General features: G+C 40.6%; 1 protein-coding gene across 1 annotated transcript; it reads left to right on the top strand.

Annotated features, from left to right (window-relative positions):
- Positions 1 to 42,142: 42,142 nt before the first annotated feature.
- Positions 42,143 to 42,497, top strand: LOC114685850 (60S ribosomal protein L36-like). The gene has a single exon (XM_037203456.1). The coding sequence runs from the start codon at positions 42,148 to 42,150 to the stop codon at positions 42,466 to 42,468; it is 321 nt and encodes a 106-aa protein (XP_037059351.1). The 5' UTR covers positions 42,143 to 42,147; the 3' UTR covers positions 42,469 to 42,497.
- The last annotated feature ends 29,592 nt before the right edge of the window (positions 42,498 to 72,089 follow it).

The raw sequence follows: 72,089 nt of genomic DNA, 5'->3' as shown, positions 1-72,089 counted from the left end.
TCTAGAGAGAGTGAGTGAAAATAAACATGACATCTCATTTTAAAAATCTTAACTTGGAGCCACCTTAGATACAAATGAGCATAAAGATACTCCTCCACTCATATGCACACACACATCCATGAAGCACTCCTGTATGCTGGACAAAAATACTGCACTATAAAGAACAGATGTTGCTCAAGACTGCTCCCTCTGAGATCTTTATGTGATATTCAAGTGTTTTTCCTTATCTTTTTCAAACGTTTCAACCGGTTCTGTTTTTTTGAGGCAGAGTCTCCCAATGTGGCCCAGTCTGGTCTGGAGCTCATGAAAGTCCTGCTGTCTCAGGCTCACAAGTGTTGACTCTGTAGGGTGAGTTGTCGTAACTATCATTTATTGTTCCTCCTATAAGCGTGTAATTGTTATTTCTTAAATGTGAGATAACATGGATGCAAAATCTAATCGCAGACAGCCATCATTTGAAAGCACTGGCTGTCTTGGTCCTGAGAACAAATGCTACTCTATTCCTAGTAAGAAGGAAGTCAGAGCATCCATAAAGGTTGCAAAGGCAGCGGGAGAGAGTCAGAGCAGCATTCCCATAGATCTTTGGTGTCCCTCTTGATCATTCTGTCTCTGCAAAGCTCTTAACCCTTCACAGCTATATCTAGATTTTATGATACTTAAAGCCAATACAATTTAGAGTTCTTTCTTAAAAATAAAGGGCTGCAAGATGGTTCAGCAGGTGAAGATGTGTTGCTACCACACTAGTGACTTAAATTCAATCCCTGAGGCATTGTGGAAGGAGAGAACCTACCCTCACCGATTATCCTCTGACATCCACACTAGAGCATGTGTCCTGTCCTCAAAGAAAAAATAAGTAATTTTAATTATAGTTCTGTGGTGATTTGAAGAGAATGTCCCCCCATGGGCTCTGGCATTTGAGAACTTGGTCCTCAGTTGGTGGCACTGTTTGGGGAGCTTTTAGGTGTGACTTTGTGGGAGAAAGTGTGCCACCAGAGGTGAGCTCTGAGGTTTAGAAGCCTCTGGCCATTCCCAGTGTGCTCTCTGCTCCTGCTTGCCATCTGAGACATGAGCCCTTGGTTGTTCCTGCCGCCAAGTCTGCTGCCTGGATCCAGAAGCCATGATGCTTTATCATAGCAATAGAAAAGGAACTAACACAAGTTCTGAGACTAAATTTGCTAAGGCCATACTAGAGTCTTACTAAAAGTCCTCAAAGACAGGAGCCCTGAAGTCCATTATTTTCATGGTACCCTACCTGTACCAGCTCTCTCGGTGCTGACATTGTCTCAAGAAGTTCTGCTGGCAGCATCTTGAAACGTTTACTTGCCCAGGCATCTTCCTGTAACTGGCTTTGGGGAACCATGGTTTCCTCCTCTTTTGCTTTCTAAATCTCTTGCTGACAGATTCCCACCTGGAAGTATGTAATAGAGAAGAGATTCTGGGAAGTGCAGCTCCCGCTTTTGAAGAGGCTCAGGATGAGGCTGAGTTGACAGGAACAAATATACAGCAAATCACCCCAAGAAAGAAATAAAAGGTCCTAATTGACTATGGTGATTATATGTGGTTTAACAAGCATCTACATTCAAGTAGCTAAAACAGGGAAACAGAAACGGAAACCTGACTGAGATAAAACCACATAGAAAGGAAGGAAACAGGTTGACATCCTAAGGTAGAAATAGAAAGTAAACATTTCCAGAGTCTCCCTAGCAGTGTTGGGAGGAGGAGGGCCCAGATTATTCCATTCCATTCTCATTTGCTAACATTGCTTTCAGCATAGATGTTGACTGGTCCCATTAGGTGCTAAAAATGTCACATAGAAGGAAACAAAGATGGCCCCAGTATTTGAGGAGATTATGGTTTAATCAACACTGCCCCAATTGAAATGTATCTGGAGCCCCAAATACTATATGTATGTATGTATGTATGTATGTATGTATATATATGTGTGTGTATACATACATATGTATTATATACACATTATACATGTTGCATACATATGTATTATCTACATAATACACACATATTACATAGATAGGAGTGTGTATTATATATTATATATATATTTAATTATATATACTTATAATTGTGAATGTATGTGTGTCTTAGTCATTGTTCAATTGCTGTGAAGAGACATTATGACCAAGGCAACTCTTACTAAAGAAAGCATTTAATTGGGGGCTTGCTTACAGTTTCTGAGGTTTAGTCCATTATTGTGTAGGCAGGTGCTGGAACAGTAGCTGAGAGTGTTACATCCTGATCCATAGGCAGAGAGAGAGAAAGGGCCGAGCATGGACTTTGGAAATCCTCAAAGCCCACCCCTAGTGACACACTTCCACTAACAAGAACACAGCTCCTAATCCTTCTAATCCTTTCAAACATTTCCACTCCCTGCTGACTAAGCATTCAAATACATGAGCCTGTGGTTGTGGTGGGGGCATTCTTATTCAAACAACCACAATGTGTATCTAAATTCCACATTGTTTGGTTTGGGGAGATAGGGTTTCATTCTATAGCCCGTGGTGATACAAAGCTTACTATGTAGTCAGGCTGACCTCAAACATAGAAAACAATAATTATCCTCCTGCCTCAGCCTCCAAAGTTCTGGAATTATAGCCACAAGCCACAACACCCTGCTTTAAGTTTAAGTCACAAGAATAAAAAGAGACAAATCTTCCAGGAGGATCCTGTCCCTACACTTGGTTATGTATTAGTTTCTGGGACTCTTCTAAGAAATTCATCCTATACTTTTGTTTATTACTTCATTCTGAGTACTTCTCTTTGCCTTAACTCTTGTGATTAAGCCTATAAAAATACCTTTATTAAACTCTAACTCTGCTTAAGTAAGAATACAAATAAACATATGAGGGTTGGAAAGATTGCTCAGCAGGTAAAGGCATCTGCCACTAATCCCCATAACCCACATGGCAGGTTGTCCTCTCACCAGGGAGTGGAACTGTTTGAAAGGATTAGGAAGATTAAGAAGCATGGCCTTGTTAAACAAAGTGTGTCCCAGGGTGGGCTTTGAGGATTCAAAAGCTCATGCCTGCATGTACCTCTCACCTACTACTTCAACACTATATATACATTCACTTTGAGGTAGGATAAAAGTGACTGATGTTTTAAAATATTTTGATGTAGTGTGTGTGTGTGTGTGTGTGTGTGTGTGTGTGCGCGCGTGCGCGCGCGCGCGCTTGGTTCATAGGTAGAAGTCAGAGGACAACTTATATTTCTGTCCTTGAATCTTTACATGGATTTCAGGGATTGGGCTGGGGTTGTTAGGCTTCTGGGACAATCTCTGTTTCTCAGGGAGCCATCTCCCAGATGCCCCATTTTCATTAAATAATATTTTAAATAATTTTGGCTAGCACTTTCAAATCTTGGCTTGTATGTTACACTTATGCACATTTTACTTTGGATTCATGACATTCAAAGTGTTTAGTATGGCTAGTGGTCACCATAGTGAGTAGCACAAATAGAAGTACTGCCTGAATGATTTTCCTGGAGTTTGCTGTGCTAAGACATGAACTCTGAACTACTCATCAGCCATCAGTGACCCATTAAGACAATGCTACCTCTCAGACTGACTTGAACTTCCTTTTTATCATATAATATCCAAAGATTTAACAGGTGTGGTGATATATCTCTCAAATCCTAGCACTCCAAAGGCAGAGGCAAATTCAAGAGCAGCTTGGTCTATACATCCAGTTCCAGGTCAGCTGAGGGCTACATACATTTATATCAAAATAATAATGACAATATTAATAATGGTAACAACAAAAGATTTACATGAATCATAGTTCTCTAATTTTGAGTAACCACATAGTGGTATTACTGATATATCCTAAGGTATATAAATAAGTTAACTGATAATATCCACCACTCAGCACCCTTGCCTTTGTGGATATGGACTCTCCTTAACTTTAATGCTATTGGCATACTGGCTGAATATATATTTGGGCTCCTTTCATTTTTTATAACAGATCTAAGAGAAATTGGGCATGGTGTACAAAACTGTAATTCCAGCACTCTGGAGTCAGAGGCATGAGATTGCTGCAACTTTGAAGCCAATGTGGTCTACATGGCTAGTTCTAGCTAGGCTATTTGGCTAGATCCTATGTCAAAAGACCCCAAATTAGCTGGGTGTGGTAGCACGTGACTTTAATCTTGGCACTTGGGAGGCAGACACAGGTGGATATCTGTGAGTTCTAGGCCAGCCAGAGCTACATAATGAGACCTGTCTCAAAAAAAAAAAAAATAACAACAACAAAAAAAAAAAAAAAAACCCCTGCAAATTAGCCAACTGTAGTAGCACCTACCTATAATCATAGTATTTGGGAAGTGGAGACAGCAGTATCAAGAATTCAAGGTCATCTCTGACTACCTAGCAAGGTTAATGCTTACCTGAGTGACTTGAGAGTCTCAAAACCAAAGAGAAAAGGGTTGGAGAGATTGCTCCAAGAATAACAGTCAATACTTGTTGTGGGATATTTGACCACACTATGTGAAGATGTCTCTGTTCTACCTCAGCTGCCTAAAACACCTTCGGATTGGTTTAATAAAGAGCTGAATGGCCAATAACTAGGCAGGGAAGGATAGGTGAGAATTCTGGGGAGAGAGAGGAGCTCGGGAAAGAATCAGAGAAACAGAGATTTGCTACAGAGACAGGAAAGTCAGATGTCCTGTACTAAGGAGAGGTAGCGAGCCACAGAACAGAACATAGATTAATATAAATGGGTTAATTTGAATTTTAAGAGGTATTTGGGAACAAGCTTAAGTTAAGGCCAAGCTTTCATAATTAATAAGAAGTCTCCATGTGTGGTGGTATTGTGTTCCCCAAAATATTGTGCATACTAATAAACTTATCTGGGGTCAGAGAACAGAACAGCCACAATATTAAAGATAGAGGATAGGCAGTGGTAGCACATGCCTTTAATCCTAGCATTCCAGAGGCAGAGATCTACCTGGATCTCTGTGTGCTCAAGGATACAGCCAAGCATGGTGATTCACGCCTTTAATCCCAGAAAGTGAGTCTTTAATCCCAGGGAGTGGAAGAAGAAAGGTATATAAGGCGTGAAGACCAGAAACTAGAAGCTTTTAGCCTGGTTAAGCTTTTAGGCTTTTGAGCAGCAGTTCAGCTGAGATTCATTCTGGATGAGGACTCAGAGGATTCCAATCTGAGGAAACAGGATCAGCTGAGGAACTGGCGAGGTGAGGTAGCTGTGGCTTGTTCTGCTTCTCTGATCTTCCAGCATTCACCACAATAAGTGGCCTTAGGTTTGATTTAATTTATAAGACCTTTTAAGATTCCTGCTACATCCATGTCACTATTTAGGAGCTGGCGGTACAAAGAAAGTCTGACTACAAATCCTGCTCTTCCAGAGAACCCTAGTTCAGTTCCCAGCGCCTACATCAGATGTTCACAAACACCTGTAACTCCAGCCCCAGGGGATCCAGTGTCCTCTTCTGGCATCCACCTGTATTCATGTGCACATATTCCACCCGCTCCCTAGCACACAGATGCATAATTAAAAATAAAATAAATCTTTAAAAAAAAGAAACATCTAAAAAGAAGAAAAAAACTAATAATAAAGAGAAGGGATAACTTGACAACCCCGTGGGAAACAGGGCTTTAGTGTTCAGAAAGTATCATACCTCTAGGCCAGGGACCATTACAGAAAGAAAAGGGAAGCAACTACTGAGAAATGTTAAAGGCACATTTTGGGGGGTGGAGTGTACAAAGGGTTGTCTCAGCATATGTTGATTTTACACATAAATTGCAGCTTCTAACATTGTTCTATTTTTTAACTCCTAAGCCATTTAGATAGATTCTTGTTAGCATATTGGTGCAATTTCAGAAAGAACCAAATATAGAAAAAGGGGACAGGGAGTGTGTCTCATATCCATTTCAACCCTATTTGTTTTAGGAAGAGGGAACAGGGCACAGAGATGAACCACTTTTCAAACCAATTCAGCTATTTCACAACCAAGTAGAACCCAGTGTCTGAATCTCGTTTCCCCCAAATGGAGAGAACCTGCAAACACTCAGAGCTGTCTGCAGGGTCCTGAGGTTTGCTGGCTACTGAAGGACAGATCGTTCCAATTAGGACCTCTGGAGAGGAAACCAAACAGCTGCGTGCAATTTTCTTTAGAACATCTTGGAACACTCCGAAACAAGGAATAAAATATATCCCCTTCCTGAAAAAGCTCTCTTCTGCCTTTATATTTCTGCATATATATTTCTCCCTTCCTTGTTTAAAAAGCTATTTAAATCTGCTTTCCTTATTATTTAATCATCATCATTACTTCATACCTTCATGTCCTTATTTCTGGGGGAATTAAACTTCATGGAAACTTTATGGAATACCTAACATCAACTCTGTCTAGAAGATATGTCTTACATTTTTGATATACATGATAATTCTGGGAAAAACACTCACACTCTGCAGAAGACAAATAGCACAATTCTTCTTATTTTTTCTCTTTAACATTGTTCCTCTGGAGGCCAGAACTAGTGGTGTATGCCTGTGATCCCAGTGTTTAGGAGTGGAGACCAACAGACGGGAAGTTCAGGGTGCTACTCAACTACACAAACAGTTCAAGGACAGCCTGGACTACATGAGACCCCACCTCAAAAAAGAAAAAAAAAAGAGAGAGAGAGAGAAAGAAGTTCCTTTTCTTCTCAAACCGAGTGTTCCTCTGTCCTGATTCTCATCAGCATGCTTAGCTACTTACTGCAGTGGTCTGTTAGTGCTTGCTTTTGCAGACAACTGTTTAATTGGACTCTCTCGGCTGTGGTGGCACACACCTTTAATCCCAGCACTCGGGAGGCAGAGCCAAGCAGATCTCTGTGAGTTCAAGGCCAGCCTAATTTACAGAGTGAGATCCAGGAAAAAAAAAAAAAAGTTAGTATAATACTTTGTAACTCAGGCTGACCTAGAACTCACTGTGTCCCCCAGGTTGACTGTTAACTTTCTGCAATCCCCAGCTTTCCAAATGCTGTTAGTGAAGATGTGAGTCACCAACTAGACCCCCACCCACTTCTCTCTTTCTGAGGAGTGAACACAGGACTTGGTGCATACAAGTAATTACTCTAATACTGAGCTATGTTCAGTCCTTTAATTGTAATTCTTCTTGTTTTGGAGTGTGTGTGTGTGTGTGTGTGCGTGTATACAGATGCTTTTGCCCCTGCAAGTACGTGTGGATGGCAGACAGTCATGTCATATAATGTCTTCCTCTACCATTCTCCACTTTATATTTTAGGACAGAAACAAAGAGTTTACCATCTTGGCTAGATTGGTTGGACAGTGAGACCTTAGGATAAATTTGCCTTCACTCCTGGCTGTGGGGTACAGAAGTCTTGCACCACATCACTACCCTGTCCAGTTTGCATAGCAGACACTTTACTCACCAAGCTGTCTCCCTAGCTCTCTTTTTTAAATTTAAATTTATTTATTTATTGAAAATTTCATAGAAGTGCACTTAGATCACATATCCCTTCCCTCTTCTGACATAGATGCTGCCACTCCCACCTCTTTCTCTCAACTGAATAGTCTCCTCCTCCTCTGCTTCCTCCTTTTCTTGTCCTCCTTCTCCTATTTCTTTATATCCCTCTTAGTCTAACTAGAGCTGCCTATTTGCACATGGGTGTGTAGGACCATCCACTGGAGCATTGCCAACCCATGAGGGAGGAGCTACACTCATGAAGAAAACTGACTCTGCCTCCCCCAGCAGCCATCAACTGCCAATAGCTATCAGCTAAGGGTGAGGCCTCCTGAGTGGGCCCTTTCCCCATCCGTGATGGAATGTTGACTGACTGGCTTGGTAGTCTACAGTCAGCTACAGCTGTTCATGAAGGCAATGGCCCTGTCATGTCCAGGAGGCACTATTTCATGCAATCCTCCTTGACTTCTGCCTCTTACAATCCACCCCACACTTTCTTTGATGTTCTCTGAACCTTGTGAGGACAAGAAGATACAGTGCTTCATTTGGGTTCAAGCATCCCATAGTCACCAATTCTCTGCTTTTTGATGTATTGAGTCTGTCTGTCAACTTCCACCTGATGCAATAGGAAGCTTCTCTGATGATGAATAAGAGCTCACTAATCTAAAGGTATAAGGATAAGTACTTAGAAGGCGTTTTGATGCTATGCCCATTAGCATAGTAACAGTGATACTTTCTTCCCTAGAGTATGTGGTTCACTTAACCGTGGGTTTTGAGGCAAGTTAATAGTACCAGGCTGCCGGGAGGTGGTGGTGCATGCCTTTAATCCCAGCACTCGGGAGGCAGAGGCAGGCAGATCTCTGTGAGTTTGAGGCCAGCCTGGTCTACAGAGCGAGGACAGCCTCTGTCCTTGAAAAATCAACCAACCAACCAAAACCCATTTTATTTTATTCTCCCTGTGTGTGCAACATATGCATATATGTGTATGTATGCATACTTCTGAAGCAGGCATGTGTATGTCATGGCATGGGTGTGGTGGTCAGAGGACAACCTTTGAGAGTTAGTTTTTTCCTTTGACCACGTGGATTATGAGTATTGGACTCAGGTCATTAAGCTTTGTAGTAAGTACCTCCATCCACTGAACCATCCTACCAGCTCTAATCTAAAACTACATTTTTAGAGTGTGAAAGGGGAGAAACTCAACACAATGACATTAAGGGCTAGTTGGAAATATATCCACAATCTTCATGGATGGGGCTTGGGTGATGGTTGGTGTAGTCTTGACTATCTGTGAGACAGCCACAGGGATGGGTTTCCTGGCTATTCTGTTACCCACATTTACTAGATGAAGCTTACTCTACAGCATGGTCCACACTTCATCAGTCAATTCTCTATGGCTTAGGAAATAACCTTCACAAACACTGCTCAGCGGGTGTAACTGGCCACACCTAAGTCTTAGTTTCTGATCTCAATGTGTTCTTGTCCCTCAAGATTTTTTGACACTCTCCTGGTCTCTGTTATGGCTAACACCATTAAGCAAGCTGCATGTGCCTACAGAAATAGGCCAAGATGCTTTGTAAGATAGAAGACTGTCAAGAAAATGCTGGGTTGGGATCCCTGATATCCTTTGTACCTGCTCATCACCATCCTTCCCCAATAAAAACCAACCAAGAACAGACTTATACTCCTCTCAGAGACTGATCCTGTCTATGTTTTTTTTTTAATGTAATCCTCATTTTTTGTTTGTTTGTTTGTTTTGTTTTGTTTGTTTTAAGAGACAGGGTTTTACTCTGTGGACACAGGCTGGCCTCAAACTCAGTGTGGCCCAGCCTGGCCTCAGACTTGCAGTGATTCTTTCACCCTAGTCTCCCCTGTCCTTATCTTACAAGAGCCGCCATGTCCAGTCTAGTTCAGTCTGGATCTATCAGGTTTCCAGGACTGCCTTTTCTGTGGTTTATGGCATTATGACTTCCATATTAGTAGGAGGCGCTATTATTTTCTGGTGTCTTCCATATTACTACAAAGGGGACTGATGCTTATTATTTCTAACTCTTCCATCAGATCTTCAAAGCCCAAATTCGGACTGTTTGCATGACTTTGTCATAGGTTAGGAAATCACTCAGGGTGGTTAAAACTAGGATCTTTGTTGTTTTCTTTTCCCTGTGTTGATGATATGATTCCACCAGCTCCAAAAAGTCCAGTGATTCAGTGTTCACTCAGGAGAGCACTTGCTTGGAAATCACAGATGATAGAAATTACAAATGTTTGGAAATGGCTTCAGACTGTGGCTGCCTTCATCTTCCCACCTCCTTCCATCTTTATCAGCCTGCCAGGCTCAGCCACATGGGAACTAAGAAGAGGAGAGGGGACATATTCAAAGTGAGATGAATGACAAGGACATTGGTGCTTTGCTATCTTTTTGTTTTTCTTCTTGAGACAGGGTCTTACCACCCATCTTTTACTAGCCTGGAACTCTATATGTAGGACAGGTTGTCCTGAACTCACAGACATCAGCCTGCCTCTGCCTTCAGAGTACTTGAATTAAAAGTGTGTGCCACCATGCCCAGCTCAGCTTTTTGATCTTTTATATGCAGATTTTTTTTTGTGTGTGTGTTCTTTTTATATGCTAGAATCAGCCTCAATTCTGGGTTCTGGTAAGCAGTTCCTAGTCCATCTACATTTTCAATTTGATTTATGTAAATTAAAGTGCCTTTTATTTATGTTGCAGTGGGAAAAAAATTCCAAGAGAATTTTAACTGGGTCTGTTTCTGTGATTTTATTTTTTTCTTATTCCAAAAGGAAAGCTGAGATGTTGGCAGTCAGTAGCTGATGGGCTGGAAACAGAATTTGTTTTAAGACTCTGTGAAAATCCAAACCCTCTCAGGAAACTACGGTTGGCTGTTTGGAGTGGAAGAGAGAGGAGCTGGTGTCTTCAAGAAGGGACATAAAAACAGGATCCAAAGCAGGGAGGTTTTTGAGGCTAGGAAAGGAACAATTGGTTACTATGGGTGACTGGGACTGTGGCCCGCTCCTTTTGTGCCTCCTAGAATGACTATGAGGTGCACAGAATTTTTTATGCTGGTGGATTTGTATTGCATGCTGTCTGTGTGTGTGTTGGGGGGGTAGTATTTGGTCACTGTAATGCAGGGCCATAGAATCACTAAGCTTGGGCACTGACATAAAGTGGTCAGTGTGCACGTGAACACAGGTTACAGACAGATGCCTGTGCTCCGTGTAAGAGTCACAGGCTGATTATGGATGGGAAGGACAGGTAGATCTGTGTAAATCACTGAACTTCTTGTTGTCCTAATGGGATGGCTTTCCAACATGAGGCTAATTTGAAGTTTACAAAAAGAAGGCAAGTCACATGTGATGGTGGTCCATGCCTATACATCTGAGACCTGAGCAGTGGAACCAGGGAACAGAAGGATCAGGACTTCATGGTCATACCAAAATGCATAGTGAATTTGAGGATAGCCTGGGTTGCATGAGACCCTGTCTTAAAAGAGAAGAAGAACTGGAAGAGGAAGGAAAGAAAGAAAGAGAGAGAGAAAGAAAGAAAGAGGGAGAGAGGAAGGAAGGAAGGAAGGAAGGAAGGAAGAAGCAAAGAAGGGAGAGAGGAAGAGGGAGGGAGGGAAGAAGGAAGGAGGAAATAGAAAGAAAAGGAGAAGAGGAGAAAATAATGTAGCTAGGCTTGATGGTTCAAGTCTGTAATCCTTGATACTTTAGAAGTTGGGACAGGATGATCCAAGTTCAAGGCCTATCCTACCAAAAGCAAACCCTAGATTCAGTGCAATCCCAATAAAAAATCCAGTGCCATTCTTCACAGAAATAGAATAAAACAAATACAAACAAGCCAAAACAGCCTTAAAATTTATATGGAAGCACAAACATTTCCAGATAGCCAAAGCAACTCTTTTTTTTTTTTTTTTTTTAAATTTTATTTTACAATACCATTCAGTTCTACATGTCAGCCACGGGTTCCCCTATTCTCCCCCCTCCCACACCCTCCCCTTACCCCAGCTTACCCCCCATTCCCACCTCCTCCAGGGCAAATCCTCCCCAGAGGACTGCAATCAACCTGGTAGACTCAGTCCAGGCAGGTCCAGTCCCTTCCTCCCAGACTGAGCCAAGTGTCCCTGCATAAGCTCCAGGTTTCAAACAGCCAACTCATGCATGAGCACAGGACTTGGTCCCACTGCCTAGTTGCCTCCCAAACTGATCAAGCCAATCAACTGTCTCACCTATTCAGAGGGCCTGATCCAGCTGGGGGCCCCTCAGCCTTTGGTTCATAGTTCATGTGTTTCCATTCATTTGGCTATTTTTTTTCAATAATTGAGTAGAACCGAAATTTATTATAAGCCACAGTCGTCCTAGGGACCTCCATACTATATATATAGCCTCTATGGTTCTATGGGCTGTGGTCTGAATGTTCTTTATTTTATATCTATAATCCAGTTATGAATGAGTACATACCATGACTGTCTTTCTGGGTTTGGGTTACCTCACTCAGGATGATTTTTTCTAGTTCCATCCATTTGCCTGCAAATTTCATGCTTTCATTGTTTTTCTCTGCTGAGGAGTACTCCATTGTGTATATGTACCACATTTTTTCCATCCATTCTTCCATTGATGGGCATCTAGGTTGTTTCCAGGTTCTGGCTATTACAAATAGTGCTGCTATGAACATAGCTGAGCATGTATCTTTATGGTATGAATCAGCATTCCTTGGGTATATGCCCAAGAGTGGGATGGCTGGGTCTTGAGGTAGTTTGATTCCTAATTTTCTGAGAAACTGCCATACTGATTTCCACAGTGGTTGTACAAGTTTATATTCCCACCAACAGTGGAGGAGTGTTCCCTTTGCTCCACATCCTCTCCAACATTGGCTGTCATTGGTGTTTTTGATCATAGCCATTCTGACAGGTGTAAGGTGGTATCTCAGAGTCGTTTTGATTTGCATTTCTCTGATGATTAAGGATGTTGAGCATTTCTTTAAATGTCTTTCGGCCATTTGTAGTTCTTGTTTTGTGAATTCTCTGTTTAGCATTTCTTTAAATGTCTTTTGGCCATTTGTAGTTCTTGTTTTGTGAATTCTCTGTTTAGCTCTTTAGCCCATTTTTTAATTGGACTGTTCAGTATTTTGATGTCTAGTTTCTTGAGTTCTTTATATACTGTGGAGATCAATCCTCTGTCAGATGTGGGGTTGGTAAAGATCTTTTCCCATTCTGTTGGCTGTCTTTTTGTCTTATTGACTGTGTCTTTTGCCCTGCAAAAGCTTCTCAATTTCGAGAGGTCCCATTTATTAATTGTTGTGCTCAGGGTTTATGCTGTTGGTGTTTTATTTAGGAAATGGTCTCCAGTGCCAATGCATTCAAGAGTGCTTCCTACTTTCTTTTCTATTAAGTTTAGTGTAACTGGATTTATGTTCAGGTCTTTGATCCACTTGGACTTGAGTTTTGTGCATGGTGACAGATATGGATCTATTTGTAATCTTTTACATATTGACATCCAGTTATGCCAGCACCATTTGTTGAATATACTTTCTTTTTTCCATTGTATAGTCCAAAGCAACTCTTAATGTGCTATAGGCTTGGGGGTAGGGAGGTGGAGACATTGTTAATTTACCATGCTTGACTTCAAGTTACACTTTAGAGACAAGTTTCAACAAATGGTACTGGGAAAACTGAATGTCTACAAGTAGAAGGATGAAACTAGAGCTTTACCTGTCATCCTGCACAAAACTCAACTGCAAGTGAATTAAAGACCTAAATGTAAAATCTGAAATTGCTGGGATAAAAGGTAGAATGGGCTCTACAAGATGTTGGTAAAGGTCAGAACCTTCTAAATGGGATTCCAGTTGCCCCAGATATAGGACTAAAAATTGACAGATGAGACCTCATCAAATTAAAAATTTCTGCACAACAAAGGAAACTATGTATTGAGTAAAGGGACAACCAACAGAATGAGGAGAGACATCTTTACTGCCTATGTATGTGAGAGAGGATTAATATCAAGATTATACAAAGTACTCAAGAAACCTCAAGAAAACCAATAACTCAGTTAAAAAACTGAGCTACAGAAGTGTACAGAGAAATACAAATGGCTAATAACTATCTTTAAAAGCACTCAACACCCTTAGCTATGGGGAAATGCAAATTAGGACTACTTTGAGATTCCATCTCAACTCAGTAAGCATGACTATCATCAAGAAAGCAAATAACAAATGCTGGTGAGGATGTGGGAAAAGGGAAACCCTTTTCACTGTTGGTGTGGTTGCAGACTGGTATAGCCACTGTGGAAGCCAGTGTGGAAGTTTCTCAAAAAACTAAAAATAGAACTACCACATGACTCAACTATATTATTTTTAGGCCTATAAAAGGACTCCACATCCTACTACAAAGACACTTGCACGTTGCAGCTCTATTCACAATAGCTGAGGAATGGAATCTTCCTAGATGTCCATTGAATAATCACTACATAATGAAGATGTGGTACATATACCCAATAGGATTCTCATAAGTGAAGAAAAAGGAAATTTCCCAATTTTCAGAAGAGAGCTGGAAAATATTATACAGAGTCAGGTAACCACGGCCCAGGAAGACAAATGCCATTATAGAAACCTACTATTTTTTAAGCAAAATATAAGATGTAATTATTATTTTAACATATGAATAAAGTTACCCTACATTACTGAATAATGCTGCCCCAAGAATCCATAGGTCTTAATTTAAAGTCCCAGTGCCAGCTGGGAGGTGGTGGTGGTGAGTGCCTTGAGTCCCAGTTGGGAGGCAGGGGCAGGCTCATCTCTGTGAGTTTGAGACCAGGCCCGTGTACACAGAGAGTTATAGGATAGCCAGAGCTACACAGAGAAATCCCATCTGAAAAGAAAAACAAAACAAAAAACTCCTAGTACCAGGTGTGGGATATCTCCCTATGAGATATTGGATGGGGATCTCCTAGACGATAACAAAACAAGGGGGGCTATTGCCGTTGCTCTTAGCCACACCCACTAGAATTAGATAGTAGGACCCTGTTATTGAAGATACCACATAGTTGGGACACAGTACACATGTAAATCAAGCTGGAACTGAGCTGGAAGCTTCCTTTCCACATCAGCACTCACTGTACCAGCAGGTGACATGCAGACAGCTGGGGGACAAAAAGGCATCATTAGTCTTACTCAGTTGTGAATGCCACAGACTGCAATACCTACCTGCCTGCCAGACAAGATGTTCCTACTGGTGTAACTGGGGCATGAAGGAATCCCCATTTTGCTGTAAATTTGGGGGAAATCTTGTGACTGCAAAGCTCATAGGCCCTTGAGAGGGACCTTAATACTGATGCTATGCTGAACGGACACATAGCCAAAGTGCCTTCTCAATGTGTTCATGCTCTTAGACTAATGCTGCTCTCAGCCTTGGCTGAGTGGTTTTGGTTAATATAGAAACTGATAATTGGACCAAGTGCTGAGACTAAGTGACTGTGAGTGTTTGGCCTTAAATGGGACATCTCCCCCTCCAAGGCCTAGGAACATCACCAAAAAGGGGACAGAAAGACTAAGAGCTGAAGGATCGAGAGAATCCTGTGAAACTGTCCTCTCGATACGGCATGACTGATGGAACCGTGAACATACAACAGCTGTGGCCACATGCACAAGACCTGCACACACACAAATAAGATACGAAAGTAGGAGGGGGCTACTTGGGAAGAAAACGGGCTAACCAGAGCGAGAGAAGGACAAGAGTGTAGTGGGGATGAATGTGTTCCCACATTGCACACATGTGCGAAACTGTCAAAATTATTACACTGAAAATTTTAAAAGAAAGAAAGTTGAAGGTGTGCCTGGGCTACAGAGTGAGGTAAGGCTAGTCTGGGCGACTAAGTGGGACCGTGTCTCAAAATAAAAGCATTGAAAAAATAAAAAATAGAAAAGGGCTAGGGATGTTTCTCAGTGTTAGAGTGAGTACTTGCCTAGCACATAGAAGGAAAGAAAATAATGGTAGGCCGGTGTGTGTGTGTGTGTGTGTGTGTGTGTGTGTGTGTGTGTGTGTGTGTGTGTGTATACCTTAAGGCCATTCTTGCTACTTTTCTTTCCTGCTTGCTCTGAGCCCTAGGAGGCTAACCACTTAGGCAGGCAGCTTCTGCAGATGGCCTCTGCCAGGTGGTTGGGTCCAGCTGCTGGTAAGTGTTACTGAGAAACAAAAGGAAGGGACCAAAATGAGTTGGGATATTTATTATCCAAGGACCCCTCTCTAAGGGTGGACTGGGTCCTGGGTCATTTCCCTGAAGGCAGCAGATCTTGTCTGGTGGCTGTCCTTATAGTCATTTCCCTTAAGCTGGGATGTAGTAACTAAGTCTTTTTCTGAAACCTGTTTTGTTTTGTTTTTTGAGACTGGGTTTCTCTGTATAACAGCCCTGCCTGGCTGTCCTGGAACTCACTCGGTAGACCATGCTGGCTTCGAACTCACAGACATCTGCTTGCCTCTGCCTCCCAAATGCCGTGGTTAAAGGTGTGCTCTAACACTGCCTGGTGAAACCTGGGATCTTTAGTGGCTACTCTGCTATTGTCAGCCCTGGGGATTCAGCATCATTCCTAATTCTAGCTTTGTCTCTTTAATGAATTATGTATAAATAATTACCTTCTATCATGTTACCTTGTTTTTCTCTCCCGCTCTCCTTCCCTCCCTCCTCTTTCCTCCTTCCCTTCTTTCCCACCTGTCTGACTGCCTGTGCCTTGACACTATATGATTCTTTTCCACCCTAGAATATGGATATAATATTATTCATACCTTTTTTATTCTCCGCAAGATTACAAAAACTACAAAAATACCATTATGGTTCACATCAGAGTCATGGGTAGTTAGAGATTTTAGTAAATCAACATGAACATTTAATACATTCTCACATTCTGACAACACCTTGGTCCCAGAAATATAGGCAAACCAGGTGACTGGCCAGTTTCCCTGGGACTCAGGTGCTCACAAGGCCCTACCTGGGAGCTTGAGGATAGAGGATTGCAAGCCCAAGGCCAACCTGGGGTACAGATGCAGGTCAGTTGGGATAACTTTATGAGACTTTGCCTCAAAAGGGAAAGTAGTGGGGGGGAAGGTCTTGCTTATGGTGTACTAGACCCTAGATGAAACTGTTCATACTAGAAGAGGGAGGAAGAAGAGGAGGAAGAGGAGAAAAAATATAGGTAAGCACAAGGTTACTGTATTCTATAATGGCTTGGAAAACATTCTCATATAAGACTGTCATTTATGAAAGAATGATTTAAAACAAACAACCAAAAATGAAAGACAAAACTCCAGAATGAATTGAAATTTACATTGCTGCCTGAAGATGGAGGAGCAGTAGTGTCAGAATCTTGAGTATCAATAGTGGTAGCTTTCCTAAAGCTGGACTGACCACCTGACACCCTTTAACACACTGGGACACATGACAAAGCTAAGCAGAAGCCATTTGGATTATTATGAACGTGACTACCTGCCAGAAACTGAGAATGTTTTTACAGACTGGAATTCCTACCCTGAGGGAAGAAACATTCCTATCTTGGGATAGTGAGGTAGCAGGATGCAGGGAAGAATGTGGCCCAAGGAACGAGTGAGGAGGTCAGGCCAGGTGGACACTGTAATCTTGGGCACTGTGTTCCCCTAGCTACCTGAAGCTATTTGAAAGCTGGTTTTCAGGACTTAAAAAAAAAAAAAATTAGAGAATCTTTCAAGCCAGCCTCGCAAGTATCCCGAGAGCTAAAAGAAATTGACTGTATTTAATGACAGGTTAGTGGGATGCCACAAAGGACAGGTGGCCCTCCAGCCTAGGGGGGCTCCTGTAGCACAGGTGGGGTGGTACAGTAGCAAAGCTGATCTTAAGGAGCCCTGTCCCTTTCCAGTTCAAATTTCTCCCAGTTAGAAAACTGGTGGGTGGTCTGGAGAGGTGGCTTAGGGGGTAAAACCTTCTGTTGCCAACCCAGAGAACCTGAGTTTGCTCCCTAGGACCCATCTGATGGAAAGAGACAGCCAAGTTTTGCAAGTTGTCCTCTGACCTCCACAAGGACACTATGGCATTCTTAACAAATAAATTAATTAATGGATAGTGGAACATTTTAAAAAGAGAAGGAAAAGCCCTTCCACAGCAAACTGTAGCATCCAGACAGACAGGTCTTGTTCTGTGGATTGTGGGAGACCTGTGGGAGATACACAGGAAGTTAATGTGGCAGAGGAATTGTGGAACGCTCTATTTCAAGGGTGGAATAACCATTTCCTCTAGATGCTAAACTGGTGGTAGCTCCCCTTCTTACCAGAGAAGCAGCTTCAGGGAGGTGTAATTTCTGGTACCCTCCCTTAGCGTAGACTTTACCTTGTCATAAGTATTGTGATCCAAGGCACCTGCTGAGAGCCTGGAACTTGAAAGGGATTGAAAACAACTGGTTCTCGGACCAGCTTCATGATGATTAAGAATGGAGGTGTAAAGCTGTTTCTTCAATGCACAGTGGAGACAGTAACCGTTCCTCTGTATAAGGACACTGTGCTGATTAAATGAGACAATACATGTAAGGTCTTAGAATAGTACCTACCACAGGCAAATGCTCAGAGTCTGCCTTTTCTTATCATTGGTAGGGAATGCACTTGCACAGCAGCCTTGGAGAACATGGGTGTGTATGATCACCCTTCTTTCGCCATACGCTGGAGGATGATTGGTGTCCCATGACTAATCACACAGCGATTTCTTATGATGCATAAGCTAGGATGTGTTTAGGCTTTTCAAGGTGAAAGGGCATCAGTGCAGCCATACATCTGAGTGGAGGCATTTTGGCATCCCATTGCTTAACTCACAAAGTGAGTCAAGCACAACTCATCTGTCTTATGATTAACTCTAGGTGCCTACCAGTTCTGAAAGGACCAGCGCCGGGGGCTCGGCTCAAACAACTGTAGAAAGGAGCTGGCTTCTACTGGGTAGTTTCTTTCGAGTGGGGCACTTGCAGGGCCTAGGACAATCGTTTAGAAAATATTAAATAAACCTGAAATTGGAAAGGGGAAAGTAGTCTGGGAATGGGTAAAAAGAGCTAAGAGAGGGGTGCCACCCCCTCTCTCTCCCCTTCCATTCAAATGGGTAGACGTGAGCGGAGAGCCCAGAGGCCAGGGCAAAGAAGAGAACGCTTCTGCCCATCAAGAGGTTTGGCTGAAAACTGGGCTTTGAGGAGCAACATCCTTCCTGTTTCTCATTAAGCTCTAGTATCCCTGCTTAAGCCTCTCCCAGCTGCTCCATCCCTAGTTGGCCTGGATAGGCATAATAGATGGTGGATTCTAGGACTTTTTAGGAAGAAAGATTTCCAAGAATGTCTGGGTTCCTGTAGGAAACAGGCAAGAGATGTCCTCTCTTGTCAGCTAACACAGATTTGAGTAAATGCAGAGACAAAATTTCCACCGCTCCAGAGACCTTAATTCTTAGACACTTCCTGTCTTTGACACACCTCAGGATATAAACTGTTTGTTTAATTGTTTGTTTTGTTTACTTTCGAGAAAAGGTCTCGCTCACTAGCCTAGGTCCTCCTAGAACCTACTTTGTATCCCAGGCTGTCCTGGGGCTTGAGGTGATCATCCTGCCTTACTCTTCTAATAGGATTACAGAAGTGTGACATCATGCCAGGCTTTGCTCTCATTTTATTTACAGTGAATAAGCTAAATAAAGTTCTGCATAATTTATAAAGATTTCAGTTTCTAAAGAGGCCCGTCTTCATATTAGTATTGCTCAAAACTTTCTTTTGAGCTCACCAAGTTCTATACTAGGTGGAGATGTTTTGCAACCGAAAATGTAGCTTCTACCTTGTCTGAAGCCTACACTCCAGAACTAATCCTAACTAATTTGCGCACCCAGCCTGCTGATTGAAAGAAGATTGGAGGCCATGAGTCATCACTGGAACTCTGAATTGTCTCTCCCACATTAGCATGTTCAATGAAAAACAGCTTGAGGAGCATGTTCTGCTTAAGGCCATGTTATTACTTCCTGCCTTTCAGACTCTGGAGTCTGGGAAATTTTCTCTTTTACAACTTCTTTATTTTTCTCTCTGAGTGAAAAGAAAGAAAAAGTTGGGTGTGATGGTTGCACACTTATAATTCCTTTCAAGCCTCCCCTATCATTCCACTCACTAGAGATAACCACCATTGAAAGTGTTTCACCTAATTAAGTGCAGTAATGAGGTAAAGGGGAAAAAATGAGTCAGTGAGTCATGCTGATAGAAAACAAACAAATGGAGAGAAACAAGGTCTCTTGCTTAGGAACAAAATGCTGAGAGCTGATTGTGAATATAAAATGGTCAGCTGCAGGTTCAGGCCCACACTTTGCCAGCAGAGTGACAAGAATTGGCTCGGGAAAGAACACCAGGAGCTAGTCTATCAACTAGTGCAAAACTTGTATGCAATAATAAGGACATCTCAGAAGAGGCCTGAATGAGGCACAATGTATGAAAAAGAAGGGTAGAAAGTGTTCATTAGAAGTGCCAATAATATTTTAAAAATGAAATGCGGTCAGATGAAGGGAGCTAAAGAGACTTGGTCACAAGGTGCAGCACTTAGATCTATGTGACAGAAGAGGGAAAACATGCTATAGAATGCCCAGTGCTGAGGCATAAGCTTGTAATCCTAACACTCAGGAGGCTGTGGCAGGAGAATAACAACTGGAAGAGCTGGCTAGGCTGTAGAGCCTGTTCCAGGTCAGCCCAGGCCAGGTTAGGCATCATCGGTAAAGACACCCACACTGTGGTCAAAGGACATGAAGAAATCGAGCTGGAAACGGCCTGCAAGCCTCCTGTCTCTGGTCAGCTTCCACGGTGGTGAAAAGAGCTCTGCATCTAAGGGAGAAAAAGTCATCAAGTCTGAGACCTGGAAGTGTAAGATGAAATAAAGTCTTTCCTCTCCAAGTTGCCTTTGCTCATGGTCTTTATTACAGTAACAGAATAGTGACTAATGCATGTCCTGAACTAAGGCAGTGGTAGAGCTTTGCTTCCTATAACACCATAACAGATACAACTGAAGAGAGTTCTTAAGACCTGCTATAGGCAATAAAGAATTTTATGTAATGTGTGTGAACTTTGTGACAAAATGATACAAATTACTCTTATTTATGGCCATGCATGCCATAACTGAGCAGAATCAAATGAAACATAAAACATGTTTAAGATATTTTACAATCATTAATTAATTTAGTGTATGTGTATGTTTGTGTACATGTACATGAATGTGTGCCATGGGAGACGTCACGTGGGGGTCAGAGGACAGCTTTCAGGAATCAGGTCTCTCCTTCTACTGTGTGGGTTCCAGGGACTGAACTCAGGTTGTTAGAACTGGTAGTAAGCACCTTTATCCACTACATCATCTCTCTGGCTGGAAATAAAATTTTGGAACACTTACAAATAGAAATGGATGAAAAATGCTATCAAAAAATAGCCATTTTATTATGTCACTGAGAATGTAATCTAAACCAGACAATCCTGTAGGCTAGAGACCTTGTCTTGACTAGTTATGGAAGATGAGCATCTATGCTATTCAAGTTTAATGTCAGATCTCCCCCAATTCTGCACCAGGATAGACTAACCAAAAGACTAAAGACCATTGGAACAATTATGGAAAATAGATTAAATTAACCAAAATAAATCCCAGCTCCCCGCTCACTTTTTCAGAAGATCCACCAACAAGGCCTCGATGAATTTAGATATAAAAATAGTGAACTTGTTGGGTTTGATGGCTCAGGTCAGTAATCTCAGCTCTTTAGAAGGTTGAAGTAGGAGAATAGCTGAGTTCAAGGACGGCCTGAGCTACAGAGTGAGTTCAAGGCAGCCTGATTTGAAACAAATTTAAATAATAATAAGATAAAATAAGACTCAAGGGCTGGAGACATGCTTAGAGCACATGTCTCGAAGTGTACAGACAGTGGGTTGGATCCCCAGCATCCAAAAAAGAAATGAAGTAGGTGTTACTTAGAGTGAGGAAAGGTCAGGGCTAGGCTCAGAATGTTGGCCAGTGAGGAAGTCATTCTGCAGTGAGAATCCCCAGGGTCAAAGTTACAGCAAGCACACTTGAGATGGAGATGATGGGATAAGAAAGCTTATATTTGCAGAAAGCCAAGCAGTTAGCTTCAGAGCAGGTGTTGACTTTGAGTGTTTATTTGTGCACTTATAGTCTTATAATTCAGTTTTCCTGTTTGTAAAGTGGGGTCACGATGACTGTGATAGTGCTTATGATAATGATATCTGCTCACTCTGATGAGAATGAAATGAACTAACTCCTTGTGCTTCTCAGGACTGTGATGGTGGTGGCTATTGCTATCGGACACCTGCTACACTCTGGACATTTTGATATATGTTAACTGACACTATGCATAACATTACCTTCTTTCTTTTTAAAAATGTTTATGGGTATTCTGCCTGCATGTATGTCTGTGTGCCATGAGTGTGTGCCCAGTGTCCATGCAGGCAAGAAGAGAACATTTTGGGATGAGCTATGTAGAGTTGTGAACCTGGGTCCTCTGGAAGAGCAACCAGCACTCTTAACTGCTGAGCCATCACTCCGGCTCCCATAGCATCACTTTCAATGGGCATTATGAAAACCAGAGTGCAACTAGACAGCCTCAGAGAGTTTTGGAAGTCTTTAGGTTCTATTCTTAGTAAATGGCGGATCTTAGTCAACTCTGAACAGCCTGACAACACCCTGTAATGGTGTCATTATGCTGCACTCCTTCACAAAACTGTGACAATCTGAGTACACATTTTTATTTTGTCTTGTATAAACGTATCTCACTTTAATGTGCTTTCCTGAGTTAGCACTTAACACACACACACACACACACACACACACACACACACACACAAATCGAAGGTTTGTGGCGAGTCTGGTTGCGTTATTTTCCCAGGGGCATGTGCTCACTGTGTGTCCACGTCACACTTGGGTAATTCTGGTACCATTTTAAACTTGTCTATTATTGTTAGATCTCTTTCTTTCCATTTCATTTTCTGCATATGGGTGTTTTGCTTACATGTGTCTGTGCACCATGTACATACAGTACCCAAGGAAGCCAGAAGAGGGTATCAGATACCCTGTGACTGGAGTTATTACAAAGGGCTGTAAGTCTCCACAAGGGTGCTGGGAATTGAACCTGGGTCCTTTGGAAGAGCAGGCAGTGCTCTTAATTGCTGAGCCATCCCTCCAGTCATTAGTAAGAGGCTTTAAAACAATCTTCTGTGACTCTCCCTTATACTTATCCTTTGGCGCTATCAACAATTCACATTAAGTAAACAAACAAACAGAAAACAGTTCATGCTAAAATGAGCAGGTGAGGTATAGATACTATAAATATGAATTCAGAGTTTTCTAATTTTTAACCTAACTTTAAATATTGTGAGAAACTATTAAAATCTGTAGCTTACTTGATACTTTTGTAAGTTTTGTGGTATTACCACTGTGGTAACAGGGATGTGCATGAATATGCCAAATAACTTACAATTCCATCTTGATTCTCTGGGAAATAAGCTTATGTATGTATGTATGTATGTATGTATGTATGTATGTATCTATCTATCTATCTATCTATCTATCTATCTATCTATCTATCTATCTAACTAACTATTAATTCACCTATTTATTTTGCCTTAGCAGGGATGGCACCCAGAGTGCCTTACATGGTAGGCAAATGATACCACTGAGCTACATCCTGAGATTAAATCTTTAATTTAACTAATGAATTTATGTTTATGTGTTCATGTTTGTACAAGTGTACATGCATTTGTGTATGCATGTGTGTAGAGGCCAGAGGTCTTTTTTACATGACTTCATCAATTGCTCTCTATCTTAATTTTTAGATAGGGTTTCTCACTGGACCTGGAATTCACTGCTTCAGCTCTACTAGCTGGCCCACCAGCTCTAGGGATCCTTCTGTCTCCTCCTTACCAGTACTGAGATTACAGGTGCTCAGTAGCATATTTGGCTTTTTTATGTGGGTGCTGGAGGTCAAACTCATGTCTTCCAGTTTGCGTACAAAGCATGTTACCACTGACTAAGCCATCTCCCCAGCCTCCTAAATAATTTTCTTTATCCCCCCACCCTGCCCTGCCACTTTTTATCTAGCCCAGCATTCTCTTCGGGTGTTTGTGTCTCAGAATATCCTTCGTTGATTACCACTAGTCTTGTTCATGCTTAATTATACTGCAGCTGTAGTCAGGCCAGATGAAATTTTCTTTCTTAGAGATTGTGGGTAAGGAATAAAAGACATGGGTCTGTCCCTTCTAGTTACTAGAATTAAAGATGTGTGAGAGAGAAAAGAGTCAGTCCCAGAAAGAAACAATACTTTGCACATGCCAAGAAAGGCATGGAGATGAGAACACAGAGAAACAAAACATGGGTTGAGAATCCCTTATTCCAAATGATTGAGATTAGAGTATTTCAGGTTTTTAATTTTTTAATGAAATAGTTATATGTACTTAACAAGAAGCTCAGTAGGGAAGAGATCCAGGTCTAAACATGAAATTCATTTCTGTTTCATACACATCTTACACTCATTGCCTGGAGGTAATTATATAGTATATTTTTATTACATCTGTGTTTTGAGTATGACTCATCATATGAGGTCAGGTGTGGAATATTCCACTCATGGTATCACGTTGGTATTCAAAAAGTTTTGACTTTGGAGCATTTCACAGCTCTTTTTTTTTTTTTTTTTTTTTTTTTTTTTTGGTGGTGGTGGTGGTTGGGGGATAAGGTTTCACTCTGCAGCCCAGGATAATAGGGAACTCACCGAGACTCTCCTGTTTCATCCTTTAGAGTGCTGGGCCCAGAAGCATGGGCCATCACTTCCAGTTATTAGTAATATTGTTGGGTTATGGATGCTAAGGCTGTGCTCTAGTTTCATTTTGGTTGTTGTGATATAACACCCTGATAAAGAGGGAATGGAGGGAAGAAAGGAGCTTATTTCTGTTCATGGTTGCAGGTTACAGTCCATCACGACATGGAATTGACAGTGGCATGAGTTTTGAAGTAGCTAGGCCCATCCGTAGTCAAAAGCAGAGAGAAATGAATGCATCCATACTTCCTGCCCAGCTTGCTTCGTCTGCTTCTATGCAGTTCAGGACCCAAACCCAGAGAATGGTGTCACTCACTTTTAGACTTGGCTTTCTCACATCAATTAGCATAACCATGACAATCTCTTAAGGACTGGTCACAGGCCCACCTGATCTAGACTATCCTTCCCTTTCCAGGAGACTCTAGACTGAGTCAAGCTGACAGTTAAAATGAACCATTACAGCCTATATGAAAAGTTATCATAATTATGGATGATTTCCTGATTTTTTTTATTTCAATCTATTGTATCAAAAAAGCTTCTTGTCAATCCCAGCACTCGGGAGGCAGAGCCAGGCAGATTTCTGTGAGTTCGAGGCCAGCCTGGGCTACCAAGTGAGTTCCAGGAAAGGCACAAAGCTACACAGAGAAACCCTGTCTCAAAAAACCAAAAAAAAAAAAAAAAAAAAAAAAAAAAAAACCAAAAAAAAGCTTTTTGTCATTGGATACTTTGACACAATCCATCACTACTTTAAATGCCATGTCCTCCCCATTGAACTCAATTTGTAAGAAATGCTGTTATTTAACTCTAAAGTCCTCCATTAAGACAAGAGGTGATGAAGAAAATGTCCGTGCTTTATTTATTTCATGCTGCCAAGGACTGAACCCAGAGACCTATACCTGCACACTCCCAGCTCCTCATGCGCTGTTTAAGCAGTAGGAGAGAAACATGAGTGGCCCTGATAGAAAACCTGAAGCTGACATTGCTAAGGCTGTTAAATCATTATTTAGTAGTGACTAGGAAATGATTTGTATTAGCCTGTGGCAAAAAGGAGTCAACTTGATGAAGCATCCTTTCTCTTATAAAGAAAATAGAAAATAGTAAAAGTATCATTTTATTTTTTTGTTTTTTATTTTTTTTACCAATGAGGATGGTTAGGAAGGAAGGCCACTTTGAGTTTGTCCAATTAGTTCTCTTCAGAGTTGTCAACTTGCTGGAGGTAAAGATCCTAGGTGTTTGACTAAGGATGGAATTCAGCCTCCATTGTTTGCTACCTCTGTTACTTTCAATAACTTGATACTTTAGTAGTTTCTCTTCCCTCTCCCACCTCACGTATCTTTCTTTCAAATCAGTATAAGAACGGTAAAGCCTGCTTTGTGTGGTCATAGCTGGGCCTCCCCTGGGAGTCATCTCTCCCACTCTCAGGCTTTGTGTGTGGCCTTTGTTCCACTGGCGCCAGCAGCCTGGTGACTTCATAAAAACAGGGAAGAGAGAGCTGTAAACATTAGCTTCTGAAGAACACAGTTTCTGAGAATTTTAACTCTCCCTGTATTTTTACTCAGTGTTATTGCCACCCTGTGGATTTTTTGGGTAATGAAACTCAGGCTGAGAAAAGAAAAGGGGAATGCAGCCAAGTGAAGTGCATTCCAGTCTGTACGAGCCCAGTCTTCCAGCTCTACGAGAGTGAACTCGAGCAATTGTTTTGCTTTGGTTTGTAAAGTTGAATACAAGGCTGGGGCTTGAGTGAGATCATTAGTTAATCCACCTTCACCCAGAGGCCTCCCTCCTCTTCAATTTTCACATACAAAAATCAGTTGCTAAGTAATTTGAATTTTTCAAGGCTGGCCAATAATGAATCTAGGAAGAGATTGTGATGGCTAATCAAATGTTCTCCCCTCTCACATGGTTGGATAACAAATGCTGTTCGTACAAAGAGCTGATTATTTTTTCATGACTATCTCATCAACAATAATTACTTGCTCACTTAGGAATCTGCCTTATGGTACTGTATCTATGCGTGCTTCTGCCTATGTTCTGCTTCCTTGGACTTGTCAATCTTCTCCCTTCGGAAGCATTTTCTTTTTCTTTTTTCTTTCTTTCTTTTTTTTTTTTTTTTTTTTTTTTTTTTTGGTTTTTCGAGACAGGGTTTCTCTGTGTAGCTTTGCGCCTTTCCTGGAACTCACTTGGTAGCCCAGGCTGGCCTCAAACTCACAGAGATCCGCCTGTCTCTGCCTCTCGAGTGCTGGGATTAAAGGCATGCGCCACCACTGCCAGGCTCAGAAGCATTTTCTGTTGCTCTTTTTTGTGGATGTGCTATCCTGTGTGACGCTTCAAAGACCAGTTCCCATTTACTCAAGACTCCCTGAGAACTTACTGTTTCTGCTTCCTATTTCCGGAAACATTCCTCAACTTCAGAGAAGGTCTGCGCATCTTATTTCTTCTTGATTCTGAGCCGTGTGTGCTACAGTGAGCCGTATTCATCTTTTGAAGCATTGAGGAGCTATTTTAGCATTTTCCTAATTCTTTAGCTAGGTGATTGCCTCAGAGAAGTTCCCTATCTAATCACATTTCTAAGAGCACTTGAATTGCCAGCATGTATTCAATTAATGTGGTGCATTTATCAATGCATCGTAGGCATTCTTGCTTTCTCTTTTCCCATTCTAGCACATTTTGTTCTTTTATCGGGGTGGTTGGGATGTGGAGAAGAGGACAGATTAATTTTAGAATATGTAAATCTTGTGGAAAAGTACCATTAGGATTCATGACTTGATAGAACAATCTAGAGAGAATTGACAGTTTAGAATAACCTTCCCAACTTTAAACATGAATTATTGCTCCTTATTGTGTTTTCATTAACTCCATCAGTAATGTTCTGATTTTTTTTTTTTTTAAAGATCTGGCACTGAGGTTTTGTAAAAAGACTTTTTTTTTTTTAAAAAAAAATCTCCATTTTGTTGATTACTGCTATTTAAACAGCAGATATTTACATGGTACTTATTTTAAATCCTCCAGTAGTCTTTTAACTGATGAACTTATTCATTAATTTAAATATTGTTACTTGGTTTTGCTTGAATTTTCAAAGACAGTTATAATGACTGACCTTCCCTCCTTTTAATATTGGTGTTTTCTGTGCACATTTCCATTTTTTTCTTTTTCTTTTTTTTATTTGTTGTTTTTAGTGAGATAATTTCCCCCTATGTAGGTTTTGTTTTGATTCTCTCTCTCTCTCTCTCTCTCTCTCTCTCTCTCTCTCTCTCTCTCTCTCTCTCTGTGTGTGTGTGTGTATGTATCTTTTGGAGGTGGAAGTTTGTGTATTTGTAGTGGGTGTGGAAGCAGGGCTAACCTGTTTGGTTGTTTTGCATTCCATCTCTAAGCAGTCATCATAATGAGTGCCCTCGACTCCCCACTCTTCCCCATTTTCCTTAATTATGTGTTAGGAGAGTCTTAAGAACTAATCTCACTCTTATCAGACATTTAACCTGGTTTCTCTCTCAGTGGAGATGTGCCTCCTCATGTCAGTCCTCTAAATTCTTACATTTTGGAGGCACAGAAGAATCCTTAGTTTTTTTTTTTTTAATTTTTAGAAAACTTTTAAATTTATTCTTTTCTCATACAGTACATCCAACCTAAGCTTCCATTTCCTCCACTCCTCCCAGTTTCTCCCCTCCCCTCTCCCCAGCTTCCTCTCCCAATCTCCACCCAGAAAAGAGCAGGCCTCCCAGGGACATCAACCCAAAACATACAATAAGACAAGGCACAAACCCTCTCATCAAAGCTGGGCCAGGCAATTCAGTAGGAGGAAAAGAGTCAGAGAGACCCCCACTTCCACTCTCAGGAGCTCCCACAAAACAAGAAGCCAACAACCATCACACATATGCAGAGGACCCAGCACAGACCCATGCAGGCTCTGAGGCTGCCTTGCTGCTTCAGTCTCTCTAAGTGCTGTGAGCCCTGCTTAGCTGATTCTGTGAGCTGCGTTCTCTGGGCACTTTGACCCCTTTGGCTATCACAATTCCTCTGCCCAGTTTCCACTGGGGTTCACTGGAGCTCCAAGGGGAGAGACCCAATGGAGGCCTTCAACCTGGGCTCTCTCTCCTAAGTTTTGACTGTGGATTTCATCTTTGCATTGGCTCCCATCAGCTGCTAGAGGCAGTCTCTTAGAGTATAGCAGAACATCATTAGGAATAATTTCATTGATATAATTGATATATATATATATATATATATATATATATATTTGTGTGTGTGTGTGTAAAACCTGGTTTATATATAAATGTATTACACACACACACACACACACACACACACACACACACACACACACACACACACACGCAGTCCTTTTTGGTTCTACCCTAAGTCTCTGAGCTATCAGCCTCTGGATCCTGGTCGTTCAGTCATGGGCTCCCCCTTGTGGCTTGGGACTCAGGTTAGACCAGTCATGGGTTGGCCACTCCTACAAATTTTGCACCACCATTGCCCCATCACATCTTGCAGTCAGGAAAGTTTGTAGGTCAAAGGCTTTGTGGCTGGGTTGGTGTCCCCTTCCCCCATTGGAAGACTTGCCTGGTTCGAGAAGATGAGTGGTTAAGGCTCTATATCCCCAATTACTGAGTCCTTAGTAGGGTCACCCTTGTAGATTCCAGGGAGATTTCTCTGTACTAGGTTTCCACATTGCCCCCAAATGCCCTCCTATTCCAGTCATCTCTCTCTGTACTCTCTCTCTCTCCACATCCCCTCCACCTGAACCCTCCTATTTCCACCCCACCTGTCCCCAGTCCATCCACAAAATCTATTCTAAGTCCCCTTCCCAGGGAGATACATGTGTTCTCTTTGAGCCTTCCTTGTTACTTAGCCTCTCTGGGTCTGTGGATTGTAGGATGATTATCCTTAACTTAACAGCTAATATTTACTTATACATACCATGATTGTCTTTCTGGGTCTGGGTTACCTCACTCAGGATGATTTTTTTTTCTACTTCCGTCAATTTGCCTACAAATTTCATGATGTCATTTTTTTTAAAACTGCTAAGTAGTATTCCCTTGTATAAATGTTCTATGTTTCCTTTACATATTCTTTAGTTGAGGGACATATAAGTTGTTTCTAGTTTCTGGCTATTATGAATAAAGCCCCTATGAACATAACTGAGTGTCCTTGTGGTAGGATGATGTCCTTTGGGTATATGCCAAAGAGTGGTATACTGGGTCTTGAGGTAGATTGAGTCCCAATTTTCTGAGGAACTGCCATATTGATTTCCAAGTTTCTACTCCCACCAGCAATGGAGGAATATTCCCCTTGCTTTACATCCTCTCCAGCATGAGTTGTCACTTGTGTTATTGATCTTAACCATTCTTGCTATGGGATGGTCTGTATGTCAAATTGCTCTGATTGGTCAATAAATAAAACACTGATTGGCCAGTGGCCAGGCAGGAAGTAGGTGGGACAAGGAGAGAGGAGAATTCTGGGAAGCAGAAGGTTGAGGCAGAGAGACACTGCCAGCTGCTGCCATGACCAGCAGCATGTGAAGACACCGGTAAGCCACCAGCCATGTGGCAAGGTATAGATTTATGGAAATGAATTAATTTAAGCTATAAGAACAGTTAGCAAGAAGCCTGCCACGGCCATACAGTTTGTAAGCAATATAAGTCTCTGTGTTTACTTGGTTGGGTCTGAGCGGCTGTGGGACTGGCGGGTGACAAAGATTTGTCCTGACTGTGGGCAAGGCAGAAAAACTCTAGCTACACATTCTGACAGGTATAAGAGGGCATCTCAAAGTAGTTCTGGTTTGCATTTCCCTAATGGATAAGGATGTTGAACATTTTTTCCAATGTTTCTTAGCCATTTTGGTTTCCTCTGTTGAGAATTCTGTGTTTAGATCTTTACCCCATTTTTTAATTGAATTTTTTGATTTGTTGATGTGTCATTTCTTGAGTTCTTTATATATTTTGGGTATTAGTCTTCTATCAGACGTGGAGTTGATGAAAATCTTTTCCGATTCTGTAGGCTGCTGTTTTGTCCTATTGACTGTGTCCTTTGCCTTATAGAAGCTTCTCAGTTTCATGAGGTCCCATTTATTAATTGTTGATCTTAATGCTTGTACTATGAGTGTGCTGTTCAGGAAGTTGTTTCTTGTGCTGCTGCATTCAAGTCTATTCTCCACTTTCTCTTCCATGAGGCTCAGTATATCTGGTTTTATGTTGAGGTCTTTGATCCACTTGGACTTAAGTTTTATATATAGTGATAAATATGGATCTATTTGCATTCTTCTACATGCAGACATCCAGTTAGACTAGAACCATTTTTTTGAAATGCTTTCTTTTTTCCCTTATGTCTTTCTGGCTTCTTTATCAAAATTTAGGTGTCCATAGGTGTGTGGATTTATGTCTGGGTCTTTAATTTGATTCCATTGATGAACCTGTGCTTCATCTGTGTCAGAATATTCAGGACTGGCTTTAGTAGGAAAGCTGGACTCTGGTGGTGACATATTGTCTTGGCTGTTGTTGGTTGTGTTCTTATGCTGGCATCTAGACATATGGGCTTCTGGTGATTTATCTTTGGTCTTCTGGCCTGTATGGCCTGTAGCTGAGCAAAGGGTCTCCACCTAAGTTGGGGGCTGGGACATGGCAGTGAGGAGGGGCAAGGGAATTGGGGCCAGAGTTCAGGAATGAAGGAAACTAAAGAGTGTAGGAGATCTGCAGGGGGGCAATGTTGTTTTTCATTAAATTACCTGCTCCTTAGGCAACTCCTGTCCTAATCGGCAATTGCAACTTCACAGCTACCAGTAGCAGTTTGGCTGCACTGGCCATAGCCAGGTAGGAATTCTGTTCCCTCAAGCACCAGCTCTATCACAGCCACTAAAGGGAAGTTTATCTAGATCTCTATTCCTCTATAGAACTAAGAATTCAGAGGTTGAAGTAAAATTCTGCTCACTCAGAGAGCCTGAATAGCAAGTAGCTAACCTTCTCTCCTAGCTTGCATCTATCCAAAATACCACATGACCTCCTGCTCAGCCCCCACTTGAGAATTTTATCTACACATGGTTCCTCCTACCACTTCCTGTCAGCTGGTTGATGACTCAGCCTCCTGACAAATGTAACACGTCTTTATATCATTAAACAAATATTCCACAGCATAAACAAATGTAACACAATTTAAATTAATGTTCTACAACATTCCCCCCTTTTTGTCTAAACCAAAAGCAAAGGTTTTAACTTAAACATAGTAAGACTATATGCAATAAGAACAATTATGAAGTAAGGATTACATTCACAATGTCCAGTTCATTTGTGTCTGGTAAATTTAAAGAAAATGCACCATTATCTATCCTATCTTACTGAATCCAAAGTTTTATACCTAATTTACTTTCTATCATAACTAAGGAAAAATGCAACTATAACTACCTACTCTTCAACTCCATCAAAGGCCCCAGAAGGATATAATTTATCTGAGTAAACAGGAAGTGCATTGCAAGCAACTTCCAAAACCCTAGAAATGATGGAGATATTTGACTGCCTAGACAGTCACACAAAGTTCCTCTGCAACATTGGGGCATCCATCTTCAACTTACATGCCTAGAGTATCTGGCAGACTTTTCAGTGAAGCAGGAAATTCGAAGGATTTTTCTGCCTTATAATGGCAAAGCTTGTCAGTGTCCTGTAGAATGTCTGGAAAACTTTTCTGTAAAGCAGGAACTCTGAAGGACCATCCCACCTTGTTTTGGCAAAGTTCAGCAGTCACTTCCTGTGGGTCTTGCATGTCCAGTTTATAAAGCATACTGTCAAGCAGTCAAGGCAAAAGCAGTTTCTTGCCCAAATGACTAAACTTGCTGGAATGAAAGCAAACTCCTATGGGGTTTCTTCAATGCCTATCATCCTTTTATGAAGTAAATTGGTGCTACCAGGAGATGTTTCTCATGGTCATGAAAAGCCCTAAGTTAACCAAAAATTTTAAATGCCATATTCTATAGGTCTTTGAAGTGTTTGAAGACCATTTGTCTATCTAAAATATATCTATGTATGATCTTGAAAATAACCTAACATATCTACAAATTTGATTGTTATAGATGACTACTGACCCATGTTTCTTGATTATCCTAAATAGTTTATTATAATAGCTTAAAAAACTAGAACTTTACCATATATATATTGGTTTTTCGAGACAGAGTTTCTCTGTGTAGCTTTGCGACTTTCCTGGATCTCACTTTGTAGACAGGCTGGCCTTGAGCTCACAGAGATCCGCCTGGTTCTGCCTCCTGAGTGCTGGGATTAAAGGTGTGTGCCACCACCACCTGGCTTTACCTTATATTTTTAAATGAACTGCATAGATACAATACCTTAAACAAGAGTAGAAACACATATACAGCTTAACAAAAATAACTTGAAGTTTGCATCAATATATTATATTCCCCTAAATGATAACAAACATCCATAACCCACCAAATAACCAAAGACCACCCACACTCCCAAATCCTTGGGAATGTGGGCATCATTTTCTCTAGACTGTTTCCTGTTGTCTGTGGGCAAAGATATTTTTAGGGGTCCCTGAGAAAAACTCGAGATAATGGCCAAGTCCTGGAAATACCTGCAGTAAACTTTGCTGATAGATATCACCTGTCAAGATTCAGGAGGTCTTGTTCTCCCTCTCTGTTCTTGATCCAGCTGGGATCTCCTGCTCCCCCAAGCTCTCTTTCCCTCGACCCTCGCCCTTCATTACCTCCACTCATGTCCAGGGTATTCATGTAGATCTCATCCATTTCTCCGTCATTGGGTGATCCCCGTGTCTTTCTTGGGGTCCTGTCTTCCAGGTAGCCTTCCTGGTGATGTGAGTAGCAGTCCAGTCATCCTTGTTCCACATCTAGTATCCTCCTATGAGTGAGTACATACCATGTTTGTCTTTCTGAGTCTGGGTTACCTCACTCAGGGTGATTTTTTTCTAGATCCATCCATTGCCTGCAAACCTCATGATGTCATTGTTTTCTCTGCTGAGTAGTATTCCATTGTGCATATGTACCACATTTTATTTATCCATTCTTCAATGGAAGGTCATCTAGGTTGTTTTCAGGTTCTGGTTATTACAAACAATGCTGATATGAACATAGCTGAGCAAGTGCTCTTGTGGTATGATTGAGCATTCCTTGGTAAATGAAGACTACATGAGAATAGGAAGAGGCAAAGTGCTAGAGAGGCCCACAGAAATCCACAAAGATACCTCCACAATAGACTGCTAGGAATGGTCGAGAGACAGCCCAAACTGACCTACTCTGGTGATGGGATTGCCAAACACCCTAATTGTTGTGTCAGAAACCCCATCCAAGGACTGAGGGAACTGGATGCAGAGATCCACAGCTAGGCCCCGGGTGGAGCTCCGGGAGTCCAATTAGCGTGAAAGAGGAGGGTTTATATGAGTGAGAATTGTTGAGACCAAGGTTGGATAAAGCACAGGGACAAATAGCCAAACGAATGGAAACACATGAACTATGAACCAATGGCTGAGGGGCTCCCAACTGGATCAGGCCCTCTGAATAGGTGAGACAGTTGATTGGCTTGATCTGTTTGGGAGGCATCTAGGCAGTGGAACCAGGTCCTGTGCTCATTGCATGAGTTGGCTGTTTGAAACTTGGGGCTTATGCAGGGACGCTTGGCTCGGCCTGGGAGGAGGGGACTGGACTTGCCTGGACTGAGTCTACCAGGAGGTGGGGATGGGGGGTAGGCTGGGGGGGAGGGGAGGGGGAACAAGGGAATCCATGGCTGATATGTAGAACTGAATTGTATTGTAAAATAATAATAAAAAAATGATTCAGGAGGTCTTGCTTGATCAAACCTGACCCATATTAACCTGGAACGAATCCACAGCTGTTGGGGATGTCTTTCCATATGCTGTGAATGTGTTGTTCTGATTTGGCTGATAAATAAAATGCTGATTGGCCAGTAGCCAAGCAGGAAGTATAGTGTAGGTGGGATAAGCAGAAAGGAGAATTCTGGGAAGTGGAAGGCTGAACCAGGAGATGCTGCCAGCTAAAGCTACCATGAGAAGCAAGATGTAAGGATACTGGCAAGCCATGAGCCATGTGGCAAGGTATAGATTTATAGAAATGGGTTAATTTAAGATATAAGAACTAGGGGCTGGAGAGATGGCTCAGAGTTTAAGAACACTGATTGCTCTTCCAGAGGTCCTGAGTTCAATTCCCAGCAACCACATGGCAGCTCACAACCATCTGTAATGAGATCTGGTGCCCTCTTCTGGCCAGCAGTTATATATGCTGTATACATAATAAATAAATAAATCTTTAAAAAAAAGATATAAGAACTAGATAGCAAGAAGCCTGCCATGGCCATACAGTTTATAAGTAATATAAGTCTCTGTGTGTTTACTTAGGTCCAAGTGGCCAGCTGCAGGAACTGAACAGAACCAGGAAAACTTTAGCTACATAGCCTTTTGTTTCCACAGGAAACAAAAGCAAAACCTACTCTCCAAAGCATTTTTCACTTCCATTTGACAAATACATATTTTGACTTCTTTTTTTAAAGTTAAGATAGCCCTAAAGTATCTATGTTGGTTCAATTTTGCAGTCCCATTGATAGTCTCATGCCTGTCAGTAGCTGTCATTTCTTCAACAACATTCAAAAAACTCAAAATTAACACAATACTATGTATGATCTAGACTCCCTATGTATGTCCCGTCTTTACATGGTTTTTTTTCTTTTATATTACTTTTACTGTCTCTAAAGCCTTTTTAAAAACTATTTATTTATTTATTTCTATAATGGCCTATACCCATTTTCTTTTCTTTCTTAAGCCTACACACATTGTAAAACACTTTGGAACCTGTTTATAGGTTTTTTTTTTTTTCCATCTCGACCTCTTTTACTGCATATCTCTAGTCTTTTCACCACCTGAGCAAACTTTAAACTGCTAACCTATACCTGAATCCTTCATGTGGCTCTCAGTTGGCTCCACCTGTTCTTGGGTCATGAAAGCCAAGCCTACAGCTCACAGCCTGGTTGAGATAGGTGATCAAGAACTGCATTCAACCTTCCTAGAGATCTTGAATGCTGGTGCTTGCACTGTGACAAGCATTTTTACTTAGTTCTTTGCTCCTGCTTAACATAGTGGCTGCTCAAGGGCTCATCACCAGGCAGAAACTCTTATAGGAGCCACAGCCTCTTTTTTTTCTTCCTTAAGCTTTCTCAGGCACTACATAGACATTTGAGAGCCCCACATTAGGCACTAAAACATTGCTTTTCCCTAAATTCAGTATCTATCCCTTAGGGAACTGCTGTCCTGATTGATAATTGCAACTTTGCAGCTACCAGTGAAGTTCAACTGCACTGGTCAAACACAACAGGACTGTCTACCTGGAGCTTTGGTGACCGGAGTGGCTTGGTTTTTGATATTTATCCTTAGTTTTCTAATGACACCCTGGCCTCCCAACATGATTAAGAATTTCTTTCCTTTTTATTCTGAGAATAGAGGGAACTCCCGACCCAGAGGATGCCAGGTAATCACAGAACTACAGCATCAACACAGTAGTTTACTTTAAAATTCATCTTTAAAAATTAATTGTGAGGTTTTTTAAAATCCATACTATTAATGACATTGTATAAAGTCATTAATTATACATTGATTGTCTACTATGTCTTAACTACTCTTTGAGATGACACATTAGTAAGAAGACAGATAAGAGTCTTTTCAACTAAGAAAATAAGAAATATTGTTTTTTGTCATTGTGTTTATAGAGGCAAGGGAGGGACAGAACCCTGTGTCTGGGCCTTAAACTCAGAGGAATTTAGAGATAACTGAGTTCCAATTGGGGGAAGGACTTGTTGCCATGATCATCTGATGTCTGGGTTGTGTTTGCTGACCGGAGGTGTCTCAGTTTATCTCTTCACAGTAACTAAACTGGTGCGTTTCTTTACTGACTAGTACACTGTTCAAACACACCTACTCCTTACCCTCTGCATCACATTCATCTCTACTTCCAGGCTGAACATTCAGGACATGTGAGGGGGAAGGGAGACGTTAACAGACAATGTTAAAGGAGTAAATGGAAGCTGAAGCCAGTCACCAGTGGAGAGAGACTCAAAAGCCAGACACCAATGGACAGAAAGTCAAAAGCTGCATAAGGAAGTATTGGCATTTGGTGGAATTAAGTTATCTAGGATCATGCCACTCAGACCAGTGCCACTCAGTTTCTAACTATAGAGCTCATGTGAAAACAGCAAAAGACCAAAGAATAACATACTTCAAGGCTGAGCATAGTGGCACTAGTCTGTGATCATAGCCTTGGGAAGTATATTGAGACAAGTGTCTTGTTCTGTAGCCCAGATTGGCTTCTAACTTGTGGCAATCTTCCTGTGTCAGCTTCCAGTATGCTAGGATTACAGGCTGATCTCACCACACTTAGCTTGTACTTGGGTTCTCAAAGGGTAGACATAACTTTAGAATATGTTCTAGATATTATATTAATATATGTAGTGCAGATTAGCAGATACTCTTTTGGGAGGTGTTGGTTGGGCACATGAATGGAAACATGCAATGAAAGATTAAGTGATTTGAAGGATATGCATGCCTCTCTCCTGTAAGTTCTCTATTGTTATTCCATTGTTTTATAGTCATAAAACAAATTAAAATTTTCAGTAAAATACCACAGTATGGTTAGTTCTAATTGTCAATTTGATGTAATTTAGAATTACTTAGGAAGAGTCTCAATGTGGTATGGTGATATATTGTGTCCTCCAAAATATTGTGCAACCTAACAAAGCTTATCTGAGGATCAGAGGAAAAAGCCAGCTACTATAGTAAACATAGAAGTTAGGCAATGGTAGCACATGCCTTTAATCCTAGCATTTGGGAGTCAGAGATCGATCCTGATCTCCATGAGTTCAAGGCCACACTGGGGGACAGAGCCAGGCTTGGTGACACATGCCTTTCATCCTAGCACTAACCATAGAGGTCTGGAGGTCTGTACAGACAGACAGGAAGTGATATAGCTGGGCAGAGAGAGGAAGTAAGATGCAGAACAGAAAGGTATATAGGCATGGGTATACAGGAGGTAGGTTTTTTTGGCTAAGGATCTCCAAGTGGTAAGAACGTCGCTGGCTTCTTTCTATTTTTCTGATCTCTCAGTTTTAACCCCAATATCTGGCTCTGGGATTTTTATTAATAAGACCATTTAGCAATTCATCAGACATCTGGTGCCCAACTGGAGAAAGAGGATGAGGAAAGGGGAGGTGGAAGAGATGCTGTGAGCTGCCACCAGGAGAAGCAAGATGTGAAAGTACCAGTAAGCCACAATGCTGTGTGGCAACTTATAGATAAATAGAAATGGATTAAGTTATAAGAGCTAACTAGTGAGAAGCTTGAGCCATAGGCCATACAGTTTGTAAATAATATAAACCTCTGTGTGTTAACTTGGTACTAAGCAGCTTCAGGGCATGAGTGGGAGAGATTTGTCCAGACCATAGGCAGGGCGGAACACAGGAAAACTTTTGAATACAATCTGGCAGCGGGGGTGGGGGCGTGGGGAGGGGAAGTTAATCTAGATCAGATTGCCCTGTGGGCATGTCTATGGGACATTTCCTTGTTTATGATAATTGGTGTGGGAAGACCATCCATTGTGAGTGCTCCTATTCTCTGGGTCTGGGTCTGTGCTGTGTAAGAGAGGAGAAAGTGAACTGAATAATAGCCATGCGTGCATTCATCTCTCCCTGTTCTCTACTATGGATGTGATGTGACCAGGTGTCAGAAGTTCTTGTGTCCTTGACTACAACTTGAAATTGTGAGCTAAAATAAACTCTTTCTCTCCTAAGTTGCTTTTGTTCAGGGTATTTTATCACAGCCATAGAAATGAAACTAGTTGTCTAGTTTGCTTATGTTGCTGTGATAAACACTGACCAAAAGCCACTTGGGGAGGAAACAATCTGTTTGGTTTACAGTTACACATCACAGTTCCTCACTGAGGGAAGTTGCTGGAGCAGGAACTCAAACAGGTAAAGAAGGCAGGAACTGAAGCAGAGATCATGGAGGAAAGATGCTTACAGATGGTCCCCTGGCTTGCTCAGTTTGCTTATTTATACAACCCAGGACCACCTGTCCAGGATGACACTACAGTGGCAGGATCCTCCCACATAAATGACAAATCAAGAAAATGACTTGCCTATAGGTAAACTTTATGGAGGCAATTCCTCAATTGAGGTGTCAATGAAAGGAAAAGTATTGGCTTAGGATCACCAAGACCAACTTCTCAGACCAAGTTCTCAGCACAAAGGAGATTTCTTTGCCCCAGAGGGACATGGAGCAAGGATAAAGGACACAGACAGGAGATAGAGGAAAAGAGAGAAGGGAAAGGGAACCTGGGAGAGGGGGAAGGGATATTTGTCCCAGAGGGAAAAAAGACTGCCCCTGGATAGACAGATGTGGTACATAGGCAAATGGTGGTTTATAAAGGTAAAGGGGGAAACCTCATGTTTTCTTAAGGTATAAATATTATCTCTAAATTTATAAGAATATATATATATTTAAACTTTCCATCATGATATTAATCATGATCATATAGAGTACTATCTAGCTTTAGAAATAGGCTTCATATAGCTTACTATGCCTGATTTCAGTCTGAAGCAGATAACTAGGTTTAAGTTTGTGTATTCCAGGTTTATTTAATAGACTGTGGTCCTTTAGCTTCTCTGAGATCTGCTACATATGACATTTTAAAATGTTTAAATTTTCTGCAGTGAACCATAACCACTCCTAACAGTGACCTTTGAAGTCGCCAAAATGATGATGTGGTCCCACAACAATGATTCTACCTGGATTGTGAAAAACCCATTAAGGTGACAAACACCATCCAATGATCAGATTTGGATTACAAACTGCTCAAGACAATTTCAAATCTGCTAGATGAGAGGGTCCATTCTCACAGACTATGCTAGCCTGGTTTTCACATGAGCTCTGCACTTTCCCATCACACAGAGACTGAACAACAAATGATAGAGGTAGTTTTACCAGGACTTGAGCATTATCTCTATTTCTTCAGGGCCCCCTAAAGATTCCAGCAACCCCAGAGAGCAGGAAGTAACTTTAAGAACATGATGCTCACATTCCTAAAAGATGGAGTAGGTAGTTTTTGGTTGTTTGGTGGGTTATGGATGTTTGTCATTGTTTAGGGGGGTTAGTTGCAAATTGTTATTGGTCATGGTAAGGGAGGAAACTAAGCAAGGGAGGTTGGATTTAAGGATCTCTTTCTAAAAAGATAAAGGGAGACATGGAAAGGATAGGATAAAGGCTTAGATTATTGAATCTACTAAATATTTTGCAATGGTATATATTTTTATGTATTGATATAAATTCAAGGTTATTTTTTAAACATATTGTATATATGTATTTGCTCTTCTTTAAGGTACTTTTGTATGTTGATGCAAATTTAAGGTTATTTTTGTTAGAACGTACACTACAGATGTTTCTACTTTTTTAAAAGATATTTTTGTATATTGATACAAATTTAAGGTTATTTTTGTTATACTGTATATTTATTTCTACTCTTGTTTAAGGTATTGTACCTATGCAACTCATTTGAAAATGTAATATATAATTAAGAGATAGAGGTTAGTAGTTATCTATAATAAGCAAACTTGTAGTCATGTTAGGCATACTTTCAAGATTCACCAGAGATATTTTAGATAGATAGGTGGTCTTAAAACATTTCTGAGGCCTAAAGAATATGACATTTAAGATCTTTTAATAACCTAAGGTTTTTCACGACAGTGAGACATGTCTGTTCCTGGCAGCAACAATTTATTCCAAAAAATATGATGGGCATCAATGAACCACCATATGGAGTTAGCTTTTATTGTTGCAAAGTTAGCCACTGGCTTAGAAACATCCCTTGCCTTGACTGCTGACAGTGCATTTTCCAAATTGGACAAGCAGGACACAAAAGAAGGCAACTGTCAAAGCTTGTCAAGACGAGGCAGGGCAGGCTTTCAAAATTTGCTGCTTCACTGAAAAGGCTTTCAGATATGCTAGGCCACAGTATAGCCTAAAATAGATATCCCAACATTGCAGAGGAACCTTGCCTGACTTTCCAGGTAGCCAGCTGTTTCTGTTATTTCTATAGTTTTGGAAGTTGTTTGCTCTACACTTCTTGTTTACTTGGGTAATGCTAAATGAATCCTAAATGCTCTTATAATAAAATCCAGAGCCAGATATTGGTATAAATGCTGAAAGATGAGAGAGACAAAGGAACAAGCCGCAGCCACCACCTCTTACCTCACCAACTCCTCAACCTGGGAAAGCCTCCAGCTGAAAGGGACACTTCTGCTGAAGTCTTTATTTCCTGTCTCCACATGCCTTATATACTTTTCTCTGACCAGTCATCACTTCCTGGGGTTAAAGGCACCTGTGCTTCCCAGTACTGGGATTAAAGGTGTGTGCCACCACTGCTTCTGTTTTCTTTCTTAGCCTGAGTCAATCTCATGTAGTACTGGGTGGCTTTGAACTCACAGAGATCCAGATGGATCTATGCCTTCTGAGTGCTGGAATTAAAGCTGTGTGCTATCACTGCCTGGCCTCTATATTTAATATAGTGGCTTGTTCTGTTCTCTAATCTTCAGGCAAATTTTATTAAGGTACACAATATATTACCACAAGGTAATATTATATCCTTCTCAAGTCTTTGGTAGGGTGAAAGTCTAGATAGTTATAGTTATAGTTTTCCTTGTTACAAAATTCAGAAAAGAAACTCACAAAAGAGATGTAAATTGCATAAGGTTGAGAGATATAAAGTTTTAAGCTATTTATAGAAGAAAATGTTTTTAGGCCTAAAAATATAATTCTAGGTTAGTTGTATAAGTTATGATAGAAAGTGGTTTAGGTATACAACTTTGGACTTACCAAGATAGGATAGATAATACAGTATTTTCTATGGGTTTGCAAAAAAAAAAAAAAAAAAAAATGGAATGGATATTGTAAATGTAATTCTTACCTGATAATTACATATATTGTATATAGTTTTAGTATATTAGAGATAAAACACTTCCTTTTTATTTAGAAAATACCTGATAATTGTTCATATTGTGTATAGTTTTACTGTGTTAGAGTCAAACCTTTTGTTTTTATTTGGACAAAAAGGAGGAAATATTGTGGATAGATGATCACACTGTAAACCCCAAGTTTGCATTTGCATTAATTAAATAAAATCAACCTTGGGTCTGAAGGCCGAGTTAGCAACTAATTGACAGAAAGTAATCAGAGAGTCACAGGGTGTCTGTAAGTTGATAGAGAGATGCCCAGGAAGTAGTAGGGAGGGACTTAGTATAGCATGGGGTTTTTGTTTTGGCACAGCAGACTCTTTTTCTTTTGGAGATACCTGCAAAGAGAGAAGGTTAGCTAGTCGCTACTCAACCTCTCTGAGCTAGCAGGTTTTTACTTCAGCCCTTGACTCCTGAGTCTTATTGATAAATGGAATGATAGAGATTTAATTAAAAGCTGTGTTTGGCAGCAGCAATATAGCCTGCTCCTGCAGGAACAGAACTCCCACCATGCCAAGGCCTGAGCAGCCAGGCCACTGCCAGTGAAGTAGGCCATCATCTGGGGAGCTGCATTTGCTGGCAAAAACAACAACAGATTAAAGTACAGTCTCTCTCTGTGCAGATGGAAAAGCAACGTGTGTTTGTATTACTTGTAAACGGGAAAACATTTTTCAAGATTTTATGGTTTTACAAATGCTAGATGTGCAGGTAAGTGGAGATCGTCAGGGCGGCATCTGTGGCCATTGGGGCTCCTGGGCCGCCATCGGGGCTCCCGGGCCCGCGGGGGCGTCGGAAGCAGGCAGTTGGGCATCGCGGGCCGAGGTGCTGGGTTTCAGCCGCTGTCTCGTCTGCAGCCATGGCCCTGCGCTACCCCACGGCGGTGGGCCTCAACAAGGGCCACAAGGTGACAAGGAAGAACGTCAGCAAGCTGAGACATAGCCGGCGCCTTGGGCACCTCACCAAGCACACCAAGTTGGTGTGGGACATGATCCCGGAGGTGTGCGGCTTCGCTCCCTATGAGCGGCGCGCCATGGAGCTGCTCAAGGTGTCCAAGGACAAGCGTGTGCTCAAGTTCATTATGAAGAGGGTGGGCACGCACATCCACACCAAGAGGAAGCAGGAGGAGCTGGGCAAAGTGCTGGCTGCCATGAGGAAGGCTGCAGCCAAGAAGGACTGATGCCTCCACCCCCAATAAACGTTTGCTACCGCGCAAAACAAAACAAAACAAAACAAAAAAACCAAAAAAACCCCAACCAAACCGAAAAACAAGTGCTAGATGTAATAGCAGTGACTTTCTGTCTCAACGACACAGCTATGTAGTATGTACCAATTCTTTTCCCTTGTTCTCCATCTTTTAAAAACACACCAGTTGTTAATTAATCAAATATCATTACAACCAAAATTGGGGATAAGATGCTGGTGGTTCTGGAAGCAAGAGTGCATGGAATCTCACCAATTGTTAACTGTGTGATCTTGAAGAAGTCTTAGTATTCTCATTTGTAAAGTGTGGTGGGGGGACCACGACACAATGTTACATAGTTAAAGCCAGACACAAAGGCACATGTCTGTAATGCTAGCAGTATTGGAAGGCTGATGTAACACGAACCTTAAAAGGTCTTCTTAATAAAAACTCAGGGCCACACATTGGGGTGAAAACTGAGAGATCAGAGGAACAGAACAAGCCAAGTCACAAGTTCTTACTGCTAGGAAATCCTCAGCCCAAGAGAGATCTGCTTCCTGCATACTAACACCTATATACCTTTCTGTGCCCTGCCATCTCACTTCCTCTCTCTGCCCAGCTCTAAATCACTTTCTTCTTTCTGCCCAGCTCTATCACTTCCTGTCTTGTCTGTTCAGAACTCCAGACCTCTATGGCTAACTAGTGCTGGGATTAAAGGTGTGTGCCACCGCCTGGCTCTGTTCCCAGTGTGGTCTTGAACTCACAGAGATCCGGATGACTCTCTGCCTCTTGAGTGCTAGGATTAAAGGCATATGCTACCACTGCCTGACCTCTATGTTTAATATAGTGGCTGGCTTTAACCTCAGATCTCTAGGCAGGGTTTATTTGTTAGAACACAAATAAAATATCCCACAGGCCGAGGCAAGAGGACTGCTGAGAATTTGACACTCACCCTGCGCTATATATAGTGGGTTCCCATTGTCTAATATTTTAGTGGGGATACAATATGCACATGTCTACTTGTTCTAGATAGAGGCCCATGACAGATCAAAGTAACCATTATATCAAGGTCTGCTTGTTGAACCAATGAGTTGATTGGGGTTACTTATAGCAGCTTGGGTAAGGGGTTGCTTCCAGAAGCAGTGATAACTCAAAGTTGCCTGCAACTCTGAAAAGCTGGATCCAGTATGAATGATGACTGTTGCTTGGGCTTTCTTCACATTTTGTAGGCTGCTGGGCAGGCCTGAGAATCTCCCCCTAGCAGGTGGTTTGGTCAGTGTCTCATCCCCCACCCTCTACCCCCAGTTCTTTGTGATTCTATATATAGCCTTGGGGAAGAGCCTTCATGAATCTTGTGAGTTTCATCTTTCCCAGACATATCAAGTTTGTTTACTTCCAGAGTTTGAACAGCCTGTCCTCTTTTTCTGGAAGAAATGACACATTTGGAAGAAGTTACTATACTACAGTACCAGGCCAGCCTCAGCTACAGAGCAACCATTTCGCAAATCAGATAATAAGGTTTGGAGACACAGTTCACCAGTTAAGAGCACTTGCTGTTTCTTCAGAGACCAGGGATTTTTTTTAATTGAATTTTTAAAATATATATATTATGCTCTGATCAGGCATGGTTCCCCTCCCTCATTCCTCCCAGATCTTCCCTACCTTCCCACCCATCCAACTCCATGTATTTTCTGTCTTTCTTAACACATAGGTCAGATGACTTACCACACCCTGTAACTCTAACTCTAGAAAATTTGACTCCCTCTTTGGGTCTCTAGTGTGCATGAACACATGCACACACACTAAGTAAATTAAAGAGAGAGAGAGAGAGAGAGAGAGAGAGAGAGAGAGAGAGAGAGAGAGAGAGAGCTCTTAAAAAAACCAGAAAATAGCAACACAATATAAAGTACATACTTAAAAGATTTTGAATTTTTGTAAGAATTAAAAAAAAAAGCTGTATAGTATTTAGCATAAAATATGCTGTATCTAAATCTTCAATAAATGGTATTATTTAGGACAGTAAAAAAGCAGGAAAAGTAAAGTAGATTTAGGGTGTAAATAATATAGACTATTCCAAGAAAGACACATTCACATAGGAAAGCCCAATCCAATAGAAGACAGCAGTAACACCACAATGTGAATCAGTGTATGTTATAGTTTCTGTTGCTGTGTTCCCTGATTAGACTTTTTGTGTTATTTTAGAATAGACTACTGTACCAAGCATTCTTTGGGGTCACCAACCAGCTCCCAAACCATGACGCAGACTTATTATTAGTTATGAATGCTCAGCCTTATCTTAAGCTTGACTCACTAGCTCTTATAACTTAAAATACCCTGTTATACTTTGCCTGATGGCTTTTTAACCTTTCTTTCTTACTTACCTGCTGTCTCCATGTCTGTCTGTCTGGTGACTGCCTGGCTTCTGACCTTGGAAATGTCCCTCTCTTTCTCCCTCATTCTCTTCTCTTCCTTCTCTCGAGCCTAGATTTCTCTTCCTCCTTATTCTCTCTGCCCACCATCCCTGCCTATCCCTCTCCTGCCTAGCTATTGGCCATTCAGCTTTTTATTAGACCAATCAGGTGCCTTAGGCAGGAAAGTTGAAACAGCAACATATCTTTATAACATTATCAAAGGCAGCATAAACAAACATAAGGTAACTTCACATAGTAGAAGTAATATTCCACAGCATAAACAAATGTAATACATCGTTATCTAGTTAAAATAATATTCCACAACATTTCCCACTAAATTAAAAGAGAGGTTTTAACTTTCATATAGTAAAAGTATACAATAAGAAGAATCAAGTAAGAATTACATTTACAACATCTAGTCTATTTGTATTTCTCAAATTAGAAGAAATCTTTCTATTATCTTTCTATCTTGATGAGTCCAAAGCTCTGTACCTAATTTACCTTCTATTATAACTAAGGAAAACTGTGACTACAACTACCTAGTCTTCAAATTCATCAAAGACACCAGAGGATGTAATATTACCTAGTAAACAGAAAGTGCACTTCTAAAACTAGAGAAATGATAGCCATATGGCTGCTTGGACAGTCTGCTGAACTTCTCCATGAGGCTTGAATTTCCATTGGGCCTGAGAAAGCTTGAAAAGAAAAGGAAAATTAAAGATATTATTCTTTTAAGAAGTTCTGCCATACAGCAGAGCACATGAACAGCTTTTTCCCCTCCTAAATAGAAACAAAAATCTAAGTAAAAATCTCCTGCCACAGGCAGGGCACTGGCATTCCAGAATTGGGGGGCCGAATGCAGTTCCTGGTCAAACACACCTCTGACCAGGCTGTGAGCTTTAGGCTTGGCTGTCAGGAACCTCTAAGCAGGCAGAGCCAGCCAACAGAACTGTGTGGAGGAACCAGCTGTAGCCTAGCAGTTTTAAAGTTTGCTCACACAGTCAAAAGTTATGCAGTGAATGAGGTCCAGATTGAAAAAAAACAAAAACAAAAACAAAAAACTCTAAACAGGTTCCAATGTGTTTAACAATGTGTGTAGGCTTAAGAAAAGAAAAATGGGTATAGACATAGAAAGAAATATATAGTTTAAAAATAATAAAGTCTTTAAAGAGAGTAAAAGTCATAAAAGAATAAAAAAAAGCCACAGAATGATACAAAATACACAGGGAGTCTGGATCCTGCATGTTGTTGTGTTGATTTTGAATGCTGATGAGCAAAAGACAGCAGCTCACAGACATGGGATTGAAAGAGGGACTATTGAAATAAACCAGCTTATATACTTTAGGAATGCCTTAACTTTAAAAAAGAAATCAGAAGATGTATTTTGTCAAATGGAATCCAAAAGTGCTTTGAAGAAGAGGTTTTGCTTTTGTTTCCATAGGAAACAAGAGATTATGGATTTATTCCAGGTTAATATAGATCAAGCGTGATCATGGGAGATCTCTTGAAACTTGATGAGTGATATATATCAACAAAGATTACCACTGGTCTTCCCAGGAGTTGGCCATTATCTCAATTTTCTAGGGACCCCTGAAGATGCTTTGCCTACAGACAACATGAAGTAGTCTAGAGAAAATGATGTCCCACATTCTAAATAAATAGCGTGGGTGACTATTATTTGGTGGGTTATGGGTGTTTGTTATCATTTAGGGGAATAAAGAATATTGATAGAAATTTAAAGTTATTTTTTATTTCACTGTTTATATGTTTCTTTTCTTGTAAGGTATTGTACCTATGCAGTTCATTTAAAAATGTAAGGTAAAATTCTAGTTTGTAAAGGCTATTATTATAAACTATTTAGGGTAATCAAGAAACACAGGTTAGTAGTTTGTCATTTATAACAATCAGATTTGTAGATATGTTAGGTATGTTTTCAAGATCACATAGAGATATATTTTAGATAGATGATAGATAGATAGATAGATAGATAGATAGACTTCAAACACTTCAAATACCTATGGAAAATGGTATTTAAAATGTTTTGTTAACATAGTTTTTTTCATAACAATGAGACAATCTGCTCCTGGCAGCATCTATTTACTTCAGAAAAGATGATGGGCATTGAAGAATTCCTTATGGAGTTTGTTTTCATTGTGGCAAAGCTAGTCATTTGAGCAAGAACCTGCTCTCACCTTGACTACTTGACAATATGCTGTACAAACTGGACATGCAGGACACACAGGAAAAAGACAGAAGAGTCTGGCAGATATTTTTCAGGGCACAGAGAAAAGTGACTGATGAACTTTGCCAATCCAAGGCAGGACAGTCCTTCAAATTTCCTGCTTCCCTGAAAAGTCTGCCAGATATTCTAGGCCTGTAGGCTGAAGATGGATGCCTTAACATTGCAGAGGAACTTTGGGTGACTGTCTACACAGCAAGGTGTCTCTGTTGTTAGTTAAAAAAAAAAACTGGTAAGAAACAAGCCAAGCTAAGGGCAGGCATTTAAAAGTAAGAATAGATCTCTATCTATGTGATTTATTTGGAACTGGGTGGTGGACTCCCCAAGGAGCAAAGAGCCAAAAGAGTAAAAAAACAACTGCAGATGTCCATCATTCTTTCATTGAGTAGATTGATGCTGCCAGGAGCAGATAAGTCTGATTGTCATGAAAAACCTTAGGTTATTAAACATCTTAAATGCCATATTCTGTAGGTTTCTGAAGCATTTGGAGACTACCCATATATCTAAAATATATCTCTGTATGATTTTGAAAACATATATAAAGTAACTACAGGTTTGATTGTTATAGATAATTAACTACTAACCTTCTTTTCTTAATTATCCTAAATTGTTTATCATAATAGCTTTCAAAGACTAGAACTACACCATACATTTTTAAATGAACTAGATAAGTGCCGTACCTTAAACAAGAGTATAAACATATATACAGTATGCTGTAAAAAACCCTTAAATTTGTATTAATATACAAACATCCACACCAATGTAAAATACTTGAGTTGCTTTTTTTGTTTAAAAGTAGATTCAATAATCTACTTTTATCCTATCATTTCTATATCCCCCTGTTTTTTTTTTAGAAGATCTTTGAATCTAACCTTCCTTACTTAGTTTTTTCCCTTACAGTGACCAATAACAATTAGTAACAAACCCTCCTAAATGATGACAAACATCCATAACCTACCAAATGATTCAAAACTACACACCTTACCTTTTGGGAATATGGGTTTCATGTTCTCAAAATTGCTTCCTGTTGCCTGGGGACAATGGTATCTTTAGGGGACTTTGAGTAAATTGAGCTAATGGTCAAGTCCTGGGAAAACTAACTGTAACATTTGTTGTTCAGTGTCTGTGCAATGGAAAGTCCAAGGCTTATCTATAGTTCTGGCTAGAATAGTTTGTGAGGCTGGACTATCTCAGTCAGCATTCTTGAAGCTGTTCTGGATACAGAACTCTGAGAAAACTGCAGCAGACACAATCTGAAAGGCTGGATCACCTGGGCCACCTATTTTCATTGGTGTCTTGTCCCCTTGATCTGAAAACACACACACTTTCAAAGGTAACTTACATACCTGAATTAACACAACTGTGGACTATGTGTTGTACACAAGCCAGCCAAAGATTATTCTTTGATTTACGTTTGAGCAGGTAAAATATGTATCCTCTGTCTTGTAGTTTATTTTAGGTTTATTTCTTTATGTCTGTAGCCAGGATTTTCAGGGGTTCTCCCCCAATCAAACCTGAACTTTATTAACCTCGAATAAATCCACAGCCTGTGGAAACAAAAGCATAACCACTTACCCAACTCAATATATATATATATTTGACTTCCACTTTAGAGTTAAGGATTTCCTAAAGTATGTAGGCTGGTTTGATTCAGCAGACCCTCTTACAGTCCCATGTCTCTCAGCAGCTGTCATTTGCTCATCAGCATTCAAAAAAATTAAAGTCAATATAACACTATACAATATATAGACTGCCTGTATATTTTTCATTATTATGTGGCTTATTCTTTTTTATATTACTTTACTCCTTTTTAAAGACTTTTTATTATTTTAAACTTTTTTCTATGTTTTTCTGTCTCTACCCCCTTTCTGTTCTTTCTTAAGCCTATGCACATTTTTAAGCACAGTGAGACCCATTTAGAGGTTTTCTTGTCTACCTGGACCTGCTTTACTAAGTGCCTCTTGCTGCACATTGTAACTGGTAAGCAGCTTCAGCTAGGCCCTCTGCTGGCAGCTCTGGTGCTTGGCCCCACCCCCTCCTTGGGTCCTTGGAAGAAGAGCTCTACTCCCCGTGGGCCTGGTGAGAGCCATGTTTTTAAACTGGGAACTGCATTCAGTCGCCCGGTTCTGGGATGTTAGTGCCTGTGCTCCGGCAGCCATCCCTACCCAGAACACTGTTCTCTACTTAATGTGTTGGCTCCCCTCCTCCCCACATCAGGCACTATGTGGAAATTTGGGCCTAACATTGGAATGCCAAATGTACCAGGCTTTCATCTGGGCCACCAACCAGCTCTCAAGTCATGACACAGAGACTTATTATTAGTTATTAATGTTTGGCCTTATCTTATGCTTGTTCCTGTAGCTGGAGTTTTCTCTGTCCCACAGCCCACTTATAAAATAAACACACACGCTTATATTATTTATAAACTGTATGGCCATGGCAGGCTTCTAGCTAGCTGTTCTTATATCTTAAATTAACCCATTTCTATTAATCTATAAGTTGCCACATGGCTCGTGGCTTACCGGTATCTTAGCATCTTCTCATGGCGGTGGCTGGCAGCGTCTCTCCGACTCAGCCTTCCACTTCCCAGAATTCTCCTCTCTTCTTGTTCTGTCTATACTTCCTGTCTGGCTACTGGCAATCAGTGTTTTATTTATTAACCAATCAGAGCAACACATTTAACATACAGAACATCCCATAGCACTTCCCTTTTTCTTTTTTTTCAAAAAGGAAGGTTTTAACTTCCACATAGTAAAATCACAGATAACAAAAACAATTATCAAGCAAGAATTACAGTTACAATATCTAGTCTATTTATAATAACTAGTCTATTTATATTTGGCAAAATTAAGGAAGTTCTCATATCTATCTTATATTTGTGAGTCTAAGGTTTCATATCCAACTTATCATTTATCATAACTAAGGAAAATTATAACTAGACATAGATTTATAGTCACCTATGCTTGTCATCTCTATAGTTATGTTAGTTAGGTTATTCAGATTTACAGATACATAGGTAGGATGGACAGGTAATCTTCAAACACTTCATAGACCTAGAGAATATGGCATTTAAATAACTTAGAATTCTGTTAACGTGAGACACAATTGATCCTGGCAGCACCAATTTGATCCTGAGAGAATGTTGGGCTTCTAAGACATTTCCATTTGGAAGTTTGTCTTCTTGGCACAAAATGGTCTATTGGGCAAAGAACTGCCCTTGCCTCTACTGCTGACAATATGAGTGCTGTCCTTCTGGACAAGCGGGACATAAAGAAAAGTGACTTCTGAACTCTTCCAAGACAGGGTAAGATGGTCTTTCAGAATTCCTGCTTCTGAAAATGGTCTGTCAGATACTCTAGGCCTGTAGCCAATTTGAATGCACCAACAATCCTGAGAAACATTAGGTGACTGTCCAGGCTGCCAGCTGTCTCTGTCTACTCTTGCAAGATTCCCGAAAGTTGCTTGCATCCATCTTCCATTTCTCAGGTACCATTATATTCCTTCTCAGGTCTTTGATGGGATTGAAGACTAGCAGTTATAGTTACAACTTTGTGTGTGTGTGTGTGTGTGTGTATGTATATGTATATATATATATGTATATATATGTGTATATATATATATAATCTTAGATAGAACATATTAAGTATTAGATTCAGGTTCTTTAGGACAGGACACCTTTTGGAATAATCTTTATAACATGTCATTTACCCATGCTCTAGACTTCTCTGGATTTTAGTATGTGTTTCTTGCTTGATATTGTTCACATTGATTATAGTTCCATCTTATCTAGGTCATTATCCCCCATTACTCCTGGACAATATTTGATAACCATTCTTTGGCATATAGTCTTGTATTAGGTTAGAACCTTCTTATTTAGACAAAAGGGGGAGGTGTAGTGGGTAGCCTTTCCAGCTTTGACCTGGAAGTTCCAAGCCCCATTGAGGCTTTGGTAATGGTCATGCCTACAAGGCGGGGCTGAGAGAGGACCCTGAAGACCCAAGATCCAGTTGCACTGGCTCTCTTGGTTCCTGGACCCTGGACACTGGAGGTAGACCGAGCAGAGTTCTCCAGAGAACACTGCCAGACTGCACTACACCTTTCCCAGACCCTGTAACCTATCCCTTTATTTGTAAGTTACCCCACAAAATAAACCTCCCTTTTAACTACGTGGAGTGGCCTTAATAATTTCACCAATATGTCCCACTAGTTCTTAAAACTTAAAGTATCCTATTTCTCTTCATCTACATTTTTGCCTTGGGGCTTCCTTCCTTCCTCCTTTCTTTCTCCTTCCTTCTTTCCTCTTTCTCTCTCTCGCTCCTTCTCTCCCCCCGCCCCTTTCTAGCTAACTTTTTCGGCTTTCTCCATGCCTGTCTGTCTGGCAGCTGCCTGGCTGACTGGTCTGTTGTGTGGTCCTCTCTCCTTCATTTTCCTCCTTCTATAGAGACCACATTTCTTCTTCTACATACTCTCTTTGCCTGGCAGCCCTGCCTATCCCTCTCCTGCCTAGCTGTTGACCATTCAACTTTTTATTAGACCAATAAGGTGCCTTAGGCATGGTGAAACAAATGCAGCACATCTTTAGATAATTAAACGAATATGGCAGAAGCAAATATAACACCTCTTTACATCATTAACAAATGCAGCATAAACAAATGTAACACACCTTCACATAGTTAGACTAATATTCTGCAACATAAACAAATGTAACACATCTTTGTCTAGTTCAAATGATATTCCACAACATACTACAGTAGCCATATGGTCACTTCTCTGAAGGTGTCCTGCTGTTCCTGCAGTGTGGTCCCATACCCTACTCTACTCTCATTGTCCTGTATCCTTTTTCTTTTTTTTTCTGTCTTTTTTTAAAAAAAATTTTTTTTGATACAGGTTCTCTTTGTTATGTAGCTCTAGTTGTCCTGGAATTAACTATGTAGAAAAGGCTGGGCTCCAACTTGAAAAGATCCACCTGCCTCCCAAGTGCTGGGATTAAAGGCATGTGCCACCATTCCTGGCTCTCATTTCTATATATTATTTATTTATTCATTGACTGATTAAATTGATTGATGGATTGTGTGCCAGATTCTTTGATAGACTGTAACAGGGATGGTTCACTTCCAATAGAGTTAGGTTATCTCACGAGCGTCTAAGTTTTTCTTGACTTCTGGTCTTCACAGTCCCCACCAGAGTGGCTCATTAAGTTCTGGTGCCAGAATTTGGTTTTTTTTTTTTTCTAAGTTTTCATCTCCAAGCCCTTCCACATCCCTACTGCAGTCCAGTTCCAATTGCCTATGGTCAGGTTTAACATCAGAGCAGCTCCACTTGTGGGTACCAACTTTTTTCACAGCTTATAGAAAAAAGTTTTTTTTCCCCCATGGTTTGGGAGAGAAAGAGTCCAGAGCAGCAGCAGGAGTACGAGGCGTCTGGCTCCACTGAATCTGAAGTTAGGAAGCAGAGAAAGTAATGCTGGTGCTCAGCTCACCATCTCCTCTAATCAGCCCAGGACCACCAGTGAGGTGGGGCTACCCACAGTCAGTGTGCACACGCCCTTGTCTGCAGGCCCAGAGTTGTGTGTCCTAGGTGATGCTCAGTCTAGTTGAGTTGGCAACGAAGATCAACCAGGTTAACTTAGGGGCACTCAAACAGTTTCTTGTAAAATTTTAGATTATGCATTTTGTTCTGGTAGCTCATAAAAAAAAATCTTATAGCTTCTCACACTGTTCCTTTTTGAATTTGAATTGCATTATTCTCTCTTAATGGTATGTGTTACTCAAAAAGAAAGCAAAAAATAGGAATCCATGTTAAGGAAAAAAACCCTCAAAAAACCAAAAATAAATGTTATAATTCATAGCTGGAACTCTAATGATGTTTAAAACAGGTGATAAGGAAGCTTTCTCTAGGGATTAGAGAGATGGCTCTGAGGTTAAAAGAGCTTGCTTAGCTGGAAGTGGTAATGTACATCTTTAATCCAGCACTTGAGAGGCAGAGGGAGGAGGATTTCTAAGAATTTAAGGCCTACACAGGGAGTTCCAGGCCAGTCAAAGCTACATAGTTAGACCCTGTCTTAAACAAACAAACAAACAAACAAACTCACAAAGCCAACCTGCCCAAATCTCCAACAAACAAAAAAATAATGCTTCTTTTCTTTAAGTGGGGGTCCTAGGTTTGGTTCCCAGCATCCACATCAATCAGCTCTCACACTCCAGCTCCAGGGGCATGCAGTGCCTTTTTATGGCCTCTGAGGACACGTCACACATGTTGTAAACACACAGACTAGCAGGCTCACACATATAAATAAGCATCATATAAATGCACACTTCAACAATAAAAATAAAAATAATTAAAAAAAATTAAAAGATGCTATACCTAGAATCACCACAAGGTGGCATGTGCACATCATATATGACAATAAAAACATACCTCACTGCAGCCTGAGAAAGGTTCAGTGAGCTGAAAGTACTGTAAACCTTTTCCTCAATCATTGCAAGAGACCAGTTAAAGTTTTGTGCTTAGTTATATGCATTTGATTTTTCTAAGTCACTTCCGCTTTTACCTCTTTCCTTGGCAATTGCACTTTTTTTGGGTTAAATTTTTTTTTTTAAAAAAACAAATGCTACCATGTCCTCAAGCTAGCAACCTTCCAGTTGACTACTTAGTTTCTTGAAAAAAATAGCTGTCATTATCAGAATCCGCACTGTAACTATTCAAGTCGCACTATTCTGGTTTCTGATGTCTCCTCCTCCCCCCCCCTTCTTCAGCAGGGTCTCTCTATGTAGCTCTGGATTGCCCAGTACTTGCTATGTAGACCAGGCTAGCCTTGAACTCACAGAGATCTGCCTGACTTTGCCTCTTGAGTGCACTGCTCTGGTTTCTGATCCTCTTTCAAGGTTTCCAGTGAGCTCACTTGGTGTCAAAATGAGCTTGCATTTTTTTTTAAGTTTGCAAACTTCATGTATTCATGATGTTTGTGTGTTAAATTAATCACAAACCTGGTGTGTGTAGGCAGTTAAAAGTAGTTTTCACTTTGATAACCCGAAGTCTCTAGTATAACCTAACAGTTTTGAAAACATTGTAAAACAGGAAGAACATGGTAATTCTGTCTTCAAAGTGACAGTTGCAAATGATTATATTTCTGACAACATGAGTTTACACATATAATAAGCATTTTGGGCATGAGATACATTTGGTGCTGTGGTCCATCTGATTTGGAAGCACTCTTAGCATGCTTCTGTGTGCTCTTCTCAAATGTTTTTATTTGTTATGTCCCTTTCTCCCTGCCTCTATCTCTCCTCCTCCTATTTCTTCTTCCCCGTCCCTTCCCTCTCTCTGCAGGTTCTCATGCAGCCCAAGCTGGTTTTCATACTGTCTATGTAGCTGACAGAGGGTGATCTTGAACCTCCAGGTCTTGCTTTCACCCCCAAGTGTTGAGATAACAGGTGTGTGCCAGCACTTTTAGGTTGTTTCAAACTATTCTATTTACTAATTCTTTTTCCTGAGCAACTTCCCTGTGTGATTAATCTTATAGAATTTTGTAATAAAAAACCCTGTCAGTCCATCAGTCTTCTGTACAGGAGCCCAGAGACCATTTCATTAATCTCTGCTTCGAATCAAGAGACAAGACCCATTGGATACCGATCTAAAGAGGGAGAGATAGGAGATCGGGTGCCTGCCCCAGCATTCCATGTGAGGTTTAGGGTTTTAGTCCCTATGCCCAGAAGAGACAGGACAGACAGCAGAGGAGATTGCTCAGAGTCCTCATTACTGCCACTTGTTTCTTCAAGTTTCTTCTTGTTTCTTTCAAGTTGACAGTCATTTTCCGAGTTTGCTGTTGAATAGGTGAAGAATGATTGTGAACGTGGCAATAGAGAGAAATCATGAAGAAGAATAAAAGGCAAAAGTGATACGATTCTTCATAAAGCCAACCCTGCAGGAATGTGTTTTCCCAAAATTTTCCTTCAGAGTTCCCCAGGAATGGGTGCTATGGAATATTACTTTAACTAGACAAAGATGTGTTACATTTATTTATGCTGAATTTGTTTAATTATGTAAAGATGTGTTGATGTTTTACCTTGCCTGCCTAAGGCACCTGATTGTTCTAATAAAAGGCTGAATCACCAGTAGGTGAGCAGTAGAGGGATAGGCAGGGCTATTGGGCAGAGAGAATAAGGAGGAGGAAGAGAGAGAGAATGAGAGTGGAGAGAGAGAGAGAGAGAGAGAGAGAGAGAGAGAGAGAGAGAGAGAGAGAGAGAGAGAGAGAGAGATGTCCAGGGCCAGCCAGGCAGGCAGCTGCCAGTCAGCTGGGCACAGGGTAGGACATACAGAGTGGAAGGAAGGTACAAAGCCTCAAGATAAAATGTAGATAAAGAGAAACAGGTTAAAATAAGTTAAAAGAACTTGGTGAACAAGCATAAGATAAGGCCAAGCATTCATAACTAATAAGTCTTTATGACATGATTTAGGGGCTGGTGGTCAGGGAAAGCATGCTATCTTTGGTATTCCAGTGTGGACCTTGAATTTCCACATAGGGCCGTAAGAAATAAAAGAGAGAGAGAGAGAGAGAGAGAGAGAGAGAGAGAGAGAGAGAGAGAGAGAGAGAGAGAGAAAGGGAGAAAACAAAAGAACAAAAACAAGGACACGGCTCCTTTAAGAGGCATTGCCATACAGTGAGCTTTTGAGCAGCTGGCACACTAAGTAGAAACAGCGTGCCCCTGCCACACCTGCCACAGTGTGGGCACTAATATCCCCAGAGCTGGGGTGGTTGAATGCTGCTCCCAGTTAAATGCTTAAATGGGCTTAAGTTAAATGTAGCTCCCGACTGTGGCCACAGTCTTCAGGCTGGCTGTCACACACCAAAGAGGGGTAAAGCCAGCCGCCAAAGCCACCCCCTGTAGCTTAGCCATTTAAGGTTTGGCTCACATGGTCAGAAAAAGTTACAGATATGCAGTAAAGACAGGTCCAGATGGACAAACACCTCTAAACAGGTTATAATCTGTTTAAAAACATGTAGGTCTAAGAAAGAAAAGAAAATGGGTATAGACAGTAAAAGAAAAAAGTAAATAGTTTATAAATAATAAAGTCTTTAAAGAGAGAGTAAAGTAATATAAAGGAAAAAATCATGTAAAGATGGGAAATACACAGGGAGTCTGGGTCCGGTATGGTGTAGACTTTGAATTTTTTGAATGCTGATGAGTGAATGATAGTCTACTGAGAGACATTAGATTGTAAAAGAGTCTGCTGAATTAAACCAGCCTAGATACTTTAGGGTTGTCTTAACTTTAAAATGGAATTCAGAAAAATATATTGAGTTGGGGAAGAGGTTATACTTTTGTTTCCATAGGAAATGAAAGGCTGTGGATTCCTCCAAGGTTAATAGAGATCAGGTTTGATAGGGGAGACCTCCTGAAAGGTAAGACCTCTTGGCTACAAACATAAATAAATAAACCAAGAAAAACTACAAGACAGGTGATATACATCCCTCTGTATGGGAACAGTTCTGAGACTGGACAACAAATGTTACAACTAGTTTTCCTAGGACTTGACCATTATCTCAATTTTCTCAGGGTTCCCTAAAGATGCTGTCACCTTCAGACAGCAGGAAGTAGTGTAGAGAACATGAGGCCCACATTCCCAAGAAAGAGGTGGGGTGGGTGGTTTTTGGTCATTGAGTGGGTTATGGATGTTTGTCATATTTTATGGGGGATATAGTAATATAGAATAAAAAGACAACTATTAATCTCAAATATTTTTCCTTGTTATGGATTTTGGTATATTGATACAAATTTAAAGTATTTTTATACTATATGTATGTTTCTTCTCTTGTTTAGGGTATTGTGCTTATGCTGCTCATTTAAAAAAGGACTGTGTAATTAAGAAATGCAAGTTAGTAGTTAGTTATCTATAATCATTGAGCTTGTAGTCATGTTAGGTATGTTTTTCAGGGTCAACAGATATATTTTAGATAGACAGATGTTCTTCAAATGCTGCAGAGACTTATAGAATATGGTATTGATGATGTTTAATGACCTAAGGTTTTTCATGATAGTGAGATATGTCTGTTCCTGGCAGCACCAATCTACTTCATAAAAGGATGATGGACATCAAAGAACCTCCATATGGAGTTTGCTTTCAATGTGGCAGAGCTAGCCATTTGGGCAAGATACTGCCTTTGCCTTGACTGCTGACAGTATGCTGTATAAACTGGACAAGCAAGACACAAAGGAAAAAGACTGCTTTGTTAAGACAAGATAAGACAGTTCTTCAAAATTCCTGCTTCATAGAAAAGTCTACTAGATACTCTAGGTCTGTAGGCTGAAGGTGGATGCCTCAACATTGCAGAAGAAACTTGGATGACTGTCCAAGCAGCAGGATGTCTTTGTCACTTCTATAGTTTTAAAAGTTGCTTGTTTTGTACTTCCTGTTTACTCAAGGAATATTATATCCTTCTAGGGTCTTTGCTGTTGCTGTCTTCAGGTGGAGGGTCTGAGAGGAAATAGTTCAGTGCAAAGATTAACTTTTGTTTATTGCTAGAAATAAATGAATGTTGTCTTTATCCTAGACAACATTTATCCTAGAATGTTGACTGACCTTAAAAGGCCTCATTCAAGGGCTGGAAATACAGCACAGTGGCAGACCACTTTCTAGGTATATGCAAAGTCATGAATTTGAAGCCCAGCAGTGTAGAAACATTTTTTTTTTCCTTTTACATGTGAGGGGAAGCTGGGTGAGTGTCGATTTAAAGTATTTCCTGAGGTATAGTCCCTTGGCGGTCAAGACCCAAGTCAACTCTGCAGGATCCCATCCTGTCAAAAAAAAAAAAAAAAAAAAAGCAGGATTCTAAGTTATCTAGGTATTGTTCTTAGGAGATGTGTGCAGACACCAATGTTTGCAAGGTGCTGTGCAAGGCTATGGTGTTTCCAGGAGTGGGCAGAGGTGAACACAGCTTGGTTTATTTGAATTTATCATGCTCAATTCACCTCTACAATCGAAGGCACAAGGAAGCACCAGGTAAAGGGAGCCTGTCATCAGTTCTGCCCCTGCCAGGCCCTGAGTAGTAGACATAATAGATCTCTCTACCTATGGTTGTTGATAAAGTCAGCAATGTTCTAGGTACATTTAGGAATAACTAGATTTTGAAAAGCACATGGTCTTTGCTCTCTTGAAGGAATTATTTGAGACCAGGAGGGGTCCCTGGGGTTTCTGTATGATGAGGAGCTAAGAGGATGCAGGGTCACTTCCAAAACAAATAGCTCTCTGTTTGGTCACTGGAATGCCTGTATGTAATTCTAAGAGTACATGTGCTGTCTAGGTTCTCTGTCGAGATAAAGTCAATGTTATTTTAATATTTCGTTTTATGTTGATTTGATCTTCTAATATTTATTTTTGGGGAAATAAATGGAAGAAATCCAAGCCACTGACCTTTGTTAATCTTCTCAAATTAAAGCAAATAATGGATTGGTGAGAACACTGGGAGCCAGTAATGTCACCTTCAGTGTGAAGAATTATTCCCTTTTCTATACTTTGAAACTCATTAATTTATGAATTACTTAATTAAGCTTAGCATTTAATTGCATGAGGGTACATGAATCACATGGATAATAAGTTGTTTGAATTCAAAGAGAAGCTGGTGGGAATACTTTCTTGTCTTGGAATACATTCTAATTTGTTCTTATACTGGGGAAAAATTTCTTTAAATTATAAAATTATCTATTGTAATATGTAATAATTAAGTCACATTCTTCTTGATAAGACAACAGAAAATAAAAAACAAAGGAAATTGTGATTGTTAAAATTTTGTGGCCAGCCTTTGTCTACAGCTCAGTATTGTGCTGTGGTCAAGGTTCTAATTCAACCTGTGGCAACTTAAAGACTAATAGAAATGGGTTAATTTAAGATAGAAGAACTAGATAACAAGAAGCCTGAGCCATTAGGCCAAACAGTTTAAATAATACAAGAGTCTGTGTGTTTATTTTATAAGTGGGCTGTGGGACTGGCGGGGCTGGGCGGGCCCGGAGAGAAGCTCTCCAGTTACAAGTAACTGTGGAGAGGTTGGAATGGTGCAGATCCAGAATAAATCATCTTGAACTATTTTTAGAGCCATTAAGAGCCATTCATTGCCCACCTCTATGCGTGACCTGATATCATTTGAGACTCTCACATGAAACCTTTAGGATGTATGAACAGGCCATGAGCTTTCGCTCACCCAAAAGCTAACACTGTTACCAGACACACATGGGGCCTGACAGAGGTTTCCCCACTTTACTGTAATCGGCCCACCAGATACTTCCACCAATGAATCTGAAAAGCATGTTACATTATGACTTTCTTTGCTTTATTACTATAAAAACTTCAAAAAACTGTTACCACACTACACCATGGAATTTAAAGTAACCTAAACCTGTGTTCCCAGACCATATTTGGCTCCAGAATAAATGATAAAATATAAGCTATCTTTTCTTTGAGGTGACAGCCATTTTAAATTAATTAATTAATTATTATTATGGTTATTTTACATATTTGGCTCCAGAATAAACTCTAAACTATGTCTTTTTGAGGTGAGAGCTGTTTTTTTGTTAGTTAGTCAGTTAGTTAGTTAGTTTGTCTTTTGCTTTCACATTGACAGCACGTTGCTGGATACAGACAGAGACCCATGGAAGCTAGTCCATCATTCTGTTACTGAGCTGTGTCCTCAGATCATGCACCTGCATTAATGTAGGTTTTCTTATTTAAGTGGTTATGTGCAGCAACACAATATTATGAAAATATTTCCTACATTCTAAGAGACTGAAACTGTTGCTGGACCTCACAGACAGAGTTAATAATACACCTTGAAGTCACTTAAAATTCAGATTGCTGTGCTATTTGTACTTATTTTGTTTGTTTAGCCACCCTTTAAGACAACCATGTAACACTCAAGCTTGCTTGCCTTGGAATTCCCATGTAGTCAACTATTATAATCTAAGCCAATGCATAGCTGCAATCTTAAATTGTGGGTGTTCTAATAAGCATTTACTTATAGCGGCAAATACAGGGGTTGAAAAAAAACCCATCTAAATTCATTTATGGATATTGGTTGATAAATAAGTGCAGTACTGTTTGTTGTCTGGGACAGTTGGGATCAGTTGGATCCCATGACTTAATCCATTCATTTTGATGCTGTGTATGAGGAACATGTTTGAGATCCAACAGATTGGTAAAATGCTTGCCACGGAGCCAAGAGAGGGGAACATATGCCATGGTCATACCTGGAAATACATGTGCATGTGCACATGTGCATACACACAATAAATAAACATAATAAAACATTCCTATGCTTTAATAATATTTACTACCTTTTATTTGGTTGCATGTATTTTTGAGTGTAGGTGTGTGTACATTTGAGCGTGCATGTGCAAAGACTGAGGTTGTTGTCACTCACTTCTCCACCTTTATTCAGTGCCAGGAACTGCAACTGAAACTAGAGCTCACTGATTGGCTGGAGGGACTAGCAGCTAGCCCCAGGCATCTCCTGTCTCCACCTCCCTAAGATTGAAATTATAGCCTGTGCACACTACGCTTGACTTTTTACATGGGTACTGGAGATCTTGGCCAGGTCCTCATGCCAACTGAGCCATCTCCCCAGCCCCAATATTTCCATATGTTTGTGGTTACATTACTACAGTTCATGACCTGATATAGTAAACAAAATAAACAACATTCTTAAACCAATTCAGCGCTGGAAACAAGTGTTTTTGCTTATTGTTTCAAGAAGAACAACAGTGGTGCGCACATGCATACTTTCTCAGGTCTATGGTTTCATTCGTTGTAAGATATGGCATTAAGTGCAGCGATTACAATGTGAACGGTGTCTGGCTTGAATCTCTTCATATAATTTCAATGTTAGAAAACAGCCAGAATCATTTAAAGTACACATTGATTGTGCTAAATACTAATATCTATATGTCTCTATATCTATCTATCTATCTATCTATCTATCTATCTATCTATCTATCTATCTATCTACCTATCTATCTATCTATCTATCTATTTACTTATCTACCTACCTATCCTCTGTCTGTCTGTCTGTCTGTCTGCCTGTCTACCTATCTGGTCCTGGGGTGATAGACTGGTGGTTTAAAAGATTTTCTTATGCAAAATGTGGATGTGAGTCCAAATCTCAAGAAATCATATAAAAAGTCAAATACAGGCACAGTGCCTATAAACTCATGTGGGGTGAGCAGAGACAGAGTCAGGAGAATCCTGGAAGCTCTCAAGCCAGGTAGCCTGGGATACACGGTAGGAAGAGAAACAAGCCAGAAGGCAAAGACTGACATCTGAGGTTGTCCTAATGGACATACAAGTGCTGTCTATCACATGAATGTGCCCACAGCCACACCAGAATGCATGCGCATGTGTACACACAGAGAAAATCTAAACAGCTGTTTCAGAAGTGATACTGCTTTTAAGGTCTCTCGGGACTGTTTTCCTAAGTCTTATTCACCAGACACCACATTCCAAAGTGAGCTGCAATGCAAATACAAGCAGGCAAACAGAAAAGCAAGCAGCAGAAGACAAGGGTAGCAAAGACAGTCAGTCCTGTGTCGCTGTGAGGTGGCACAGGAGTGGTCCAGCCAGCCTGGTGGGCAAGGCTGAGAGAAAATGAACCGTAGAAATGATGGTATTTATATGACTGCAACTATAAATTTTGATTTAGTAATGATTATGGTAGGGAAGAAAACAAACCCAAACAACTTCAGCTAAAATAAAAGACATCAAAAATAAGCTCCTTCATTTTACAGTGACTTGGGCTGACTACTGCACGTCTGTCAAACTTTTCAAAACTTTTCATGGCAATGGCATGGCAATAAACACTGCCATTAGTCTCCTAAATTCAGATCTCAGATTGATTTCTTTGCCCTTGCCTTACAGTGCTTTGGAAGCCTGATGCTTTCAAATATCCGGGAAATCTCAGTCCATCATATCGTTCATCTCTGAGTTTGATGGCCTAAGGCCCAGCCTTGTGTTTGCTGAAGCCCACACCATTCAGTTCACAGGAATACCAAGAGGATTTTCAATCAGATAGTGACTGACGCTTGCTGCTACTTTAATTCCAGAAATTCACTAGAATTTAGGGCAGAAGACATGAGTGTGGAGGTTACCATGACTTTACAGGTTAATGTCTGCCAAGAAGACAGTCCTCTTGGAGAATTCCATTGTTAAATCCAGAGATGAGTTACATGTATGCTTTCTGTAGTACACGCTATAATGACACTCCAGCTTATGCAGTACACCAGATGTGACCAGGTCAGTTCCCCTGAGAGTCTCCAGTGCTAGATGTCCTGAACAGGATCTATAAATGGAGAGTCTGAAAACCAGGGTCAAACCAGTGCCGCTACCCATGCCAAGGTGGGAAACTCAGCAGAGGATTTTAGGGATGAGAGAAACAACTCTTTTTTGGGGAGGGGGTAAAAGGTGTAAATGCTGTCATATTTCCCCCCCAGGAACCTGATACATTGCCCTTGAATTTAAGGTGCACAGGAGGCCACTGTCAAAATAATTTCTGGACAACTGGCTACACAGGAGAGGTATGTATGGAGGAAAGCACTGGCAGCAGGAGTGTGGACCCCACACTCACGGAAAAAGCCGGACATGCTAGCATTCAGCTTTAATCCCAGTGGCCAGCCAATCTGGACAAAATGGAGAGTGGTATGTTCAGAGACCCTGTATTAAAAAATACAGTTGGAGCGATGAAGGCATCTGAATATCAGTCTCTGGCCTTTACACCAGGCAAGATCACACACACACATACACACACACACACACAGCACATACACAACACTATATGCACATATACATACCACACTCATATATACGACACATACCACACCACACACACCACAGCACACACATATACATACCACATACACATACATATATACACCACACTTACACACATATATCACACATCCCACACCACACACATGTACATACCACATACATACACACCATACCATACACACACACTCATCACACACACACATCATACACACACATACATATATACACCACACTTACACACATATATCACACATCCCACACCACACACATGTACATACCACATACATACACACCATGCCATACACACACACTCATCACACACACACATCACACACACACATACATATATACACCACACTTACACACATATATCACACATCCCACACCACACACATGTACATACCACATACATACACACCATGTCATACACACACACTCATCACACACACACACACATATATATACCACACTTACACACACATATCACACATCCTACACCACAAACATGTACATACCACATACATACACACCATGTCATACACACACACTCATCACACACACACACACACACTAATCACACACACACACTCATCACGCACACACACACATACTCATCACACACACACACACACACACACACACACACACACACACACACCCCTGAACAACTCTTAGGTGAGTCTCGGAGCAGTTTAGGCAGGCCCCTTGCTGTGTATCTGTAATTGCTCCAAAGCACAGGCACCGTCCCTCAACACCTGCTATGGCTAGGAAGCAGTTTCTTCCTGAACACCTTCAAAGTATCCTATCTCTTTTGCTGCAGCTAGAATGTTTTCCTGAACTTCTGAGGAACCAGGCAAGGCTTTTAGGCATGTAGAATAAACATGGTTCATGAACTGAGCATGCTCAGAAGCAGCTGTGTCCTCCCTCCCTCCCTCCCTCCCTCCCTCCCTCCCTCCCTCCCTCCATTCCTTCTGTTTTCTTTCCTTTTTTAAACAGTGTCTCACTATGTATCATGGCTGGCATGGAACTTGCTATGTATACCTGGGTGGCTTCAAACTGTTTTCTCTTCTTAAGCATGAAGACATTAAGAGCTCGTATTCTGAAAAGTTTCTGCTGGAAGGAAACTATGTGGCCCAACAGCACTTTTCATACTTGGTAATGCAATGTTCGTCAAGGGTCCCTCTCTGGCCTGGATGACTTTAGCCCTGTCTACTTCTCCCTACCTACCCCCCAAACCTTCTGGTTTCTGGACAGGGAGCTGGGACAAGCCTGTTTCTAGAAGGGAAAAAGGCTGATGGCCAGCTGGAGAGCGTCTTTTGTGCCTAAGCCCTATGGCCTGTTCCCGCTGTTTGGATATACTCAGCTTCTAGCATCCGCCTCCAGGGTCAAGCCAGGCAGACATCATTTATTTATATATTTGTGTTGTGACTCAAACCCTACATATATAATCCCTCCCATATGCAAGCAGGTGCTCTGGCACTGAGCTACACCCTTGACACACTACTGCCGAAAAGACTTTCGCTCCTGTCTTCCCAAATAGGTTCTGAGGTTGGGGTCACACAAATTTTCAGAGCTCCCTCAGCTGGAGTTTCTGGAGTTTGGAGAGAAAGCTGGCTCTGGTTGTGTTCCCCTCTCCTGTTAGGCTTTGACTTTTTGTGGAGAGGCAGACATGCTAGCTTGATTTGCAAGCTTGGTATTCAGGGATCTTCTCTACACTTACAGCCACCTGTGGGGAAAAGTATCTAGTTTTTTTTCCAAATGTCTAGGACCCGGGAAGTTTCAGGGACAGTGATTACACAGTGACTCCCTGTCAGTGTAGTGGCTCATTCAATTCAAAGTAAAGCAACAGTAGGAAGGCCATCAGTGAACACGATCCTGAGACCCTGGTGAACAAGTATGTGTGGTTTGGTGTGTGTGTATGTGTTGTGTATGTGTGGTATTCATGTGTGTGTTGTGCATGTATGTGCATGTGTATTGTCTATGTGTGTGTGTGGCGTGTATTTGTGTGTGTGTGTGTGTGTGTTGTGTGTGTGTGTGGTGTGGTATGTGTGAGTGTGTGTGGTGTGTGTGGGTGGTGTGGTATGTGTGAGTGTGTGTGGTGTGTGTGGGTGTGTGTATGCTGTGTGGTATGCATATGTATGTATGTGTACTGTGTGTATGTTTGTGATGTATATTTGTGTGTATGTGTGTGTGTGTGTGTTTATGTTGTGAGTAACTGTGTGTGTGTATGGCATGAGACAGCTAGGGAATGTGTGACCTACCTCTGGGAAAAGGTGCACAGTGTTCAGCCTTGCTACCACTGCTGTGGTCAAAGAAGCCCCATCAATACCTGCTTTTCCCTAGGAAAACCAAACAGATTCAAAACAGAAACACCCTCTCTTAGTCAAAGAGCACCTCCACACACCTCTGGCCTAGTTGTCTAGGCAAATTCCTAAGAAGACAATGGGGAAATCCCAAATGGAACTCATGAGAATGATTCCTATCCACTTTCTTCTAAACAGGCATCTTTGAATCTTGGACTGTGTGCTGTCTAGTCACACAGCACTGTTGACACTAAACAAGGAACCCCGTGGGCACTGGGTGTGTATGGTCCAAGGGAGGGCTCAGCGGTTCTGAGGATTCCTGCAGAGATGGATCTACAGCATCCCTGCATGCGTGATGGGACGTGTTTCTACATGACTTACAGGCAATGAAGGGTTATTGCCTGTGTCCTCTTTGAGCACACAAATATTTCATGTGCGGAGGAGACTTACACTGTTTTATTCATGAGTTTTTTTGAACTGATATTTTGTCTTAAAGACATATAGAATTCAATTCTATAATAAATCTTCCTTTCATATTAAGATGTTTCTTCAAAATCTTTGTATCAAGTCCAGCTGTATAGGTGCACCATATTTGTTGTGAAGCTCCTGTCTGCATACTGTGAGTCCCAGCCACTCACCATGTGAACAGATGAGGCTGGGTTATTTTCATGGTTAATGCTAACTTGAGCTGTGGGCATTCCTAAGAAAATGGATAAGCCATAAGTGGTGATTGTATGGGCTACACCTCTTACCAATCCTCTTCTATCTTACCAGGGTTCCTCAGAAGAGGGTACATCAACAGAGGCTGAAGAGGAAAAGGAATTCTCCCCCAACTCTGGTACTGGGATTTGAACTCAGAGCCTAATACATGCTAGGCAAGTGCTCTACTACAGAGGTTATTCTCGCCTCTTTCTTTCTTTCTTTCTTTCTTTCTTTCTTTCTTTCTTTCTTTCTTTCTTTCTTTCTTTCTTTCTTTCTTTCTTTCTTTCTTTCTTTCTCTATTTATTTTCACATGTATGTGCAGTTGTGTTTTTGAGGCCTGAAGTTACACATCAAGTGTCTTCCTTGATCACTTTCCAGTTTATTTACTGAGGCAGAACCTCTTGCTGAACTCAGAGCTCAATAATTCTGTCTGGTTTAACTAGCCATTCTGCCCTGGCGATCCCATGGCTCTGTCTCCTGACTGCTAGAAATACAGGTGTCTTCCATACTGTTTTATGTGAGTTCTGAAGATCTGAATTCCAGTTATTATGCTTGCACAGCAAGCATTTCATCCAGTAAGCCGCTCCCCAGATTTATTCATTTATTTATTCTTATTTTGAGTCAAAGTTTTCCTGAGTTAACCAAAGTGGTCTTGCACTCATGCTGTCACCTAGGCTGTCCTGGAGTTTATGATCGTCCTGCCTTAGCCTTTTTAGTAGCTCTGATGATAGTTCTGTCACAAGGCTTCGCTGTTTTTGGAAGTTTTGAAATAGGGTCTCACTATGTCATGCTGGTTGAGCTAGAATTCATGAGCCTCCTGCTTCAGCCTTTCAGGCCTGGGAGTACAGGCGTATGCGACCGCAACTGACTGGTGGAGCTCCTTGCTACCTGCAGAGCACATCACAACTGCTCTAGGTGATGGGTGAAGACCTGCACTTACAGCCACCATTAGTCCCTTTGGTGCACAGTGGTATGAGGGTAGTGATGGTCAGGGCGTGAGTGACACTGTGGATAATGACAACATATGTGTGGGCACTGGTTTGCAGTTGATGTTTATCTCTCATCCAAGTGCTTCCTGCTACAGTCTTTTCTGCATGAACTCAACAGATTTGACATTTTGTAATGGCCTGAGTATACTCAGGGCTATAAAAGTTTGTGGCTGTGAAGAAATTGCTGGGCTCCATCACACTGACTTTCAAGCAAGGCAGGTGCATCTCATAGTTGGACTGTCAGAAAAAGGTTCTTCCCACAACCTGGTGAGAAACGGTAGTGTGCCCCAGACTGCTTTCATCCAGGGCCTTGTGTATGGACACAAGCACTCTGCACTGAGTTATAATTCCAGCCCTGTGTATATGCTTCTAAGAATTAAAAAAAATGTTTCCTTCTCTCCAATCTATTGGTAAATCTTCCTAATTATTTCGCATAATTTTTATTTCTGTGACATCAATTGCAAAATCTTGTTTTCCTTGTCTTCTCCGGCTTTCTTTAGTCATGTTAAAGTTTGTCCACTTTGCTTATTTCTTTTGGGAAAAGCAGCTCTTAGTTTTATTGCATTTTCTACCGTGTTTATATTTTCTCATTTTCTGTTTTAGGAACTTTTGTTTTGATGATTATTTTTGTCTTCAGTAATTTAGGATTTTTTTCTGTTTTTTTCTGGATGTTTGAAGTGTACAGAGATTAAGTCTTTTCTGTAACAGGCCCCCAGACCTTAGCAAACTGGCTCCATGCTGGAAATACCATTCAGGCCATAAAACTCAGCACATAGACAGCATCATCTGCCAAAATGAAAACAAAGACCTAATTCATCGGAGTCTGTCATTCCGAGGAAGTCTCTAAATGTACTAACCTTGCTTTTTGGCTTCTGTAGTTCAGTGTCTGGCTAACTGTTCTTGTTACCTGAAGTATGTCAACCCAGGACATCGTTATTGTGCTTAAAAGCCCCTGAGGAAGGCTTATGGCTACACTGGGATCCTGAGCATCCCATGTAGCTGTCAGCCAACTAATAAAGATTTCCTATCGGCCTAAACATGTGTCCACGTAGTCTTCTCTGGTGGATACCCCATAGCACTTTTTCCTTCTTAAGATTTAAATGTTTATCATGAAGGTTTCTTATTTGTATGCTTTTCCTGAATCAAGATGTCATCTAAGTTCTTTTTTTGACCCACCTTGTTCAAAGGCGGGTTATTAAATGTCTGTGTATTTGTAAATTTTTCCACTTTCCTTCTGCTTCGTTGTTGCATAGAAATCAATCTTCTCAGACTTGCTTAGACTTGTTTTGTGACTTCACACGTCACCTGTCTCTTTGGTTGCATTTGTATGAAATATGTCTTTCCATTCTTCTTTTTTTCAAACTTGTACATTTATGTGTACATAAATCTAAATATGTTTTATTTTTTTGCAGCCATCATATGGTAAAACATTTTTTTTCTTTTCATTAATTAATTCGGTCATTCAATTTATTTTTCATAGAGAATTTAATTCATATTCAATTTAATTATTAGGAAAATATCCCATTAGATAAACAAACATAAATAAGTGAATCTTTAAGAGAAAAAATTGGGAATAATATGTATTTTTAAAAAATTAGCACTCTAAGGGGGCTGCTGACCTGACATAAACATTTGATCTGTGATCCAGATGTATTTTGCATTTTGCTTCTTGTTGCCTCCCACTTGGCACTGATTTTCATGGCCCTGTATTTCTCATTAAACCTTGTACTATTTGACTTTAGAATCTAAGTTATGGTGCTGCTTGCCCTGATCATCAGAAAAATGGTATTTCTTACAAAATATTTTTATCAATCTCAGAAACTAAAAACAATTGATTCAAAAGTGGATATCAAACACAAGGAAAAAATTCCCTTCTGTAAATGTTCTGTGTTCCAAGAACAATGACCAAAAATTGCTAGTCCATTTGAGAAATTCACAAGGAAATCAAGACTGTAACAAATTAAAATGAAGAATGACAAAATAAAGATAAACAAATAATGGTACATGGCATAATGTAGGGGGTAAACTCACAAATTTTGCCAAAATTAAAAAGACCAAGGCAAGAAGCTGTGGAGATGGCTCAGAAGTTACAAGCATTTGTCGCTTTTGCAGAGGACCCAGATTCAGTCCCCAGCACCCATATGGCAACTAATCATCTGTAACTCCAGTTCCAGGGATCCAATGACACTGAAGATCTAGTGGGAACCTCAGGTCTTCAACTACATGAATGTGGTGTACAGACACACATGCAGACAAAACACCAATATACATAGGATAAATTAAAAATTTACCAAGTGAAGTCTCATCTCCAAAACTTCCCAGACAAATAGAATCTACACCCCAATTTATTTACTTAAGAACATTAGTGTGATAATGGTACCTGCTTTGCAAGTTTTTCAAGAGTTAGGTTAATAATTGAATAACTCTGAAGACACAATACTTTGTTCATATAAACCAGGTTCATGAAGAGTTAATCAGAAAATGTCATTGTTCTCAATGTTAGGCACAAGAACTGAAACAAACCCATAAGTTCCAGTAATTCAGAACAATTCTGGGTGAAATCATAATGCTTGGAAGGAAGGTCTGTAATTAAGGAATTATAGTGAAGGGTGTACCTTCACAGGGAAAATAGAATTAAGGCTTGAGACACATTAATTGTTAGATAATGGAAAGGAGTGTGCCAATTGTTGACTGGAGCAAGCTTCAGGTTAAAGGTCATTGCTAAAAACTAAGGTCACTGTCAAAGGCCAAAATCTAAGCAGGAAGAAGCAAAGGATAAAGGAGGAAGTTGAAGCTGGGGAAAATTTCATCATAGTCCTCTGAGTGTGTCAGGTCAGAGTGTGCTGACAAAGAGCCTTCATTTTTATTGGCACTTTTTAAAATGTAGGAAGTTATGATTATAAAAATTTAAACAATATAGAAGAATAAGAAAAGTCCAACTTACATCTACAATCTCAATTACAAAAAACCCAATAAATAATAATTTGTCTATAATTTCACATATTTTCTAACACCAGTGTCTGATATGGATATAAATGTATATTATATATAATTTATATTTATCCATGAAATAAATGTTTATAACAAGATAATGAAAGAAACTAGCTGGACAGACAACAGAGAAATAGCTGCATGGATAGACAGAAGAAAAGCTTTTTTTCATATAAAAGTGAGATAATTGTAGTGCTTATTTTTAGTTAATCATTACTTAGTTTGGATATCCTTATGTATTTGTAATGTTCTGAATTATTTTTGATGACTGAATTATGTTCCATTGTATTGATGGTTCAGATTACTTAAAACAGGCTTTTGTGATGAAGGGATGGCTTTGAGTCTATTCCCAAAGGGTATAAAGAATGAGCAATAAGTTCCCACATTCTTGTTGTTAGCCAGAATACTTCCTTGAGGAGGAATGTCCACCTTCCCCCCAAGAATTTAATAAAGAGAGTTCAATGCCAGTTTTGTTCAACAAATCCCAAAGCAGCTGCCTCTTACTTGGAGTTCATAACTAAACGCAAATCCAGACTTAAATGTACCTTTTAGGGGATCCTCGGCAGATGCCTGTCTTCAGTATCTCACTCTCTCAGTCACTTTCTGTTGCAGACTTAAGAGAGCTACCAGTTTGCTCCCCCTTTCCTCTCCTCTCATCTCCTCTCCTCTCCTCTCCTCTCCTCTCCTCTCCTCTCCTCTCCTCTCCTCTCCTCTCCTCTCCCCTCCTCTCCCCTCCCCTCCCCTCCCCTCCCCTCTCCCCTCCCCTCCTCTCCCGTCCTCTCCCCTCCCCTCCCCTCCCCTCCTCTCCCCTCCCCTCCTCTTCTCTCTTCCTCTCCTTTCTTCCTTTCTATTATCTGTCCTGTCTCTTTCACTCTGGTTTGCTTTCTGAGACAGGGTCTTATCAAGTATCCCAGGCTGGTCTGGAACTTCCAATCTGCCTGTCTCTACACCTCAGCATTGAGATTATAGGCCAAGTCTCAATTACTGGCCTTCTCTGTCTCTTGCTCTTCTTTTTTGACTTTTCCTGCCCCTGTGACACTGAGGGAGAAGGCTAGTCTTGCCTATTATGATTCCATAAAGTATTTCTTAGAGAGAAACCATCTAATCCTGTCCCTCCCTCACAGAAGGCCCCATGAGCTCTATACAGAAACCATTTTGAAATCATAATTTCAGAATTCTGAAATCAATGCTTAGTATTAATTAATGAGGGACTATTAGAGTTTTTCCATAACAGCCCATGAATCTGCCTCATGCATATCTAACTCAGAAAGGCTAGTGTAGTGACTGGTCTGTGAAATAAAAAGCCATGGCTATGAATCTTATTCTCTCAACACCTAGTCATTGAAGTAGCTGGTATGAAGTTTTGCATTACACTTGACAATCAGCCAACTGCATAAATGGTCACTATAGTTTTGAGAGCTGAACTGATAGAAATGACTGGCATCAATAGGGTCAAAGTTGGAACACCGATGAATCAATGAAATGCATGCATTTTGCTACATTGCTAACCACCATCATTTTAACCAATTATTTTTTTTCATCAACAAGGTGTCCTACTGTACAAGGCTGGTATGGGAATTAGTTTTGCTATCAGGAAGAGATGGCTCGGAGTTTAAGAGTGCCTGCTGCTTTTCCAGAGGACATGAGTTTAGTTCCCAGCACACATACCAGGCTCACAAACACTGGGATTGAGGGGCTTTTAATTCCCAAAGGCATCTACCAGTCCCAAGAACAAAATTTTGAAGAGTATATGCAAATACAAACCAAGTTTCTTTATATATAAGATTAAATTTTGCATAAACATGATAAATATATTAAATATTTTAAAAGTTAAGGTATGAAGATCAAGTGAGTTAGTAATTGCACACAATAAATAAAACATCTTGTTGCACATTAAGTGTATTGTATGTATTATAATGTATTTATCCATATATCCATTTATCTGCCTATTATACTATCTATCTATCTATCTATCTATCTATCTATCTATCTATCTATCTATCTATCTATCATCTATTTCTATCTATTATCTAGCTATCACTTTTCAGGTATCTATCCATTCATCCCTATGACATTTATCTCTTATTGATTAGTCTGTTTATTGTTCTATATATTATCTATTAAGTACTTTATATGGTGAATAAAAACAAAAGAAGGAAGCATAGATGTAAAA

This window comes from Peromyscus leucopus, chromosome 3 (assembly GCF_004664715.2).
Source record: "Peromyscus leucopus breed LL Stock chromosome 3, UCI_PerLeu_2.1, whole genome shotgun sequence".
NCBI classification, from domain to species: Eukaryota; Metazoa; Chordata; class Mammalia; order Rodentia; family Cricetidae; genus Peromyscus; species Peromyscus leucopus.
This window is presented reverse-complemented; position numbering and strand designations above follow the sequence as displayed.

Excerpts from the sequence above, each read along its gene's own strand:
- LOC114685850 (XM_037203456.1), top strand. The coding sequence starts at position 42,148 with ATGGCCCTGCGCTACCCCACGGCGGTGGGCCTCAACAAGGGCCACAAG.